This window comes from Lissotriton helveticus, chromosome 9 (genome assembly GCF_964261635.1).
Source record: "Lissotriton helveticus chromosome 9, aLisHel1.1, whole genome shotgun sequence".
In the NCBI taxonomy this organism is placed as follows: Eukaryota; Metazoa; Chordata; class Amphibia; order Caudata; family Salamandridae; genus Lissotriton; species Lissotriton helveticus.
This window is the reverse complement of record NC_136070.1, coordinates 943,174,698-943,246,786: the sequence shown is the minus strand read 5'-3', so window position 1 is coordinate 943,246,786 and position 72,089 is coordinate 943,174,698. Positions and strand designations below refer to the sequence as shown.

The 72,089-nt window shown below is 44.4% G+C and overlaps 1 protein-coding gene across 1 annotated transcript; it reads right to left on the bottom strand.

Moving 5' to 3' along the window:
• Window positions 1-15,751: 15,751 nt before the first annotated feature.
• Window positions 15,752-65,723, bottom strand: LOC144782050 (ADP-ribosylation factor 6-like). Its single transcript, XM_078661184.1, has 2 exons — window positions 65,600-65,723; window positions 15,752-16,520 (listed from the first exon to the last, which is right to left on the bottom strand). The coding sequence occupies exon 2, from the start codon at window positions 16,490-16,492 to the stop codon at window positions 15,965-15,967; it is 528 nt and encodes a 175-aa protein (XP_078517310.1). The 5' UTR covers window positions 16,493-16,520; window positions 65,600-65,723; the 3' UTR covers window positions 15,752-15,964.
• Between the last annotated feature and the right edge of the window lie 6,366 nt (window positions 65,724-72,089).

The following is a 72,089-nucleotide window of genomic DNA, read 5'->3' as shown; positions in this document are numbered from 1 at the left end:
ATTTTAACAGAAAAAGCATGTTCTTAGAACATTAGTGACATTCTTAAAAAATATATTCAAATATTGCCATAAGTTGAAATTACATTTAATTGAATTGCTCAAACTGTTCCTAATGCTTTAAAAATTAAATCAGCTTCATTCCCATAGATTGGTGAAGACCGGTCATATAACAAGCATTGGCAAAGCCAACCGGTGTCACCTACGAGACAGCTACTGGCTTTGACAGAGTTTTTTTGCCCTGTTGTACAGCAGCATGCCTGCAGTGCCTCGTGGATAAAATTGAAATTCAAAATTTTTAAAAGCACTATGATGCAGCCAAAACAGACCACATCATGACATTTATTTTTCTTGCTGGCAGTAGGGTGGGGGCGTGTGAGGGGTCAACACTATCAACAGCGGGGATGGGGAAAAGAAAAATCACTGATGTTGCCACTATTGATCACAGTATATAAAGAAGTTGTCAGAGCCTCTTTGGCCTTATTCAATTATAAAACGTACACTATGATATATATCAACCGTAGTGAAGTAGGTGCAGACGCACAGACTCCTGGTTCACCCTAATTAGTGGGTATGCTTTAAAAGCCAAAAAAAGGGGAGGTGGATAAAAGACCAAATCCCTAGCTTGCATTTGGGCTTACAGTGCCCTTCCTACTGCATTGGCACCCACACGTATTACAGTTTGGACTTAGTGCTTCTGCTAAGGTGCAAAGTTCTGCTGTAAAATGGGCACCTTCATGTTGATGTCCACTTCAATTTGCCCTTCATTTGTATTTAAATATAGTTTGCCTACCAAGATCATACTAGTTTAACTACAACATACTGCAGTAGCATAGGCCTGCCTTATGAGTGCGAAGGTCTTCAAGTCGGAAGGGTGGAGAGGATGTGGCGTTATGCTAGAGCTGCAAACTTCAAACTCAATTCTTGACATTAGCTTGACATCCTGTGATTCTGGTCAATCACTTAATCTCCCTGTGCCTAAAGAAATTGTACATGACTTAACTGGTGCTCATGTAAAGTGCTTCAAAGTGGAGTGACACAAGCACAGCACTGGTGGGAATGAGGCATTTACAGAAGTATGCGAGAAGCGGCTTATGTTGTTTCACCATTTATTTATTTATAAAGTTTTATATTTATTTAATTATTTATTTAAGCTATTTGTAGAGCGCGCAAATACCCGTGGGTGTCTTGGCGCTGTAGACGGGAGAGGCAGTAGTGAAGTGGTGTGCTGCTCATTGTAGTGGTGTGCTACTCAATGTATGACTGGGAGCAGGTGTGCCACAATGGTGCATCCCATGGCACCACTCCTCCTGCTACAGCAACAAAGCAATAGGTACTCAAATCAAATTCCCATACTCTGTCCAGCACTTAATTATCAAGGGCCGCACAACGGGGTGCTAAATCAATGCAACGCATCAGAGGCGATTCGTTAAGTCCTGCAAGGCCATCTTCCATGGCCCTAAGTGGCTTGATAAATCAAGAGTAACTGTACCCCAGGGAGGTATTCCATGGGTGGTGCATAGTTGTTCCCATGCAAAACCCATGGATTTTGTCACATTCCCAGATTTACCATAAGTGGTAGACCTGGGAATGCGAAAAAACGGCTACGCCTCTGCAGGTGAGACATAATGAGGAGAAACAATCATGCTAGCAATGCAGTGACCCTTGCACCATGGTGGAAGAGTGCCTGCGTTGGTGCTAGGCAGCACATTGTGCACCAGCACAGGGAAACGAAAAAGTGTGCTGCACAATGTTAAATACAGTGTATTCCTGCCTTTTCCCTATTACACAGTGCAGCAAAGTCACTTGCTGCGCTGCATGATATGATGATAAATATGTCCCAGGCTTAGGTTCTGGGCTTTTAATTATATTTTTCTGGATAGGTGCTTTAGTTTCAGACAGCACAGCTCAGACACAGATACAGGTAACCTTTGACTACTGTTATGGAGCTATAATATCTCAAAATAATGCAGTAACAGAGAAATCTGGTGTAAATGAGCTTTCTTTACTCAGTACAGGCCCACAGAAGCAGGTGCTTGGCTCAGTGCACCAGAAAAGCTTGTGTAAGCCCTATGTTAAACTCAAGAGAAAATAAAAAAATATATATCCACACTTGATCTAACAAAACATACGCCTGTTTATTTTGCGCATCCCAATTGTGTCTACATTATTGTGTATATTGGAGTAGCTCTTTCCATTAGGAAACACGCCTGGCAAACCTCATAGAGCAATGTTTATTATTGATGTTTTTGATCAGGCAACACTATGGCTTTTTTTGCAGTTTATGTAGGTGAACCCGACCGAAATGGTTTTGGTGCACTTTACATAAGCGCCAGTTACATTAAACAAGTTTTAGGCACGTGGAGATTAAATGCTTAAACTCGTAAGAACTTAAAAGAGAGATGTGCGTGGCTAGCTTCACTCTAAACTCTGAGAGGCCTTTTGAAAAAAGGTATCGAATGCTCTGCTGTTTCTGTGAATCCTTCCTGCTTCGAGAGGAAATCCGAGGCAGTACTTCAGGATGCCGGGCCAGAGATGCAAATGCACCTCTACGCACAACAAAGGGGTGACATTAGCATAGCTAAAGACCCGTCCGCTCTTAACCCAGACTGGGGGATGGGCCCTGCTTCTAACGACGCACCTTTCTACAGAGAAGCAACATGAAGGGGATGAGGTGTGCAAACCCAGGCTGTCTCTGCACAGCCACAATATACCATCAGATAAACAATTGCAACCATTAAGTGATGTAGGATTTTAACGGAGCAGAGCATTTTTTATGTGTACATTTCATGTTAGATTTAATTATAAAACCGAAGGATACTGTTTTAGTTAAAGTGATTAAATACAAGCACTATGTACAAAAACACTTTTGTAATCAAATGCTGCTTTTCCCAACATGAGAGTGGTATTTTATTTCCTGCTCTCGTATGTTTAACCCCAGTAAAGAACGAACGCACATTCTCTCACCATTTAACAAAAAATGTGCACATGTTTGAAAGCGGACTGCAATGTAGAGGAAGAGTAATCGCCCCTGTGTAGGCACAGATAGTTAATAGCTCTCAGTTGCGCCCCGACCCCTTCTGATACACTCAGTATGGAAGCCTAGGAGGCTAAAAGCACCCCTTGAGGCTCCGTTCAAGGCGTGGCAGCCGTAGCCGTAGCCGTAGCACTGAATATGGAACACATTAACAGCTCGGTGGGGAGGTGCTGAAGGTGCAGCTCTAGGTCCTGAGCACTTATCTCTCTTTCATGTGAAACAACAACCAGCACCCTGATAAAGGGCAAGATACGCATAAGTCAATTCAGTTTTTTTTTGTCTCACAACATCAACATTTTCGTCTCTCAATACATTCAAAACAGGTGCTCTTTGGAGATTTTCCCCGTGTGAACCTACTGCCTTCTGGTCAAATTGAATAGTATATCTGTCGTTCTTTTTCATTGTTAAGGCATACAGTGGCCTCTGACATTAATATTTGTGGGTTTGTGCTTTCATTTCTATAAGAGCACTGAGGCCTTTCAACAAATGTAATTTGCTGCTCTGCTTTTTTTAAATTTTGCTAACTTTTTTATTCTCACAATTCACTGGTATATTGTGTGTAATGCCTTGCCATCGTAGTAAAAGTAAATTTGGAATGGTGCAAAGGTAAAATCTAAGTTTATTAGCTTACTCAGAGCCTAATTATGCAGCACGGTTGAGTACATTATGGGGCAAGAAAAGGCAAGTTATGTGGCTAATACATGCTATTTTGTGATAGTATTACATTTTTTTTTTTCATTTTTACACTTGTTAACACAGGTCTGGGCATTGGTTGTACTTCATTAGTAACAGTTTAACACCTATATTTAGCCATGAGAAACAAAGATAATCAGTCATACTTTGCAAAGGGCCTTTACTGTAAGGCAACATGTGCCACTGTTTTTCTAGCAAGTTTTGAACCATTTGAGGTAGAATATTTTTTTGTTAAAATCCACAGGTTATGCAGCAGATGAAGGATTATATGGAAAATACAGCTAGTCTATAATAGTGCGAATTATGCAACGGCTGCACAATCACTTAATTACAGTAACACTGAGTATAGGAAAAAAGAGACATGAACAAAACTGATTGACTGCCTTTCAATTAATAATCTGCTATTTAACTCTAAACATAAACCCATGGGTAGAGTGCTACTTGCCTCGGCACGCATCAATGCCTCATCAGGGGTAGTAAGCATTATATATAGCTCCAACTGGGGCTATTACGACATTGTGACAGGCACAAATCCCAAGCACACCACTGACTGCAAGGTGTACAGGCCGGCCACGGAGTCACATTGATCCCTAAGTAACAGTACCTTGGAAACCAGGGTCAATGGATGGTGCACAGCATCATGGAGGGGAAGCGTTGATGGGCCAAGGCGAGGGCTGGCTCCTTACTGCCTTAGGGGAGGTGAGATGTTGAGTCCACGAGGCATCGAGTTTGGACTGGCAACGGAGGTGAGGCGACAGTGAGGAGTCAGTTCCATTCAGCAGTTGGTGTTGATGAGTTCGGGAAGTCACCCTCATCGGTTATTGGCTCCGCGATCACGAGATGCAGGCGCTGGTGACGTCCGGCATAAGTGCAAACTCTGGCGTTGGGAAGAACAATAACTTGCAGGTGTCGGCGGCTGTCTGAGCTGGGGTGCAGTCAGTGCAGTGGGTCATTTACTTTACGAACAGGTGCCTACGGCCTCTGTGCATATCACGGCATCACTGGCAGCAACGCTCACCCAGGAACTGAAATTGGCACCCTTTGGCAGGAGTCCAGCAGAGGAAGCCAGGTGCTGGTAAAGTCTTTGTGTCCCTGAAACTTCGGAACAGGAGGCAAACTCTACTTCAAGCCCATGGAGAATCTTCTTAAGTAGGATCCCACAGCAAGGCAAAAGTCCATCCTTTCCACTGCCGACAGACAGAAGCAGCAACTGCAGGCCAACCCAACAAAGCAACGAATGTTCCCATCGCACTGTGTGCTGCACAGAGGCCAAGCATTTGATCAGCATGTAATATGCACACATTTATGACCCAAGGCCATGCAATGTGAGAAACTCTCACTGCCTTCATCCTCAACTATGAAGCCCTCAACTGTGCCCCTTTATGAATTGACATCCTCAACCCAAATTCACCCAGACACCTATGGGCGACTCAGTTCACAGTATGCACTAGACAAGAATTCTATGTTGCATGAAAAAACCTACAGAAAAATAACATCTGGCAAAACTAAATTACACTTGAAGTGTAGTATAAGTGATGCAGTCCCTGTTTACATTTCACATGCTTTTTCACGCTAAAAAACATGAAATGTAAACAGAGACTGCATCACTAACCTGAATTACTGTTGGTCCGGTGCCAAGGCTTAAATCTGGATACCGAGTTGCACAGTCTACAGCTCTGGCCATAACACCACATCCTGGGAAGAGGGAGGAAGGCAGGCAAAAGCCGCATGAAAGATCGGCTTGATTTTTGGATCAAGGTTATAACAGAACCTCAATCTGAGGCAGAGTCAGGATTCAGGCTCAAGCCTGACTCATAATGTCAGTATCCTGACACACCTCTAATGTGTTTGATTGGAGAATCAGCTTCTGCCAGAATTCCAGAAGAATAGAAAGAAGGAAGCTCCGATGTGGAGTGGGACGTTGTTCTGCACTTTATGAGTGATGTAATAGAATGCCCACCATCCTAGTTCTGCGTATGCATGGAATGTATGCAGATTGGCGTCCTGCGGAACAGTGGTGTCTAGTCTGGTTGGTGGAAGGAGATGCAACTATTCAGATACGTAGTGTCTAAGTTGTCTAGTGCCTTCACTGAGTTTGTGAGGTGTTTGAAATGAGTGCGTTTGTGTATCAGGAGTCAGTGAAGCTCCCTGAGGTGTGGTGTAATGTGAGCACTATGTGGGATGTTGTGGATGAGTAAACCTGCTGAGTTCTGAATGATATCTAGTCTTCTAGTGGGTTGCTTTGTGATCTCAGGGTAGAGGCTGTTCCGGTAGCCTAACTTGCTAGTGACTGGTTTTCTAGTGTTGATTAAGAGCCATTTTGAAGATCCTCCTTAGCCTTTCCAGAGTGTAGTGATGGTGCTGACTTGTGCATTTATGTCCAGTTTGCTGTTGATGATTGTGAGGTTCCTGGTATAGGTGCTAGGTGTGGTTGTGGGTCCGAGTTTGTCACCAATTGGAGTCCTATGGCAAAGTGTTCTTGACGAAAATTACTAGTTCTATCTTATCAGTGTTAAGCTTCAAACAGTTGACTCCCATCCATTTAGCAACTTTGATCATGCAGGCGGTGAACTTAACTCTTCTGTTGGGTCTCTTGTCTGAGAGGGAGAGTATGAGTTGTGTGTACTCGGCCAGTAGCAGCTGGTGACATTTAAAAGTAGCATTTTGTAAACGTTGGTTTTTATGTAGGGAGCGAAGTGAGCAAGCTTAATGGACAAACATGAAGTTTGGGAGATCCTCCTCCAGAGAATAAAAAAAACAATTAGCGCAAACCAATTTAGTGAGAAAGCAAAGTTTATAAAGCAGTGGTAACTTATAGTCTTAAAATATTAAAGAAATTGAAAATGTCCCCGTATCTTATTGCATTAACATGCTCAACAGTGCCTGTAATGTGAAAATTGTACAGCGCTACAACTTTAGGCCAAGCGACTTGCACCACATGCAGTATAGACTTGGAATAAAATGCTCTAACCAGGTTTCGGGAAGCACCCTCACCTGCTGGCTGCAATCAGTCATATGGAAATATGTGCAGACAGGTTTGAAAGTGGGATGAAAAAAGTGGTAGCTCTCTAAAAAGGGAAATGAAAAGTAAATTTCTCTTTCCCATAGTGTGTCACTCGACCAGCATTTTGGTATCTTTCTGAGATGTTACTGTATCCTTATATATAACACAACAACTGACATACACCTAAAACCTGACAGTACTATTTTCTTTGTCAATGGTTGTTAGTTGTTTAAGATAAATGAGTACCAGCAATAATGTGTAATAAATAATTAACGTCGGAAATGTTTACATTCTGAAATTGTGAAACTGTGAATTAAATATTATCAAGACTGTGGAAGGCGCATATGACACTTCGTATAAACGCAAGGGAAGAATAGTCATGTTGAAAACATCCCTGTGCTCGGATTCTAAATGGATCTCTTGGCTGCAGTTTTTTACTGTTGACCATCAAGTGCTTCTTAAAACAATGTCAGAAAGAGCTGGTGTTGTTGAACTGTACTGTTCTGCTTTGCATTAGTTATTCCAAATGATACTCTTTTAATTAATCTCCCTCATTTGCTCTCAGATACTGCCAACATCACATGGAGAGTAACCTGTGCCTTAACTTTGTCTACAGCACTTTTCTTTATCAGCATGGCCCTTTTTACCAACTTTATAGACTTAGACTAGGTTGGCTATCCAATCCATGCTAATGACACCCTGTTCCATTTTATGCCAAAAGAAGATGTTTTAAATTTCAGAGTGCAGTTCTGTTTTTAAAAGGCAAATGCTACACTAACCTAGATCGAGCTTTAGGACTGGATTGGCAGTGCACCCATTGCCTGACCTAATGTGATCAATAAAATAGAGCTTTAACAGTCCTACTGAGAGTGAGGAAGAAATGTAGGATCCACTCACATGAAGCTTACCCTTAGTACAGGACTTAACAGGGATGAATTTGTGTTGTTCTGCTACAAACACTGCTTGAATTGCACGTTTTAGCTTGAGGCAAAATGTATGCTCATTACGGAAGTTAGTTATGGTGTCAAGCCAGTGATAATGATCATGGCTATGCACCTGATCTATTGGTTATTAAATGTTATGACAAAGCCACTAGACCTAACATATTTTTGGTAAAAAGCAGATGAGAACACCATTAGGCATTTAAGTGTGGATCTTGATTACTCTATTTTAAAACCTTCAGCTAGGCATTTTGTTAGATGGAACCTCACAGATTACCATGGTGGGCAATTTGTTTTGATGTTGGCCACCCAGTGTGACAAACCATGGATATAGAAGGTATGCCCTGTCAGAATTCTTGCTAGGCTGTAGGTATATTGATTGGCCAACTGTAATTTTGACCCCTTCCTAACTTTATGGCTGTTTCCGATAGTCGCCTTGTGCAAAAAGCTTACGCTCAAAACTTTAGGACTTGGTTTCGATATGGATATATTATGTCCAATGCCATAGATCTAGTCTATTCATACATTTATATCCATATAAATACATAGAGGGCCTTTGGGTCAGCTCTCTTCTGTCAATGCATTGGTCTGTCTGAGTGTCATTTAAACTCTGCTTCCATTCATGAAAGTGAAGTGCATGGGGTAATGGTTCAGTTGCCATCAGTCATCCTCTCTCTTGTGAATGACAGCTTTTTCTGATCATGTGTGCACAGGCACCTGAAGATGAGGGTGCATTAGATCAGGCCTAGTTGGTCAGTCCTTTAGATTGTAACATACTGTTCCCCTTTTATTTCTTTCCTTTTCTTATTTTTATTCTAATACTTCTTAAGAGGATTCTACAGCTCTCCAGGCGATCCTAAAGGGTCACTACTTACTTGCTGCTCATTTCATCTGCAGTACACCGCATCTCTCTTGGCCGCTTCCTCTACACCAGGAGACCATTATGGATATCGTATATCATAGGTTTTCCATTCCAAGATGAGAAATACATTGGTTCTAAATGTGGTGGCCATACATGAACTTTGAAACAACCACATGTCCTTGATGTAACTCTAGCACACTCAGGCATGATCTGAAATACCTCCTTGAGTATACAACTGGTAGCATAGAATTTAAAAACAGGGCAAAGCCAATACTAAACTTCATCCCATGGACACAGGATACAAATGTGTACTCTTTCCTAAAGGGGGCAGGTGAGGCAATCCCCAAATATCCAACAGATTGAAGCCTACAACTTTGAGTAGTGCCCTCTCATTATGGATATACAAATGTGTCAAGAATGGCATATAGAGGCATCCCCCAATAATCTTTTTTCCGTTTTCTGGAGTAGTGCACTATTCACCAAAAAGTGCTTCAATACCTCATCCAGGGTAGTAAGCACTATATAAAAACAATCACAAACTTCAAATCACCGCTTACTACTTCAAAATTTCTGGTGAATTCTACAATCTAGATAACCTGAAGGCAAAGATGGCTTTAGTACCATTTCTTGTGGAGACTGAGACCACAGTAATCCTGGAATCCATGGTAATGATTTTAATAAAGATGTGCATCGCCTCAGAGTACATCCAAGAATTAGGAGGATTAATGGCTAAGCTGGTTATGAAAAGAGTGGCTTAACTGCTCTAAGGGAGAAGAGTGTTTGACAGTGGAGGAGGGAGAACCGTTTTTGCTGACTACTTGTCCCACTTAGGCCCTCATCAACGCAGGTGGTCTGCGCCAAAATGCCCAGAATGTTTTTTTCCTTTGACATTATCAGGAGTCTCACAAATCTAGATGTTGTCCCATCTGTTACAATCTTCCCATCCTACATCGCACCAAATATCTGCAGCCAGAGATGGAATTCAGTTGGTCCCCAAAAACATTCAACCTCTTCTCTGTCATATCAAGCCTAGCATGACATGGTGTGATATTAGAGCATTTTGTTGGGACTTCCTGTAATATTTTAGTGTGTCCTACACTGACCAATATTTTTATTGTCAGATGTTCCTTCATGGTAGAGTCATGGTTCTCCTCCGGCATCCTGAGGCTAGGATTGAGACGTGAACTGACCATCAGAAGTCACCACCAAAAGCAAGTGTGGCCGTCGGAGTCTGGAATCAGCCATTAGTATATGTCCAGACATATGCTTAAAAAATCCTAGCCAATAATCAATTTTAATATTGTCAATAGGTGTTAGAAATTGGGTTACTGGTTGACTGTGGTGTGAGCCCTATTCAAGCAGCAACCACAATCGTAGTCAGGATAAGACACAAGTAATTCAAAAATTAACCTGTGCTCAACCCACTGAAAGCTTGGCAACGAAACGTAAGGCTTAACTTAAAGGTAATGTGTAAAGTATTTGAGTAAAACGTCAAACAATAAGATCCCACACTAGATCAGGATAATAGAGCAAAATGCAATCAATGAAACAGGACCAAAATGACAAAAATCCAATCGGTAGACCTGAAGGAATGAATTTTTAAGACTGAACTGTAAAATAGCACCTAAAAGCAAAAATCACCAACAGGGATATCTGGTCACATTGGACCAGGTCAACATCAAAAGTTCATGCAGACCATGATGGAGTGCGGGTCAGATAAAGTCCCATATTAGTGCTGCTGAAGTTTTACCTTCCCAAGATTGTGCCAAGAGTCCTGTTTGCAGTGGAGAGGGTCACAGGGAGCATGGAGAGTGCTGCTGGCGGTGGTCAACATAGCGCGAAGAGCGGGCTGGGTGTCGCGGATGGCAGGCTGGAGCTTTGCATCGGCAGTCCTCCACAGCGATTGATGTTAGTTGTGCGAAAAGAGAGACTGGTGGCTACGTGCGCTGACTTTCGAGGCAAGGGCATGGTTCTGGTGCGACTTGTCCTGAATAGCCCAAAGCTTGATTTCAAGAGCTCTAGAGCCACACTAAAGATCCAGGACCTGAGGGGCATCACTTGAGGGTAAGAAACTAACTGACCATGTGTCCAGCAGCTGTTAGGGAGCCTTTTGTGTCCCTGAAGCTGAGATTAGGAGGCCAGCCGATTAGCTCTTAAGTCACTGTGGCGTCCTGGGTTCAGGATGAGTTGCAGGTCCAGTTCTTCTTCCCCAGGCAAGAGGGCAGCAGGCAGCAGTCACTGTAGAGCAGCAGTTCCTGTAGAGTAGCACTACTTGTAACAGCACAGCAGTGCTTCCAGGCAGAGTATCAACACAATCTGAACTGTACTGAAGTGGTGGTGTTGAGATCCTTCGCTTTTACACCGTTGTGCCTTTGCAATGGGGAAAAGCCCCTAGAGGCCTGCATTTGAAGTGAACAGATGCCATGCCTTCCCTGGCTCCAGACTAACCACAGGGGATACGAAGCCCTTTGTGTGGAGACAGGACACAACCTATTCAAGTGTAAGTGGGGCTGTGCCAAGCAGTCACGCGCCATCCAATCACACCTAAGCTCCCATTGTGGACATGGTGTGTGGCTGTCTAGGAGAAATACACAAAACCCAACTACACCCAGTCATGTGACCCAGAGACAGTCTGAAGGCACAAAAGCGTAAGGCAAGAAAATGGCAACTTTCTAAAGCTTAACAAAGAGAAACAGTGGTTGGGCCAATACCATGTCAGCAAGGCTAGGTGACTAAGGCTAAGTTGTGTGTGTGTGTGGGGGGTTGTGTGTGTGTGTGGGGGGGGGGTTATGTGTGTGGGATAGCATAGAAAGCACAGCAAAAGGGAGCCTTGCAGAGTGTAGACCGTGAGCAGTAAAGTTTTGGTTACACTTGAAACCCCATCAGCGGTGACAAAGCATTATTAAACTGAACCGAAAGTGTGGGAGAGAAGGGACGTGAGAAGCAGGGGCACAGAACAAAGATCTAGGGCGAGAAGAGGAGGAGGAACAGAAGAGCAGAGAAGTGACAGAATGAGACGAAGCGATAAAGAAGAAAATGCAATGACACGGCGAACAAGGGAGAGAGGGGAGCATGTAAATGGGTCTAAAGGGACATTAGTAAGAGAGGCAGAGAACAACAGAAGTGAGTGGAAGGCAGAATGTTGAGAGGAGGAGAGAAAACAGAGAAATAGGAGGTGTTCGTGGGAGAAGTAGGGAGGGGACAGCAAGGCAGAAAGAAGTGAAGAGGAATAAAAATTGAGCACGAGGGGGCTGGAGAGAAATCGTAAAAGGGAATGAAAAGACATCAAAATAACAAGTTGGAGGGAATAACATAGGAGTTTTGCAGGGGAGAAGTGCATGAGGAAGAGAACAAAGGGGGGAGGGAAGGGCACGAGGGAGAGAACAACACAGAGCATGGGGCAGAGGAGTTTGAGAAGAGTAGCACAAAGAGTTTGCAGCAAATGAGGAAGAGAGCAACATGGAGCAGGAATTTAGCAGGGGAGGAGTGCATGAGGGGGGACAGCTGGAAAACAAATGCACTCTCATCATGGAGTGCTTAACCAAAAAAGAAAAGCGTGTCATCTTTCAGCAGGATGCACGGCGCATGTTGCCTGCTGCACAAGCCACCCATGAAAAAGAGAATTACTTTTTCAAAGGGTTAAAGAATACTGCAGGAGTCAGGGCTACGGGAAGCGTTTTTGCTGATGTTGTCTTAGGTTTCAAAGTTTTATAAAGCAGGTAATGGGCCGTTTCTCCAGCTTTTCAATTACCTGCCTCAGTATTTGCTCAGAGAACAAATGGCCCAGTGTGCTGACAGCCGGGGAGCGGGCCCTTCCCGGAGAGTGCCCCCCCTGCAGGGCTCTTGGAAGCGCCGCGTGAAACTTAATTAATTTTCTATTTTTAAAACATTGAAACAATTTGCCGTGAGAGTTCGTGAAGTTAATTAACAAAAGGATCTGATCCTGAGCCCAAAATAATATAATATATTTTTGTTGTTAATTTATAGAAAATATGACTAGCTGAACTCTAGAATGTAGGGCGGCATATCTGGGAGTAGACGGATTAGTCAAAGTAGCAATAAGCAGTGATAGTGACTGTCTTTTCCTTCAGCATTTAGTGGAGAAAGTGTGAGATGTTTTTTTTCATTCGCACGTGACGTGTTATGCGACACCCTTTTCAATTAACCCTTTAGCAGCTGATGGTAATCTTTCTGTGATGAATGCGCTGTGCAAAGGCAGCCGAAGGGAACGGAATGACTACTTAGATGCAGAGGGTATCTATGCAGTGACTGGGGGTTGGGACTGTAATCCTATTTATTATGTTAAATAAGGAGAGGAGGAAGTCGGCCATTGTGAAGGGATGCGAAACTAGTGTGCTGATTTTTGCTTTAAACATGTTGTTCACAGGAGCGATCACATATATGTGTTTTGAGGCTCGAGCCTGCGCTAGCGCATGCGTCTCGCTTGTGAAACACTTGGTAAACAAGCTCTCGGCATTGTGTGGTGGGGGGTGAGGTGGGGGAGCGGATTCCTTTGAAGTCTGATGCAGAGGCTCACAAGCTGACAAATGGTGTGCTATGTGCACGCGCCCGGCTCACATGCACTGTAGGCAATACGCCTTTGGGTGCATTTTTGAGAGCCCTTACTTTAATCTCGCCAAAGCATCCCTAACGGGATGGCTTCAGCGAGACCTAAAAAACGAGACCTTGTCGAAGGCCTTTTCGGTGTCTACTGCGTTGGCTGGTTGAGATAGTGTGCTTTCTCAATGACATGACTGAAGATTCTGATATTATCCGCGCTGAACTTTTTGTGAGGGGTGTATTACTGTTTGTAGGATGGGTTCCTTTCTAAGGGCTAACATTTTTGCTTAGGTTTTGCAGTCAATGCTTATTAGGGAAAGTGGGCTGTAGTTCTTGGGAATAAAGGGATCTTTACCTTCTTTGGGAATGACAATTACCGTGGCTTTCGTAACAGTCCCTGTGACCATTCCTGTTGTTCAGAAGGGAGCAAAGAGGTCTTTCTAGGGGAGTAATAATGGATGGTCCACAAGTTTGGTAGGAGGCAGGAAAGCAGTCTGTACTTGGTGCTTTCCCAGGTTTGAGTATTAGTAAATAGGATTCTCTAGCACAGATTTAGTTTTGTTGTCTATTTCTGCAATGGGAATCGTATTATGGTATTGTAAGCAAGATTCGTATGGAGTGCGATTACTTTTAGAGTAGAGGGTGTGGTAGAAGTATTCAAAGGCGAATAGTATATCATCTTTTGGTGCCCTCTTTCTTGGTAATGGAGGTTATCTTGGACTGGTGGTAATTTTGTTTAAGATAAAAGGCTATATTCTTCCTGCTTTGTTATGCCAGCAGAAGGAGATACCTTTGTTTTTGTGTACGATGATGTGGGCCTTGTTGCTGAGAATTTTGTTGAATTAATATTTCAGCTTCATTAATGGATTTAATTTGGATTTATCTGTGTTTAGTTTAAGGTCATTCTCTAGTGTTTTTGTTGTTCTACTTTATTTAAGTTTGAGTTGTCCTGTTTGTTCTTCCAGGATATTAGTTTGATCATATGACCTTATATGGTAGATTTCCGGGCGTGCCAAAAAATGTTAGGGTTAGGACTAGAGTTTCTACTGGCTCGTCCTAAGTTGGCAGGGTATGCCCAGACGTGGGTCCCTTGCTCACTTTACCACTGGATTCAAGCTAGCCAGGCTGATGAGGGAAGTTTGCCTGCTACCGGTCCCAGGATGCTTGTTTCCGGGCATGAGAAGACATGGCTTTGCATTTCGGGCTTGACCGTTCCCATGAGGCACAGGGTCAAGACTGATTTGCATATAGCTGTGTCTGAACTGGGGTGGTGAAGTGAGCTAAAGAACGATGATGGATTCAACCCAGATCTGTGATATGGTAGGAGTGTCTGAAAAGTGTCAGTGCTCCGTCCATCATCTCCTTGTGTTTATTCTGATAGCTTAAAGACAATTTTTTATGGTACCAACTTCATAATGGCTATCACAAGGGGCTTTGCATAGTAGTTGTACAGGATGGGCAATGGAGCAAAGCCCAGGGGCATCCTAATAATTATCAGTCTTTGCAATGACAATAATGGAGGCAGAAACACCACATGAGAGTGTCCCAGAAGAAAAGCCTAACCAATCCAGGGTGTGTTCTACTACTCCCAAATTAGCAAAATAATCAATAAGAATGGAATGATTAATTGTATATAAGGTAGCCAAGAGGTCCCACAACAGAAGTCCTGCTGGCTTACGGAATTCTCTGAATTGATAAAGCTTGCTGGAATTCAGACTTCAACTAGGACCAGCATGAGTATCTCCATCGCTACCACTATCAGGAAAAGAATTAGCAAGTGCAAATATGAAAAAGCTTAAACTATTTTGACCATCCTCTGCAGACATTCAGTGTTCTCAGTTTGGGTTGGCAACATTTAAAGCAGAAAGGAATGTTGAAGGATTAGCTCATTTGACCCCCAGACTGACACGATAGAGATGCAGGGCACCAATTGGGGGTACACTTTGGCACTACACCCTAGGTGCAAGCAGCCCCTGCATTCCTTAGGCAGTCTACATGCTTATGATCAGGCTCTGAGAGATGCTCTTGTGCCACACCCTGTAGTTGGAGGAGAGGTAGTGAAGTCTCAGGACATCAAGAATCTTAAGGACATGCCCAGCATTTCTTTCCTAGTAACCACTAGATTCCCTGTAGCTGTTACTAGGTACTGTATGGATGTTTAACACTATAACTCTACAGACCTCATACCCACTGTTGCATCAAATCAGCCCCACTCCTCTGATGTCTTACCCAAATAACCTATTAAAATATCATTACTCCTACCTCCAGCGCTTCAATTCTACAAGCCATCCCAAGGGCTCTTCTCGTCCCTTTCGCATATTAAAACGTAGGTGGCAACAAAAGAACTTGATTCTTCTTATTAGTAAAACTCAACAACAATACATGTCCAAGAAGGTTATAGGCCTTCAGAATCAGCCAAGAATGGCTTGTGAAGCAGCTTACGGACTCACTGCTTTAATAAAGACAAACTTGACCAATGAAAAGCAGTTTACACTGGTTCCACCCGTGCATCTCTGCATCCTACTCAGCACTTCCTTCCTTCGAGCATACACTATAAAAGTAGAAGTCACACGCACGACCATCTCATGGGAATCACAAATTCTATGGTACTCCACTCTCACCAAATTCATTTTTGGAGGGAAAAAAAACACAATAACTTTTACTTATTGCTTTTCTGAGGAGGGTTTGGCCTCAAACTCTTTTAATGTTAAAAAATAGAATTATACAGTGATTTGCATGTTGCTAGTTATTCTCCACCAGCCTTTTTGGGCATTTTGCGGCACATTATTATTAAAGAAGGTTAAAAAAAAATTACAATGAAAATAAAAATAGATTTTCCTCAGTTGTGGTCCCCTCTGTACAACGGTGGTCTAGGACTTGTAGTTGGACGTCAGCCACATCAATCCCTCATAGAGTCCTTCCCCGGTTGATGCACAGGATGGCTGCACATACCAGTTTCGGTCTCTTATGCGGGTTAGGCCCAGTTTTTCCTGGATCTCGTGGGGCTTCATTGCGTCTGGCAGGTCTTGTTTGTTGGCAAAGACAAGGATGATGGCATCGCGCATCTCTCGGTCATTGATGATGCGATGTAGCTCCTGGCGGGCCTCATCAATTCGGTCAGTGTCAGCACAGTCCACCACAAAAATCAGCCCTTGTGTGCCAGTGTAGTAGTGCCGCCAAAGGGGCCGGATCTTATCCTGGCCACCAACATCCCAGACATTGAACCGGACATTCTTGTAGGTCACGGTCTCCACATTGAAACCCACGGTGGGGATTGTGGTGACAGACTGGCCCAGCTTCAACTTGTAGAGGACAGTAGTTTTTCCCGCTGCATCCAGACCGAGCATCAGAATACGCATCTCCTTGCTGCCAAAAACCTTGGACAGCATCTTCCCCATGATGACAAAGGTTCCATACAGTGCAAGTCTGGAAAGAGAAAGCATAATGATTCAGGAGCAGCATACTTCTAGCACACACTTCATCACTTCAGAAACAAGCTACAGTTAAGCCTCTTTGAATGATTCTTCCTGTTCAACAGTTTGATTGTACACCCATCCATCAGAACATCCAAAATTAGTCAAACTAAGTTAATCTTAATTCCACATTCACTTAATGACAATCTTATTCAGACTGCTATCATCTACTATAGATATGATAACATAGGAGTTCCTTTCACTGGCAAAGGTGATGGGAAAGTACTCCATTATTAACAAGGGCGATATTGGCCTGTATGTGAGATTCCCATTTCTAATTATTTCTTTTCTTAGCACTCAAGGTTCCAGGTTGTCGTTCATATTCTGGGGGAATGCCTAACACACAGGTTTCCAAACTTTTCATGTTGGCGACACACCTATTTGTGAAATAATTCAGGGACACAGTAACGCGAGGAAGCGCAGCGAGCGAGCCCGAACCACCTATGGTGGGTTCGGGCCACACACACACACACCCCCCACCCCACACATACACACCCCCCCCACACACACACACACACACTTGAAGGGCACTGTTAAAGGGTACTAGTGAGGGAATCAGTGGCGGAGGTGGCCTTTCCCTCCATCTGTCTCCCTCCGACTCTCGGTCTCCCTCCGACTCTCGGTCTCGCTCCCTCTCGGTCTCGCTCCCTCTCGGTCTCGCTCCCTCTCGGTCTCGCTCCCTCTCGGTCTCGCTCCCTCTGTCTCGCTCCCTCTCTGTCTCCCTCCCTCTCTGTCTCCCTCCCTCTCTGTCTCCCTCCCTCTCTGTCTCCCTCCCTCTCTGTCTCCCTCCCTCTCTGTCTCCCTCCCTCTCTGTCTCCCTCCCTCCGACTGTCTCCCTCCCTCCGACTGTCTCCCTCCCTCCGACTGTCTCCCTCCCTCCGACTGTCTCCCTCCCTCCGTCTCCCTCTCTCTGTCTCCCTCTCTCTCTGTCTCTCTCTCTCTCTGTCTCCCTCTCTCTCTGTCTCCCTCTCTCTCTGTCTCCCTCTCTCTCTGTCTCCCTCTCTCTCTGTCTCCCTCTCTCTCTGTCTCCCTCTCTCTCTGTCTCCCTCTCTCTCTGTCTCCCTCTCTCTCTGTCTCCCTCTCTCTCTGTCTCCCTCTCTCTCTGTCTCCCTCTCTCTCTGTCTCCCTCTCTCTCTGTCTCCCTCTCTCTCTGTCTCCCTCTCTCTCTGTCTCCCTCTCTCTCTGTCTCCCTCTCTCTCTGTCTCCCTCTCTCTCTGTCTCACTCTCTCTCTGTCTCACTCTCTCTCCCTCATTTGTAATATCCTTGCAAAAGGGGTCAAAACAATAGTGCACAGGTGCCGATTCCCACTGAAAACCAAGATTACATTATTTTTATAAGCCAAACTAAATATATATAAATATTCCTCTGCTTCTTGGGAAAAATATTGGGAATTCATTGGGAAATTAAAAATGCTACAATGTATGGCTAGGTACGTTCTGAAAGAAATCTTCAAAGAAGGTGTGCAATTCATAAGTGACAGTGTGCATTAATCTGGGATGCTTCCCTTCCTACGAGCTAGAGCATGGGTTATATCCGTTACCTTTCAAGTTCTCCGATAGCAAGGTCACAATATTTCACCAATCTGCAGAACTGCTGTACATCTTGACCCAGCACACACAATGCAGTCACCTCATTAATAGTGTGTATCCCCAATTTTAAGAAACAGGGTCTTAATAAACTAATTCTGAGCCCTAATAAGAGACACAGAGTTTAAGAGGGAATGATTCACAAGTATAGTTACAACCGCAATAATATTTACAGTGCTTTGAGCCTTGTTATTTCCAGCTCACTCATACGTCTCCTGAGAGAAGGCAGAACCTGATTTGTATAAATGTAATTCTTTTCTCAGATTTCTCAAGTGACTCTTTGGCCATTTCCTTGAGGGAGATGTAGCTCTGATGACTGTTCCAATCTTTGTTAAGTCTTGAATTGTTTATAATTCTGGTAAGATTCGTGATGACATTTGTAATATGCATTTTTAAATCAGTACAAAGCTACTTCCCTGAGAAATTCTTGAGCAGGCCTACTACAGCTTTTTTTTCCCCCAGACACTATTTAATGAAAAGTAAAATCGCCCATCCTAGTTATATTAGTAAGCCTAAATTCCAATCTTAATTGACTGACTTGAACATACTTGGAAGCCCCAAACCATATCAGACTGCGATGGACAAGACTGTCTCCGGATCTTTTTTTAATTTAGAGCCATATGAAAAGAAGCAATATCGAATAGATGGAAAGAATTTTGCTCGGAACAGTTCCAGGATAGAATCTACACATGGGCTACTTAATTTAAAATACATCTGGCGTAGTTAGTACTGCAAGTAGCATGCCCTGTTTATCTCTGCCTTATATTGAATTGTGGCACGTTTTCCGGGGGCACACACACACAGCCGCACCCAAGCAGTTCACAGGTCTTTAAAAGACCATTATTCATATTATGGCCCCTGCAGCGCCACTCTGCCTGTTGCTGGAAGGCCCCCCGGGGGTGATCTAAACAGCATGCTAAAACTGGGACATTTGGATACGCACCCGAGCACTTCACAAGTCGTTAAAGACTTTGCATGTTAATAGGGCTTTGTTGTTGCTTCGCCCCTTCTAAGAGCCCCTGCAGCGCGACTCTGCCGATGCGACACACCTACATATGTGGCGCAACACAGGAATGTGTCGCGCCACATAGTTTGGAAAGCTGTGGCCTAACACATACAAAATTATCACAAGTCTCTTTATTATTAACAAGGTTAATTATAAAATACTTCAAAGATCACTAAAATGTTAATAAAATTTCAAGAATATGCTCACAGTGCTGAAAATTAAAATGTACCATTACATACTAATTGGGTTCTCCCAGAGAAAGTCTAAAGACCTGGGAATCTATTCAGTATAAGCAACACTTGGTCCTGACATATCTTTCCAGCCCACCTCAAGTGCACAGGATTGGAAAATTCAATTCAAATGGTCATATAAAGAGTTATTCTATACATAGCTTATTGTCACAGAGAGAAGGACCAGAGACAACAATTTTTATATGAAAAAACTTTTATATAGTCTTTATGAAAAGCATAATTTAATCAATCATTATGACAATAGGCGTTTATCAGAAGAAAAGTGAAAAGGAAGTGCTTATGTGCAATGTGAACATGTAAAGAAAAGGGAACAATCCCTATTTTTTTTTATACAACACTGGTTGGATTAGGTGAATAAGTCAACCAAACCAATATAAGGCCTGTATACAATATCAATCCATGTTCCTATTTCTTAGATGACCTCTGAATATTGAACCAGGGTCAAAAGGTAGTAATGCATGCCAAAGAAGGAAAATGTTGACGTTTCGACCAGTCTTCCGCGATAAGGGTAATTTCTACCTCCGCATGTAGGTCATCATCAGGACAAAAGGACAACTGTTACGTTAGCCTGGACATATTCATAATGTATATGTTGTTCAAGTTGGATGTTAATCCTATTCGTAGATACTGTGCGAGGGTGGTCTCCAAGAAAGGATTAAAGAGGGCCCCTTATGATGCTTCTAAATTTTCTTTTCAAAGTACCGCAAGGTAAGTAGCAGGCGAGATCAATTGTCTCTTGTTACGAAGTCAACTCGCCAGATAAATCTTGGTGCGAGCCCATGCAACCAAGGGGCCTTGATCTCATAAGTGTGGAGAGGAAAACAATCCTTCCAGAAGGGGCCAATTGCCCATCACCGTCAAAACCCTCATGTTGCCGCGCTAGCACATGAATGTTGAAAATCCAGTCTGCATTGGATTAGAGCCAAAAATAAAAATGTGGCAGATGAAAAATCGTTATCGCCAATACCTTATCTAGGCTGTCATACCGAAATCAAAATAAATATGAGGAATTGGAAATCGAAGAACGTAACAAACTTCTAGTGTTAGAGACAAAAAAGCGACAGATTAAAGGAACAGGCAGACCTGAACATGAGAGGGTAGTGTTAGAAATGTTCTACTATACCAGTTGCCTTAAAAACGAGGAAGTAGTATCATTTTGAGAGATCCACAACAAACTTACATTTGAAGGAGCTTTAGGTGTAATTTTATATATTTATTGTTGTCATAGCCTTCACAAGGACAGAGTATATACAATTTTTTATGTGCAAAAAGCTAAAAACGTGAATACATTAAATGTATTTTTTTTATGTAATTTTTATTTTTTGTGTTTTAGTTAATTAAAACCATACACGAAAGATCAGTATAAAATATACAGCTCGCAATTAAAAAAGAATTGCGATTAAAATCACAGTTATGAACAATGTTACACTGAATTAATCTGAGAGGTGCATATAAAACTATGGTTAAAGGAATGGAGTCCATATATTCATCAGTGCCAGATGAAGCAGTGGTGGTTCCTGTATGAACATACCATCTGTCAGTCCTTCTCTTGTTTGGCGGAGCATATGAGAAAATATGTATATAAATTTAACAAATGTAATAATCAGGACTGTGTTTATGTGGTTTAGGACCGCTACAACAGCCTGCCAGCATGTATTGACCGTAATTGCGTTAAACTGCTTCCATAGCAGAAGTCTGAGGGCTTCTAAGTGCTCCAGGCACAAACGCACAATGTGCATAATTGATTCCATTTCATTTTTACATGATCTGCCTTTCTCTTTTTATTGTTTTGGCCACTTTGGAATAAAGTCCAGTGCTGGACTGCCCCAAACATAAGAACCATAAACTTACTTTTTACATAGTAGTTTATTCCCAGGTATGGTTATGTCCATGGGAATTCAACACCATCAATACGTGGAAACACTGTGCCATTGTATTTTTATTTGGGGTGGGAGGAATTTGCGTAGTTGCGCTATGCAAAATTCCGCTAAACGGTAAGAAATCTCTGCGAACACGCAGAAATTCCGCGAACACGCGGAATTGCTTGTTCGCGATGCTTTTTTCCTGTTCGCGATTGCTGTTTGCGTGCTCGGGTGGAAATATCTCGCGAACGCGCACTTTGAGAACGCGAACAAGCAAAAAATTCCGCGAAGCAGCGGAACGTAGAAGTTTTGGCAATTTCACGTTCTCCACGGAATGCGAAATTACCAAATTCCACGAGCGGAACGGAATTTACCGCCCAGGCCTAATTTTTATCCCCGCTCAACATCAAGGAGCTGATGCTCACAGTTCTTCTGAATTCTTTCTGGCTAACATTATTGGTGCCATAACAGTATATATGTTCTTCAAACTTTCTTCTAGATACCGGGCATTAGCTGCCTTTCCCCAGGTGGTCTTTCAGTTGTTCCATATAACGTTATCTAACATATAGGGCTTTGCTGCTCACAGTTTGTAGCAGAGCTTAAGGAAAGCACATCACCTGTCCACAATTGTTTAACTCCTTGCGTGCGCATGACGAGCTCAGCTCATCATGATGCACGGTGGCCGCGTGCTGCTGACTAGCTGAGCTCGTCATGACACGCGCGGCGCTCACACGCCGGGCTAATTTTCCCCGCGGTTCTGAAAAACGGGCGTGGTCATGACGAGCTCAGCTCGTCACCAGCACAGCGCCACCGTGCAGCGTGACGCGGGGGAATTAGCCCCGCGGTGAAGGGGTTAAGAAGGCCAAATTCCGTCTGGGCCTGCGTCGGTGAGGCCATTTTTGGCAGACGGAAGATGAATTTCTAAGTTCTTAGTGCATCCACCAGCTTTGCATCTGCACCCAGCATTATTACACTTCCATGTGTAAATGTCGGGTGAACTTTGCCTGCATCACCTGGAGGACTGGATCCAGGCTGGGACCCTATAGATTTTTTTGCTAATGTTATGAAAGTGGCCTGAAAGGCTTATTCTTTTTGTACCTGGAAGTTTCCTCTCGAGTCTAGCCAGACACCAATATTTCTATTTTGGAACTGTATTATAGTATCTGCCATGAGCCAGGTTTGTTGAACCTTTTTCCCCAAAGATGATGAATTCTGTTTTTGATAAATTGAGCTCCAGGTTATTTAGCCTGGTGTATTCATTGTGTTGGGTGATTAGCCTCTGCAGGTCCATTCTTGTTCGACTCAACATCACCAGTTCATCTGCATACAATAGGTTGGTTAGTTGTTTCTTCCTAAGTGCCAGAGGGTGTGCAATGAGACTGTGAGGGCACACATTTACAAGTTGGAAAGCAAAAGTGTCAAAACGCAACCATCTGTATTTTTTCAAGTCAAGTCAAGTCAAAATGTATGTTTATTATGACCATAGTCTTTAAACAATGCAATGAACATAACACAGAATGGAGTATGCACAGTAAATTCATAGCCTTTTTTTAAAAGTTAATCCGTTAAAAATCCTACACACCATTACCAAGAGTACAAAATACCAATAAAATTTACTTTTACCTTAAAACTTATATTTACATATAAAAAGCCTATTCATTTTCTTACCACTACAAGTAATTTCATTCAACTAAATTTTCATACAGTACTACAGATTATTTCTGGATTCTCAATGCACTCAGGGCCACCTTTATACATTTCCCGAGGGCAATTACAATATCAATGGAAGGGATTTCTGTTAAGAGGCTAGCTGCCTGCGTCCTTGTTTTTATATCATATTTTAAAAATACAGGGCGCAGCCACAGTTTTCTCTGATCTAAAAGTGACAGACAGTCTAGCAAGATATGTAGCAGGTCTCCTTTAATTCCCAACTTACACCTGCAGAGACCTTGGTGGTCTAACATTTTTGTTTTAAGGTCTCTGTTTATTAACCATGGGTTAATCCCAATCCGTAGCCTCAGGATCTCTTGCCTGTACCCGCGGTTGGGTAAAATGTCAAGGTAGGGGAACCAGTTTTCATTGGACCAAGCGTTTAGCATATGCGCTACTGATTTTTTCTTTGCTAAATATTCTATATCAATCAGTCTAGAAACTTCTTTCCCCCTTTGCTTCAGCTCACATTTAGTACTGAGGACTTGGTACGTTTCCTGGTCCACATCGATTTTCAATAATTTACAAATTCCCATCAATTTTTCCCTACTGACCTTTGCCCATTTTAGCTCGTTTTTCTGAATTTCTTTGCGACACCAGTGTGCTGCTTTTTGCTTTTCTGGATCTGAACAAACTTTTAAAATTGTATATATTTTAATTGGAAAACTGTAAAACTTGGCCCCCACCTTGGCGCGAGATTAGCGTCGCCCAAGGCTCCTTTCTGACCGCCTAGTGGACATCGCGCCGCCGCTATCAGGCTCATTTCAGGCGCCATCTTGGACTGGGGAAGGCTGGCGGTCTAGCTGTTCGCTGGTCCCACCCTCCTCCCACCTTCTCTCCTCCCACTCCAATGATGGATATAAACAACAGGCTTTCCCGTCCGCGCAGCGGACCCGTCTGCGCCCGTCCACGCCTGGCCCGGGCCGAGGGCCAGTCCCCCTGGCCCTTTCGGCCCGTGTGGCCTAGATCTCCCCGGACCATATACATTTGACATGCTTATGCGTCTACGACCTCTAACGCATCAATCGTGCATTGTATTGGATCCGCTACTCCTTGACGTGGGCTTCTCTCAAATCTGTCCCTGTTGTCAACTGCAGATTCCCTTTTACCGCAAATCTCATCTGACTAAGTCTAAGACCCAATCCTCCAAACCCTTTTTATTTGCTCTTATAAATGTCCGTTCGTTTGGGAAACATCGCCAGGACATATCCGACTTAATGGAAGATAACAACTTAGATATGCTGTTCATGACAGAAACGTGGATGGACAATGCGTCCGACCCAGATATTGTAATTGCAGTCCCTAAAGGTTTCTCCATCTATAGATTGGATAGACCACGCAGGAAAGGTGGTGGGATTGCTTTTATCGTACGTGATTCTTTCACGGTCAGAACCAACACTATCCCTCTACCATCCTGTGAAGCCCTGCAATTTTCTGTCAAACTGACCCCTTCTGATAATTTTAAAGGGATCCTTTTGTATCGCCCCCCGGGATCAAGAACAGGATTTATTACTGATCTCAGGTCCATTTTGGAATCATCTGCTCTTGACAGCTCCTTCACTGTCCTTGGTGATTTTAATTTTGATAAATTGGAGGACAAAGACACTGCTGTGTTCCTAGGGGATATGACCACCTTTGGTCTGCCTCTTATGATTAAATCCCCTACGCATAATGGTGGCCACACTCTTGATGGTATTTTTTCCAACTCAAATGATTTACATGTAACACAAATTTTCCCGGTTACCTGGTCAGACCATCACGTTATTATGGCATCTCTAACCCCTCATCAATTAGCTGCTCCTGCAAAGTCCATCAATACAAATCAAACTTTTAAGGCATGGAACGATATAGACAGCTCCAGCCTCAAAATTTCATTAGTCACCTCCATGCCTTCTCTATCACAAGAGCCAAATATTGCCACCTCTCAATTCTATGACTGGGTGGATGCAGCAGCATCCTCGCTGGTTCCCATTAAACAATTATCCCGCAACAGATCTACCCCTTCAGCCCCCTGGTATTCAGATGTCTTAAGACAACAGAAACAACAGTGCAGGCGGAAAGAGAGGCTTTGGCGGAAAGACTATGCCGAAGAGGCTAAAACTAAATATAAAGAATCGGTAGCCAAATACAAACTAATGATTGATGAAGCCAAGAAACTATTTTTTAGTCACAAAATAGAAATAGCAAAAAACTCAAATAAAACTTTGTATGAGACTGCTAAACAGTTAGCTGGCTACTCCTCTAACCTGACCCCACCTCCATCACAATCTCTTTGTGATACATTGGCTAGCTTCTTTTTTAGCAAAGTCAATGATATTTACTCCGCCTTTGCCGTCAAAGTCAAAAGTCCCTCTAAGACATTGCCCGATATACATACTGGACCCACGCTTACTCAATTTGCTGAAATTTCTGATTCACAGGCCAGGGATATAATATCCACTATCAGATCGGGCTCAGTACTCGACCCATGCCCTCTCAAAATTCTAATGCCAGTTATAGATGTGGTTATTCCGGTTATATCCTCTACATGCAATGCCATGTTTAATACAGGTATTTAACCCGAAAGTTTAAAAAAAAACATCATAAAACCTCTTTTAAAGAAACCTCATTTGGATATGGAAGAACCTAAGAGCTACCGGCCTATTGCCAATTTACCAGTTCTGGCCAAAATAGCTGAAAAGACCATGAACAAACAGCTCTCGGCTTTCTTAGAGCAACATCATTTACTTGATGAAACACAGTTTGGCTTTCGCCAATGTCACGGGACAGAGACGGCTTTGATCAAAGCAGCGGATGATATTAGACTCATCCGCGACACTGGGGGTACAGCGGTTCTGATATTACTTGACTTATCTGCAGCTTTCGACACGGTCGATCATGCCACTCTGATTGACCGTGTCGAAGGCCTGGGGGTTCAAGGGACAGCCAGTAAACTCCTGGCCTCCTTTTTGGCTGATAGAACCCAGGTAGTCACAATGGAACCATTTCACTCATCCACCATGTCTCTGCCATGTGGAGTACCTCAAGGCTCATCCCTAAGTCCGACACTTTTTAACATCTATGTGTCGGACTTAGCCAATGTCATTCGGGCTTATGGGATGAGCCTTACCTCCTACGCAGATGATACCCAGTTGGTCCTAGCCATCAAGAACAATGGCTACAAAGTAGCGGATGATCTCAAATCTGGCATGATAGCAATAGGGAGCTGGATGGCCTCCAATTGTTTAAAGCTAAATTCCGATAAGACGGAAGTAGTCATCTTCGGACCACTAACACCTGAGTGGTCATCCAATTGGTGGCCTTCCTCCTTAGGCTCACCTCCCGAGCCTGTTAGCAAAGTGAGGAACTTAGGTGTCATTTTTGATGATCGTCTTACATTTCACCCTTATGCTAACCAGATTACCTCCTCAGCCTTCTTCAAATTGAAGCTTATTAAAAAAATTCTCCCGTTTCTACCTGATAAAGCCGGTAAAACTTTGGTTACTTCCCTCGTGCTGTCCAACTTGGATTATTGCAATGCTTTGTTCCTCAATGCACAGGAAGGAGTCTTGAACAAACTGCAAATAATACAAAATTCAGCGGCAAGGCTTTTGGGAAATATTCCCAAACATCACTCTGCCTCCAATACCATCAAAGAGCTGCATTGGCTATCCATTAAAAACAGGATAAAGTTTAAGACTCTATGCATCGTGTATAAAGCATTGCATAATCAAGGACCAGCACATCTCATCCGTAACCTGATTCCCTATCGTCCGTTCAGAACACTGCGTTCATCTTGCTCAGGTGATCTTGTGGTACCCCGTACAAAAACGGTTTCATGGGGGGACAGAAGATTCTTGGTATCGGCCCCAAAATTGTGGAACACTCTGCCACACGTGATTAAAGCCAGTCCATCCTTATGGTCTTTTCGCAAACAACTTAAGACCTGGCTTTTTAATCAATAGATCCTGTTTCATTCTCTCAGGGTAAACTATTCAGATACTCAGCGCCGAGACGCCCATGGGCCTTTGTATGCGCTTTATAAATATCAAAAATAAATAAATAAATTCCAATCTCTTCCAAAATCTGATTACAGCCATCTGAGTTTGTATCGCCCAGGACTTTGTGCCTATTTCTGTTCTTATGGCTTGTATCATAGAAGATTGAGGAAGGGATAGGAGCCTTTTTATGCATTTCCCCTCTATCACGTCCCAGGATCTCTTACCGCTCAAATGGAGGATCTCTGCTCCGTACAGGACTTGGGAGGGGATCATTGCCTCAAAAGCTCTAAGCAATGGTCGGTGCGACATCTCTCCATAATCCCCATTAAACCTTTTTAGACCACATATGGAAGAGAGTGCCTTTGCTTTTTGTGTTTCCAGGTGGGTATTCCAATTTAGAGCCCTATCGAACCATATACCCAGATATCGATACTCATTTACTGTCTCCAATTTGAGATCACCTATGTACCAACTGAACCTGCTTATCTTTTTCCCGAAGCATAAGGTTTTAGTTTTGTCTAGATTGATAGTTAAGAATTTAGTAGCACAGTATGTATTAAAGGCATTAAGCTTTCTTTGGAGACCCCTCTCAGTCTGGTCTACTATTACCAGATCGTCCGCATACAATAAGCAGGATACCTTGTTTCCATCCATTTTAGGGCTAGCACTACCCTCCACCTCTAGATACGTCGGGAGATCTGACAGAAAAATAGAGAAAAGCTGGGGGGCCAACACACAGCCCTGTCTTAATCCATTGGCAATGGATATTTTGGGGTCAGAGATCCCACGGTATCCTTAATAACTTGCCCCCAATTTTCTCTATGTAGTTCCTTTATTATTGTGAGGAGATCTTTGGGAATATTTAACCTCTTTAGGGTATCCCATAGGCAAGCCCGATCCACTGAATCAAAGGCTGCTCTGAAGTCGACGAAACAACAGCATAGCTTGCCATTTTGTTCCGTCGACTTCCTAGCCATAGCCCATAGAGCAAATCCATGATCTATTGTAGAGTGGCCCGCTCTAAATCCACCCTGTTCTGTGGGTACAATTTGGAACTCTTCAACCCATGCATTCAATTGTTTCAGTACAATTTTAGAAAATACTTTCTCTCCTATATCTAGGAGGTTGATCAGCCGGTAGTTTTGTGGCGCCTCTTTGCTCCCTTTCTTGTGAATTGGCCTAATTATGGCACCCTTCCAGGTAGGTGGCATTACGCCTTCTTTTAGAACTACAAGGAACATCTTAGCCAGAAATCTTGCCCACCATTTAACCTCCGACTTTAGTATTATTGCAGGGAGATTATCTGGACCTGCTGCACGGGTTAGCTTAAGTTCTTTTATTGTAAGCTCAACTTGTTCTTCGTTAAATTTGGATATTAGGTCTTCTGAGATTTCTTGCCATATTTTGGCCTCCACATCCTCTCTGGGAGTTCTTACCCCGTACAGTTCCCTTATGTACTCTTCCCATGCGGCCTCACTCACCACGCAGTTTAATTCTCCATCTGCTGTTCCGGCTGCTGCCTTTACTAATTTCCAAAATTGCCTTAAGTTTTTATTCTCTATGGCTTCTAATAGATCTAACCAGCATTTCTCTTTATATATCCTTTTTGCGTTAGTGGGGTGCCGCTCGCTCAGAGGACTTGTTCTCACCGCATTCTGCCCGTCGCTACAGGAGTAGCTTACCAGCAATCTTGCCCTTTCTGAGTCCTGCGTGTGGAGACGATTTCCAGCGAGGCCGCAGCGGAGGTGAGAGGCGCGGCCCCGGGACTGCGAGGACCAGCAATCAACAGCACCAGCTGTGTTCTCTTCCCGCGTGAGCCGCGCCCCCTCCCAGTGCCCTGCCCCCTCTCACCTAATAGGAACTTAAGTGACTCCACTAACGTGCATCGCGGGACGCGCGCGGGTCGCAGCCCGGGCCAAGGGCGGGCCCGTTTCAGGCCGTTCCAGGCTGGGCTGGGCCATCCCCCTTGGCTTCTACTTTCTGGAAGCTGCCCTCTCATTCTAAGGTACCGCTGTGGATATTTGTGTATATTAGAGTTAGTCCCTGTTCATTTTGACAATGACTAGGGGTTCAAGAAGTAAGACTGCACAAAAAGCTGCCCTGATCACAGGCCCAATTGATAAGTTCATTTCAACAACTACTGAGGCCATTAACTTAAGTATTTCCTTGCTAGAACGTAGGGTGTCCCAGGACCTTGCGATTGCCCGGAGATCCTCGATGGGCCTCTTGGCTTCTGTGCAAACACCGCCTCCATCGAATTCTCCTATTCCTATCCTCATACAGTCCGGCGCTACAGCCCAAGTTCATGCTATCCCTAATGCTGTTGATTTATCTGTCACCAACCTGTCGCTGGAACTGGACTCGACAGGGAGCCTTGAGATTACACCGGACCTTGAGCGATTTCAGCAAGAAGACCCTGCACAAGCAATCCGGCTCAAGGGGGCTAGAGAAGGCGCTGTCCCGAAGCAACCCGAACCCCTAAAAAAGGGGAACACCACCAGTCACCCTATCATTTCTAATAACAAGAAAGGGCCCACTGTACCACCATCTAAGCACGCCCATTACAGTAACAACCCTGCACAACTTTCTTTGTCTAATTCACAATGTTTTACATCGGACATAGTTCTAGAGGGTGGCTCTAGGCCGACTGACCGCGATACTTCGCAGCTGTTTGCCAGATTTAGGGACCTATTAAAACATCACCTCCAACCCTTGGAACGGAGCATCATGGCAATTGAAAAGCAACTCGCCACACTCCTTGACAAACAATCCATCCAGAATAGGGCGGGATTTGCCAATCCTGGGGGAGCTCCGATAGCGGCGAATCCTGGGGTTACACCAGCTAATTTAGATAGTTCGCATGTAGTATCCAAAGCCCAGTGTAAAACAAATGAGTCTTTAACCCCTTTACCATTAGCCCCAAATAACTGTGCCAAATCTAAATCACAATCCAAATCCCCATCCCAGTTACCATCACTTAGCCAGCAAAACTCTTCTCTTTCCCCCCCCCCCCCCCCCCGTCGTTCCACCAACAGCTGCTAACCATACCACGGCCAAGGTATCTTCGCAGCCACTTCAAACTAAACCACCTGTAGTTCTACCAACTGCTGATAATTTTACCTCAGCCAAGGTATCTTCGCAGCTATCCCAAACTAAACCTCCAGTGCCACCAAAACCACATCCTCTAGAGGGTAAGAGGGGGTCCAAATTTAAACGTCCGGTTCATCTGTCACCAGAGGTATCCCCATTTACTGTGATTCTTATGGGGGTACCCGAACTAGCAACTGACTCAACTGAACAATCCTGGTCCCTCATGAACAAAATCCTTCAATGGCTTAGTATCAACAGGCCATTACAGCCCCCAAACACCAGCAGATTATCATCTGTGCATAGAGTCCCATGGGTGGGGGCGAGCCCCAAGAGCATTCAGGGGGACTGCATCATCATTACCAGTGAAGATGCGTCCACCGTGAACCATATTTGCTCGTGGCCAGATCTGGAGAAGAAGGGGGAATCGACGCCCACCGACTCTCCTTTTTTTATCCCCCCGTATATAACTACCATCACCCAATTCCACCTCCAAACTGGGTTCTACCTCCAGAACAATTATGGAATTATGGAGGACCATGGCTAACCCAAAAGAGCAGGAGCAGGGGATGGATGCCTCGCCCCCCTTGGTATCCCAACAAAGGCAACTTTGTGGGTGATGGGTGGCAAGGTATTCACACAAATAACAGATTCGAATGCCTTGAGATGGTCGATTGACTTTGTGTCCTACCATCATCAAGCCAGTCTGACAATAGGGAGGTAGGGTTAAATGCATGTATGCAACAAATTTACCCTAGTGATCGAGTAGTCCCTTCTATGGACCGCGTTTCCCTTAGTGGACATGAGGCCACACGGGAGGTTTCCGTCCAGGAAGGCAGCCCCCCAGAACCCCTCCCACTCAAATCCTACCCCTGTAATAACCAGGTCCCTATTCGTGGGCCTGTAGATGGGTATCAGCTGAGAGATGATCCATGTAATAGTAACGAAGCAGGCATGGTCCTTAGTGCTCTTAAGACTGCCCCATGTGTGAGTGCCAAGGTGGACAACCTGATCATAGCCCGTGCCTCTCGACCGAAGCAGGTTGCATATGGTCGAACTGAGCATGCCGATCTCACCCTTATTTCCTGGAATATTGCTGGAATTGCAGGGAAACTGAACACCCCATTCTGGCCCAAGTTTATAGGGGAAGGATTTGATATAATCCTCCTTCAAGAAACTTGGTGCCAAGAGCAAATAAATATAGAAGGCTATTCATCCCATTGCCTCAACGCCACCAAATCCAGCTCAGGTAGGGCTAAGGGGGGCCTTCTGCTACTCCTGTCCAACAAGTTGTGCAATAGTAAAGTCAGAAGTAGCACAACTGTGGGAGCCCACAGCCAGGTAGTGAGGGTCGAATGTAGCAAGGGAAATGATTTGGTCCTAGTCAATTTTTATAATAATATCTTTGATGCAACCAGAGGGAATATTCTACTCCCTCTGGAAAAAGAAATCATAAGGGCTTTGGGTATCGCAAATAGAAGGGCATACGTCCTATAGGCAGGGGACTTTAATCTGCAGCCCTGTCACTTATCAAATGGGAATCCCTGTGGCTTTGGAACGGAGACTGTCAATCATCGGGGGGTTATGGGTGAGGGCGAAGATTCTCTTCACTTCCCACATTGCCATTATGGTACAATTCTTAATAATCTGCTAATTATATTAGACTTACATCTATTAAGCTGCAACAAAAACAGTTCGAAGGATATCTGCCCCACTTTTACAGGGAGGGATGCTGGGACTTTCATAGACCATATTTTGTTCTCCAGTACAGGAGACTTTTTAAATCTTTGTATCAGAGAGGAAAGCCTCAGTGATCATAACAGCATCTGCGTTACCCTACCTGGACGGGGTGCAAAATTAGCGACAGGAGAAATTTGCTCTACTGCAATAGTTCCGATCAGACCTAATGGTCCGAGGATTAAATGGTCTGGAACCAGCTCCATGGCTAAACAGAGGGAGGTCATAGTCAGTTGCAAAACAGAGATTAGTTACTGCTTAAAAAACGTAATTAACCCTGATCTCTTGATGTCACAATTTATTAAGATTAATACCATCATTGAAGGCATTTTCACTAAGAAATCCCCATCCAACAGAACTATAAATCGGGGATGGTTTGATAAACCCTGTATAGTAGCCCTACGGGAACTGAAAAAAGCTCTAGGTACCAAACCCCGAGACAGCAATGGTGTAAAACAATTAAGGGCCAATTATAAAATGGCCATTTCTAAAAGGAAAAAGGCCCTACAATATGAAGCGTGGGATAAGTTGAAGGAAGCAGCCGAGACAAAAAATTGTAAACTCTATTGGGAAACAATTAACAGTCCCTTTTTAAATACTGATGGCTGTCCGGAAATAACCTCCTACGTTTCATGTAATGAGTGGATTATCCACTTCACTAATATTTTTAACCCTGAAGGGACACTCCTAACCGCATCAGCTACTGAGTCCTTCCCCTGGATACCTCTACCTTTGGAGGTAACCCTGGAGGAGGGCCTTGAAGGGCTTTCTAATAGTAAGGGGGGGGGGAAGGCCCCGGGCCCTGATGGGGTACCCATCGATCTTCTAAAATCAGAACCTAACTTGTGGGCTCCTATTTTGGTGAGGACTTTTAACTGTGCAGCAGAAGGTAATATCCCCCCTCTTGGGGCCAATCAGTTATTATACCCCTTTTTAAAAAAGGCAGTAAATCAGAGGCTTCCAACTATCGACCAATTTCTTTGTTGGACGCCTCAGTTAAGGTCATGAGCAGAATTTTGCTCAAAAGACTAGAAACTTGGGCCACAGACATGAATATTTTAACAAAAGCGCAATACGGCTTCAGGAAAGGTATGGGCACCCTGGAGCAATGCGTAAATTTGGACCTTATTATTAACAAATATACTGTTGTTAAAAAAGGCAACCTTTTTTTATGTTTTGCTGATTTGAGCAGCGCGTTCGACCTAGTCGATCACGCTATTCTTTGGCAGGTTTTGCTAGAGTCAGGTGCACCAAAGGAAATAGTCCATTTTTTGGCCAGACTTTACGAGAAACTATCCTGTAAGGTTCGTTATGGCACCCTAGGTGAATGCACGCCGTTTTTCAAAGTTTCACGTGGCATTCGCCAGGGATGCGTACTGGCCCCCCTTTTATTTTCCCTTTTTATTAATCACATTGATAGCATCCTGATTGATACCGCAGTAGATGCTCCCCTGATTGGAGGCAAACCTGTCCCAATCTTACTATATGCGGACGACGCTGTTCTTTTATCCCGTACCCAGAATGGGTTACAGCGACTGACTGACAAATTCGCGCAGTTTATTCAAAATAGGAGGCTCCGCGTGAATAAATCCAAGACTTATATAATGTCGTGTGGGCACTCTGCTAATAAAATGAAGCACAGTTTTTTCCTGGACAGCGACAAGATGACATATGTCAAATCATTCTGTTATCTGGGAATCACCTATGGCAGCGACGGATCTTGGACACCCGAGTTTGACAATATAAGGTTAAAAATGATGCGGACTACCAGTAGCATATTTCGTTTTGCATCCAAGCTCGGATTGAGAAGTATTCCTGACATGACCAACATATATAATATACGTTGTGTTTCTTCTGCACTGTACGGGGCGGGAGTGTGGGGTCACATCGAGGGCCCTTCGCTCCAAAAAGATGAAAACAAATTTCTGAAAAGATTGTTATGCGTCCCCCCCTCCGCCTCTGTCCAACTAATTCATGATGAGGTGGGGATCGAGTTTATCTCGGACTTAGCAGCCGTTCGGCCACTCTTATTGTGGCGTTCTATTTGGGCTAAGCCAGAGACTCGATTCACTCAAGAAATTATTCTTGATTGTATAGGACTGGACCACTCATCACGTATCCAATGGCTGAAATACATTCATTCCTGGTATAAAACTCTATTTGAAATAGATGTTCTTCGTGACTCCGAACTGGCGGTTGCAATTCCTAAAAAAGAAATTAAACATACATTTTTAAATTTTAAAAAGAAAGGGCGAGATAAGGTGTATGGCAAGTTAGCCACCGTGCAGTTTTATAAGGAACTAAAACTAACTCCGGGGTTCCAAGCCTACCTTTTGAACGTTTCCCGTCCCTCTCATCAATTTGTTCTAACCCGAGTCAGGTTGGGCATTGTACATCATCTTGTCGCATTTCCAGATCAGAAAATAAGATCCGAGACTCCTTGCCCATGTGACAATACTTCACGTCAGAGCTGCTGTCATTTTCTACTTTTTTGTAAATTTTATCACTTCTTAAGGGTAAGATACCTAAAACCTATTCTTTTAAAATATAATATTCGATCTTCAAAGAGTGCCCTAGAGCCATTGTCTTCCTTAGAGAACGTGGATATTTGTTTCTTTGTTGCCACTTTTATCTTGAAATGTACAGCTGCCAGGAAGAGTATAGTGCTGCCATAATCTTATATACCCCTGTCTGTACATACATGTCTTAATAGCACACCACTTTTTAACCTCGTACCATAGCTTGCCCGAGCCATACTGGAACGTCTGTATGAAAATCATATTTTTTAACCCTGTACTATTGTTTGCCCCGCACTATACAGGAATTTCTGCATTTAAACGTACAGCTGCCAGGATAGCACATCGTGTGACAATTATACCTATTCCTGTCTGTACATGTATGACCTTTATATCTTATTGGCTTCATATTTTACCTTTAATTATGTTATGCTGATCAGCGATTGCCATTACATATGCTCTTTCTCTCTATGTATTATTCCCGAGACTATTTGAGCTACTCTCTATTTAGAACAAATATGTATATAATGAATTACTTTTATATGTTTTATGCTTGTATGATTTGTATTTCTCAAATCAAATAAAAGCTTATGACTTGACTTGACTTGCGTTATTTACCATTGATTTGAATTCTTTTTTCTGCTTGATTAACTGTTCCTGTCTCTCTTGTGTGAAGTTCTTTTTTTGCCTTCTTTGTACTGCTCGTATCTCCTTTTTCTTAGATTGGCACGCCACAGAAAACCCTTTGCCTCGGTTTATCTGTTTTACCCTAGTGCGTTTCTCCCTATTTAATTCTATTCTTAGGCATTGGACCACTTCTTCTAATTTCCCTATAAACCATTCCAGGTTTTTATTATCAAAATTTTCAGGTGCCGTTTTTATTTGCATGGCCTTCACTTTTTCCATGTATTCATCAGTTAGTCGTGTCGTCACCCGTTTAGGGTACTCGACCTCCTGGATAATCACAGTTTCTCTCTGCAATTTTCTTCCCCCCGATATTATTAGGTGGAGAAGTTTGTGATCGCTCACCTCTTTTTGTTCTATTTTAAAACCCCTAATCTGAGGGAAGTTCCAGGCTTGCAAGAATATATAGTCGATAGGGCAGTTCTGTTGCCCAAGATTAAACGTCTTTCCTGCTGGGGAGTCGGTCTCTATTCTACCATTTACACAGTGAAGGCCCCTACCTCCTAGGGCGTGTACTAGTTCTGAATCCTGTTTCAAGATCTCCCCAGCTGGAAGCCTAGCAGGGTTTATTCTATACACCTCTAACTTTTCCCTGTTCCACAGGTCTGCCTTTTTTGGATTTAATTTATGATTGAAGTCCCCCATTATTATTATTATTATATCTGCGGGATATTTTTCTAAAGTACTGTCTACCTCCCCTTTAAAACACCTCATCTCCCTTTCATACTCCTCCCCATTATCCCACTGCATATATACATTCATTAAAATCAACATTTTATGGTTCAATTCCTCCGTCAGAAGTTCTATTCTACTTGATTGGACCCATTTGCATTTTGTTTTCAACAGTTTTACTTCCCTCATTACATTTGTTGATACCAGTGTCAACAGACCCCCCCGAGGGCCGCCCAAGGTTTTTCTTTGTGGCGGGATGATGTAACTGTAAGTATCCTTCAAAAGTTGGGGTTTCGTCGCATAACCAGGTTTCTTGAAGGCAGGCAATGTTCACTTTATTTATGATTTCCTTTATATAATCCCGTTTTTGCTCATTGCCTAGCCCATTCACATTCCAAGTTAGGAGACCTAGTTCTTGCGACCCCCCCCCCCCCATCCTATTCTACGTCACTCAAACCGCCATCTTCTTCCGTATCCACCGTATTACTGTCGTTGGATTCTCCCACGGGATTACTGTGTATGGACCAATTGTCCCATGAGGATTCGTTCCCTGTGTTATCTATCACATCATTCAGACAGCTCCGGTCGCCTTCTGTTTCTCTGTAGAGAATCACTTGTCTCTTCTGTAGCCCGGCATGCTGTTTTAAGAAGGTATTGTCTTTCGGGGTTTTTATTTCTCTCTCAGGAATAATCCTTATTCCCTGTTGATTTATCTCATTTGAGGCTTTCTGGATTGCCCTTTTTAACAGGTCTGAGTAAAGGGTGATTTTTGTTATTTCTTTTCCGTTCCTGTTCTCTACAAAGCCTACCTGCTGAAGGTCTCTTGTACCGATCCCCCTCAAACTACCGCATTTTGCAAATGCGGTCAAAATCAGTGCCCTATTCAGGGGGCTTGTTTTTCTTGCCAACTTTTCCTTCTTTCCAGCTGGTAACAGATCCAGAAACAACCATTTGTTATTGTCTCTCTCATGTGAATTCATCTTTATTTCATGCACCTGTTGACTGGGGTTTGTTCTCCCTGCTTGCCGTCCTTTCTTTCTCATGCCGGGTAGTTCTTGTGCTTGGGGGCTTACTGACCTTTGTTCAATGGATCGTTCAGCCATTATCCTTACTTTCTGCTTCGTAGTGCGGGTAGAGGGGGATTTCTCAGTTGCCTCCTTGCGTGTCTGCTTTTTCCTTGTTTCTCTCGGGGTCTTTGGTGGATTTGCCTCTACATGCGTGTGACTTTGTGTTATAAAAGTCGATGCTGAGGCATTTAATCCTGACTGCACCCCCCCCACCGTTGTTTTCTTCCCTTTTCTCTTTCCTGCAGGTTTTGGTTGCCTGGATTTTTCAGCCCTGTTCCTGGCCCCAGGTGCTACATACCCCCCACACCTTTTTATCAGCATAGGTCTTTTCGAGATATAAACATTGTCTACAATCTCTGCGGCGTCCTTTGCCGTTTGCTCTGTGGGATGAGGAGATCTTTCAAGAATTACCATGCTTTCTTCTTCAGGTACTATCATGGCACTTTCCTCAATGGGTGGGGCTATGACGGTTGGCCTTAACCTGCTTGGCATTTGGCTCTGTATTTTTTATATTTCTTGAGAGGGAAATTCCATTGTCTAATTTTATTCTGGTCTACCCATCTATGTTCAAGAGTTCTATATCTCTCTCAGGAGCTTTGACAGGAGTCCCCATAAGTGTAGTTTTCCCTACAATAACTTCTTTGGGACCCTGACAAAAGCGGCCTTAAAGTCAACAAAGCACATATACAGAAGTGTGTGCGTTGTGATTGTATGATCATTGAGCATGGCAATTGCCATTAAATGCGATAAGCAGGCTTGCTTTTGCAGGAATCCGGTTTGGTTCAGGAAATAATACTTTGCTGATCGGCCCAGCTCTTGAAATCATCTAACAGTAAGCCTGTGAAATATGTTGCTTCAATGTCTAGGAAAGCTATCAGCTGGTAGTTGCTGGCTGTGCTGAATCCCAATCTTTATTTGATTGGGTGAACTACTGATCCCCTCTGAGACTTGGAAGTTTTCCTGTTTGAAGTATGTACCTATATAGTGTTGAGAGCTTTTTGAACAAAGCCTAGGGAATCCCATTCAGGCCTGGCCCACAGTAAGTTTGAATTAACGGTTATTTTTTGGATATCAACACTGGTATGATCTATTATTTCACTAGCACGGTCATCTTGTAGATTTAGCCTCAGGCCATTGTATTCCTCTTTCATGGTGGAATCCGAGCTGTTTAGACACTCGATTTGGGCAGTAATACATGGGATATCTGAGTTCCCACTGGAGCTACCTGTAGTGTTCATCGTAGTATTTCTCTTACTTTTTTGGACTCTGCGAGCGTCCACTAATCGAAAACTGGTTATATACCACACCCATTCCTATTTGTTGATTTTTGAATTATTAGATTTATGCAGCCTGTGTTCTTTTTTTATTGCCAGAATTTCGCAGTGTTCTTGCTTTTACTGGCACATATACGGTTGGCTCCATAATTACAGAACGATGGGATCTTTCAAATGCCCTGAGCTCCTTGTTCAATCTTTCCTTACAGAAGTTCACTCCCGCTTCTAGTTCTCTGCTCTGGGGGAAAGCTCGTAGCTTCCCAAGATGTTGATTTAAAGTGTTTTTGATACATCACTCTTCAAGGCAAATCCAATTTTTTCCCTCACGCTTTTAAGGTGTAGCCACTGTTAAAGAGCTTCCTAGAAATGTTTGATACAGTATTCTCTGTAAAATGCTCCCAACCATTTATTGTGTCTTCACTTACTGTGCTGCTAGAAAAAAAGACTGTACAGCAGAAAAGGATTTCTAACAGTATTTCCTCATCCCCTCTTAGGCTCTTCCGATTGATGGTGTGGGCTTCAGCCAGAAGGGTCTCCGACGGGTGTAGGGTCGGCATCTTCGAAACCAGCGTAGTAAACTGGGGGTGATGATCGCTTTCCAGGTGTTACTCTATTCTAAATTGTTGGATGTGGCTAAAATAAAGGTGTTATTAGCCAATGTATAGTCTAAATATGAAATTCTCCTCAGTTATCCTGGTCCATGATGGTGGAATATCACCTGAGACCCTGTCGATTAAGACCCTCTGTCATACTGAAGGGGAAAAGGCTTTTCTCTAGTTTACCAGCATGCCTTTTGGGGGTGGGGGAAGCCGTTCAGGAATTTCCCCAGGATTGCCCATCTTGTAATGATCTGCTTTTTCTTCTTGGATATGAAACAGGTTGGCGTCGGCTGTCAATACGATAGCCGTATCATTGTAATCTGTTTTCAGGTCCTTTATAGTTTGGCATCGTTTTTCAGTTGTCCCTTTTTTCTTTAATCTGTGATTAGGGTGTATGTTTATAATAATTAAAGATATATTGCATTCCGAGGTCCAGCCATCCGAGAGTACTGTTAAGACCCCAGGCTGCGTTATTGGGAGCTGTGAAGTGAGAACATTCAGGCAGAAGCTCATATACATTGGAAATGGCGTGCTGCTTGACTTTGATTGCCAGGCTGAGGTATTCAATGTATGCTCTAAGTGAAACTGAATATTGCAACCATGTTTTTATGTCAAACGCTGGGCGCTGATTGAAAGTGAGGCTTTTTGGTGACCGCCCTATCTCCTTTAGGCCCGCCCACCGGACTAGATCGTTTAATTCACGGCTGTTGTTACTTTCTTTAATGCGTTTTTCCCACTGCAGGCAGGCACAAAGGCCATTGCGCGCTTTTACTTTCCTATTTATTTATTTTTTCCTGTGCGAAGTGCATGCTTTCACTTTAATTTGTTTCAGAATATCAGCAACTGCACACACCACTCGCGGGACGCTGCTCTTGAGTAACTGCAGATGCTTTTCCTTTTAATTTACCGCACGCTTTCACTTTATTTTTGGTTTCACAACGTTGGGCGCCACCGCACACACCACTTGTGGGACGCTGCTCTTCTCAGAAACAGTTTCTATACTGGTCTTTACGCACTTTGACCGCCAACAGCACGGCCCTTTCTTTACACGTGGATCGCCCTATTCAGCTTGACATGTTCATGGGCACCCATGCCGAACTGTGGCTGCTGCTGGTCGCGATGCTTAGAGGGCTGGCACGGGCACAGCCCTTATCTGCTACAGGTACGAGACGCCGCACAACCCATACTAAGGAGTCTGAGTGGCCCTAACTAGCCCTATGAACTCCATAGAAGGGGATGGGGGAGGTGGAGCGCCACCAGAGCTCTCCTTCAATGCTGATGGGGAGGAGGACTTTCCTGGGGGCCCTGGGGGTAGTTGGGGTGGGTGCCTTGCTCGCAGTTAGTACAGAAAGCCGAGCACTGGTGTTTTCAGATGTGTGTCTAGTAAAGCCCTTGAACTGAGCGAGGCCGACCCGTCGCTGTTGTGGTGAGGGAGCACCTTCTAGCTGAACTCTTACTGGGGGAAGGTGTGTCACTCGGAGCTTGCCTGCTACATTGAAAGTTGAACCCAGCGCTCTGCCTGTAATTGAAAACACACCACATGCCTGGGCTTAAATCCCCAACCACCACTACAAAGGGACTTTATATACTTTATTCCACATAAGTTAACAAGGAGCACGAGCGTACATTTTGATCACACTTGTCTTGTCACCTTGCTGCCAGGGACTAAGTAAGAGAGGGAATTCAATAGCTTCTATTTGATTCCGATCTAAGCACTGATTTACTTGTGAGCACCACAAAAGGATCTCTCCAGTGTATACCCTACCCGTGGCACAGCTAGTTGCCCACTCACTACAATAGACTCGGGACTGAACTATCAGGGATGTGGCAAGCACATCCCTCAACTCATTAGATACAGGCATACGAAACGCTGCCCTTGAATTCTTACCATAGCGGACTTTAGAGAAGGAGTATGAATTTTTCCCCTGCTTTACTCATAGGTGTAGTAAAAAAGAAATTTACAATTCAATAACCATAGCAGTGAAAATGGTAAGTGTGGCCAAGTTCAAGCAATTTGTATGTCCATTACAAAGGTCCATTTTAAGGGCTTCTAGTTTACAGTGGAGCATCCAAAGTATGGAAAATTGTGCCATGGCCAAGATCACTCTGTATGTGTCTAATGGGATAAAGACATGAGCGCTGCAGCTAAGGCCATACTTTTACTTAACCACCCTTTTAAGGTACATTTTAAGCTATAAAAATTGCACACTCATTAGGATGTTCCATTTCACATTAACTTGACTGCACGGTGTGTTAATTTGCACTGAGAAACTATATAACATCATTGCATGTATTACTCAATCAGACAGTATGACCCAATGTAGTAATTGTATAGCTCTTCAATCCCTGGCCTGCACAGCACCCAGGATAATCTACTTCATGGCTCTTTCTCAAACACTCTTTCTGCTCCTCCATTTCCAGTTTATTCACAACCTCCTGCACAAACTACCTATCCATCTCTATCTTCCATTCTATCTATTTTGTGCGCCTCTCACCCCAGTCTATTCACCATGCCACATAATTCCACTACACAAATACACTTCACACTACACAATTCCAAACCAATAATTCCAATACAACCCACATAACTCCACTCCACACCACATACATCCACTACACTGCAAACCAAAAAACATATGTAAAATACATTGTCATTTGCAACGCCAATAGCTCTATCTCTCACAAATGCGAGACCTAATACATTGCAAATGCTTGTTCTATTCATGGCACCAAGACAGTCCAAATTCATTGCTTTCAGAAACATGCAACAGAAAATATTCACCACTATTTTTACACTTTTCTAATCGCTAGTCAACATTTCCTAGTTTTATGGTTTCTAAATAACTGCAGTTTGTGTGACAAGCATGTGAAACACTTCCTAATACTGGAAATCTACAAATTTCTGAAAACTAGTCACAATTCTGAATTCAGTCTGGGGTCATGTATTTACAAGTTTTTTTCTAATAAACTAATGGTTGAAATAAAATAGAACATGTTAATGGGAAACAGTGACCCTGACCACAAGGTTCTCATCTAACTTTTCACACTGAAAGCCGACATATAAAAATGTTATACACCTCACATCTGTCAGATTCTTCTAGATGCAGAATGTAGTTTATCCAAAACTTGTGATACCCACCACCAACAACTGAACTGTGGCCTGCAATGATTTCTCACCATGTATCGACCAAGCACAACTTGATAATGAGAAATCGAATAGAAACTGGGTATGAAGGAAAGTCATGTTTTTTATGTATGGGGGTAGCCAAGACCTTTTGATTTTACTAAAATTATATTTGTAATATATTTACAATAAGGGGCTTTCAGCTACCTCAATGTATCCATTGGTCTGTTGTTGTGTCAGTTACATTTTTGCTTCCGCCCACTACAGCGTACAGCATGGAGCAGCCTACTTCAGTCACTGGCTAACTTCACTTTGAGTGATTGTATTTTGCCCTTTCACAAGGAGCACATCACACATAAGTTAGTTCCTTTCAGTGCCAGCGTGTTTGTTTTTACTTTAATGCTACCTTTGTTTGCATACTGATGGTTTAGCAGGACACGCTCTACCAGAGCACAGGGTACATCCCAGCTTTATTTTATTCGGTCTCCTGTTAATGCGGTTGTAAATTCCTTTTGAAGGGACCTGTAGTTTATCTCTGTTGGTTTTTCACTCCATACCAGCAATTCACATGAACTCTGAATATAAGCACATCAGGGTGCTATATCTTTGCAAAACTAATAGTACATCTGTCATTTCTTCTTTGAGTCCTTTACTTCATTTTTTCCTTCCCTTGCTTTTATCTTTCCTTTGTTCTTCCTTATTTGTTTATTCCTTCCTCTTTCTTTTCTCTTCTTTAACTTTTCTTTCTTGCCTTCTTTCTTTCTTATTTTTTTCTACCTTTCTTTCCCAAAGGCAAGTGGCTGGCAGCCAATGCCAGACTAATTGGCTTTTTTAAGCCTGCGTTGGACATGACTTTTTTTATTTTACTGACGTTATGTGTACAACATTACTACCTATAGGGTTTTTCAGTCAGACTTCGTAAATTAGTCTCGAATGTCTAGGGCGAAAGACAGACTTCAGAGGATGAAGTATATCAGCATCTTTCAGTAGTAATGAAATAGGCCGGAGATTAGAAAGCGTGGTAGGGCCAGCTAAATGTTTTTTCTGCAAACAATTGCTGATCTCCAGTCAGTTGGGGCCTCCGCCAAGGCCAATTAAGTATTCAAAAGGCCATTGTAATCAATGTCAACAACTTTATGAGGAATACAAGGGGGGCAAGAATCGTTAGGGGATCCTGATTTGCAGGACAATATGGCTTGCCATAACTGAGGGGTATATGGCACCATATCATCCAACATAGATGGACCAGTTATAAAATCATGTTGGATGGCATGTATTTTCTCTTTGAAAAATGAAGATATTGAATAGCTTAAGATTTGAGAGGGTGGGATATCCTTAGCCAATGCCTTATGTTGTAGAAATTATTTAGAAATGTAGAACATTTTTTTTAAATTAAATTGGGCTTCATCAATACTGAGTGGAAAAGCAAACTTTTTTGGCACCTTTAATCTGATCATGATAGGCTTTCAATGCCACTCTGAAATGCAGCAAATCCTCTGCATTGTAGCCCAGCCGCCACTTCCTTTCTAATTGTTTACAGTGCAGATGTTCTACTAAGGCCTGAGTAAACCATAGGACTGAAAGCTGTGATCAGAGCGTCTTCTTAGAAGAAGTCGCTGAAGCTTATTCGTTAATTGTGTCCGTAATCCAATTATTGAAGGATGACACATCTCCTGCTATGTTACCTGTCATGGTAGGGGTAGCAATAGCTAGGCGCATAGAGAGACTGGAGTCAGACAACAGTTTGCCCTATTTCTGTATGGTTTGGGGTCTTGTGATTGAGGACGGCGAGGGAGAACTGTCTCGCTCAAGCCGAATTCTAAAAGAAACCAACATGCGATCAGTCTGTCAACTGGGGGCTTCAATTAGCAAATTGGGGTTACTAGAGCAGACCCCATCAAGAGTATGCCCTGCAATGGGGGTTGGACAGGTAACAAATGGATGGAGGCCCATGGTACATAAAGTGTCAGTAAAATTGCCTACTTCAGGATCTTTACTGCACTTAAAATGTCCTAAAATTGTAACATTTGCGTAATGAAGTACAAGAGGAGTTAGAACTTTCCCCAGAGACGCTAAAAAAATGGGGACTGGGGGCGATACATTGGGCCACCTCCAAAAGACAAATAAGGGCCAATCTTAAAACAAAAACACAAACTTTTTTCCCCTTTCAAGGTGCTTAAACAGTTTCACATTGAAAAGCATTGCGAAAATTAATGTCCAAGCCACCTCCACGAGTCCCTGCTATATCTTGCATGAGAATGGTATAACCAGGGGGTAGGCAAGAGCAAAGTCGGAATTACACAACTCTTTAAGCCAAGATTCGGTGAGAAACAGGAAATCTAGCTGAAGGCCAGTAATCAAATCATGTTTTTTTGTTTGTGTTTTCTCAGGGAGTGCGCATTGATAAGGGCACCTAACAGTGACTTTTCTGCAGATGCCTAGGTAATAACAGGAGTGGGCTCTACGGGAGCTCCAAACATACCTTTAAACTTCAGGCAGGACATGGGGCCTTCAATACAGATTTGAGAGAGAGTAACCTCACAATGGGGAAAAGACTCATTGTGTGATTTAAAAAAAACAACAAAAAAAAAAAAAACCACAGATGACTGATACCTGGAGACAAACAGGCAGAATAGCTAGCACTGGTTGCGTTCCAGCCGCGGATGGAAGCGGACGGGCTTGCCTTTGTAAGGAGGATGATAGAGGGATTCCACTCAACCAGCCAATTCTGGAACAGATTACTACATTTGTCTACCATTGAGAGGGTTGCGAAAGTGGTGTTTCGCCCTAGATGTCTAAATGTGATACAAAACTTGCTATGTCCTATCCCTCACTTCATATTATAGCGCTTAAATAGCCTGCTGGTGTAGCTAGTCTAGGCGGGAAAGAGTAGCCATGTGGCCCTAGACACCCTAAAGCTAGATCAGGAGGAAGGTGAGCTGGGTCTAGCAGATCTAGAATGTATTACTATGCTGTGCATGTCCAGTAAGTGGCAAAATTGGTAACTGAACCAGATAATAGTGATAGACTGTTGTTACGAGGGACGTACATGAACAGACCCTTGCTGGAAATGATGATGTGGGACTCAAGCCTGGGGGCAGAATACCCCTTCCCGGTGCGCAATACTGTCAGGATCTGGGGCAAATTGTCTCCAATGTCCTCAGGTGTCCCCCTTCTCCAGGAACCTGGACCTTTGCGCACTGAAGCCCTTTAAGGACATAAGTTTAACCATGTCTGTCACACGATGGCAAAAGGGAGGGTATACATTATTTGGCGATCTCTATCCAGGGGACAGCTTTGTCCCCTACCATAGAAGACTTACATAAATAAAATAAAAGTCCGAAACAAATATGCCCGAACGTTCCAAAAAAGTGTTCTAATGCATGGTGTGAGAAAACTGTGGAACTGAAAAGTTTAGGAAACAACCAGAAAGGAGGCGTAACAATCAAGATCCAGCAACATAAACGCTGTTCCGATAACTCTGGCCAAGAGGAAGTGCAATAGGTCTTAGTGTTAAGTGGTAAAAAGGGGGTAATAGAAGTAGGGCGAAAAGAGTAATCATAGCTAGGTAACAGCAGCCCTATCTGTTAAGTCATGGACTGTATCCCATCAATTCTCCGTAAAGCTAAACATGGTACGGATACCGCACTGGTAGAAGTGTCTGAGTATATTTGAGGAATACTGGATGCAGCAGCAGTGGCTGTAATATTACGTTGGATTTATCTGCAGCATTCAATACATCATTTTTAGCTAGGAGGTGCCAACAAGTATAGATTCCTCCTTACGCCGCCACTCCACATGATGTGCCAGTGGGAGTCCCGCAGCGCTCTGCCCTGAGTCCTACCCTTTTCAACCTATATCTTACCCCTCTGGCTCAACTTGCACAAGCTCTGGGAGCTAAAGTGATCTCCTATGCAGATGATGCACAACTGGTGATCAGATTATAACCTGCCTGGTGGCTGTTTTTCAATGGTTAGCAACTGCCTAACAAATGTAATGAAGAGAAAACTGAATGTCTCTTCTTTGGGAAGATCCCATCAGGTCTTTGTCAATCTTTTTGGGGAAATGATGCATTGCCCCCTGAACCCCAGAAAGATGTGGTAAAAAATCTGGGTATTAAATTTGATGACAGGTTGTCCTTCAAGCCTCAAGGGGTTAGTAGAGAATTGTTTAAGGAGGTCCTTAAAGAAATGTCTGCCTCTCCTTTTATTCCATTTAAGAAACCGGTCATCCAGGCATTGATTACATCTAGATATGATTATGGCAATGCATTGTAGTTTTGTCTACAAGAATACCTGATGGACAGACTGCAGGTGATTCAGAATGTGGCGGCTCCATTTCTATTAAATCTTCCCATGAGACCATCGAAGCGTCTGAGCGCTTCGATGGTTGCCCACTAGGGAAAGAGTTAAATGTTAGACTCTCATACGAGTGAATGATGCCTTATATCAATCGGGCCCTACATATCGGAGAGCCAGATATAGTTTTCACAATCCCACAAGTGAGCTAAAATCAGCCAACACATTTTTGGCAGCGATCCTCAGGATTCAGCGTGTAAGAATAGGGGAGAGGTCCCTAATGTTTCTGGGGTCAGCAGCTTGGAATCAGCTCCCTCTGGAACTGCTATCTATGAGCAATCCAGTACGATTTAGGAAGAAACTTAAAACGTGGCTCTTTGTACAAGTTTAAGCCTACTTTATTTCTGTTTTAGATGCTTTCTCACGGGACACACTTTGTAGTAGCTGAGCGCGTTATAAAATGCAATCATCCTCCTCCTCCATGGTGAGGTTTAGTCACGGCCATAGCTCGTGGCCTAAAAGCAACAAACTTAATTTACCGTTCATGGGACGATGAAGGCTTACATCTGCCCAGCTGGTATATAAACCCATCACTTTCTAAACACACTTGCACACGCACACATTGGTACCTAACTGAGCAATAAGCACTCAACTCACAGCTACTTTGATGGAGCTTGTTTATATAATAGTTTTTGGTAGAAAAATCTTATGCAACAGAAACAGCAGAGTTGGTTTGGACTCTTACCACTGCTAGTTTGGGAAAAACAGTGTTCAGTTCTTTTTCTTACAGTTTTCTTTAGAATGAGCTGCTTGACTTAGACGCTGCCGTTGCTTGACCATTTGTTTACTATAAGCGTTTTGAAGTCTGCCCATTGCTTACGATTCTTCGGCTTCATGATCACTTATTTGCTGCCTCCTAACTGTCCAAGTACGGACTGTTTCATTTTGATTTGTGTCCTTCCACTGCTCGTGATGTGACTGAGGCACTATTTTTTCTTTAATCTGAGGTCTTTATCAGTGTTGCTTCTTCACTGCCACTCTCCCATTATCCGCGTTGCTTCATCCCTCACGCCCTCCCGTTGTACGTGTTGCTTCTTCCTTAGTATCCTCCCTCCCACCTTCCATCTCGTTGTCTGTGCTGCCTCCCCTCCCCCCGGCATTAAGGTAAAAGCCCTGGCAAAGCCAACGTCTTTTAGCCATGTTGTAGGGCAGTATGGTTGCTGTACAACATGACAAAGTAATTTTTAAAAAGCTACAGTTATAATTAAAAAAAAAACTATGATGCAAAAAGGTAAAAAAAAGCGTGTACAAGTTAAAAAAAAAAAAGATACCTTTTACCCATGCTGCTCTAAAACATTTTGGATTTTCCAATGTTTGTTTTCCGTCCGAAAACTCATTACGTCTCCCCTGGCTACCTCTCCACCATCTTGCCATGCCCTCCACAAGGCACTCTGTATGTAGGCTGTGTGAACCCTAATTAGTATCCGAAATCACTCTGGGGGTGTTTTCAAATGATTAACACAGCATCACCTCAGAGATGCAAACAGAAATTGCAGAATGTTTAATTCAGTCGTCAGCAGCCTCCTGTAGCACCAGCAAACCACTTAACCTTATGTGTAAAACCAAAAAAGTGCAATTTGTTGCTCACATCCTGCAGGGCTCCTCCCATCCATCACTGTGCGTTGCGCCACTTGGTGGATACGGAGAGATGCGCCCTGGGACCTGCACAAAGCAGATACTCAAAGTCCAAACAAAAATTAGCAGAGCTGCCAAGAAGCATAGCCGCTTTGAACAGTGTTGTGGCAGAGACTCTGAGCTAAATGTGTACTGCACCAATAAATCACACAGACCTGAAGCTGCAGAACTGCAATGGGTTCTGTGAGAGGCACCTCCAGGGACCTGGGAGCCAGCATGACCCTACCCTCCTCAGACAACCACCATTTAATACTGCACGCAATAATAACTAGTAGACTGCCCAGCTCTGTACACACCAAAGGAAAGCAGATGCACATGTTACAACCATGTTAGACAATGTACAACTAGAGAACTCATAGGATTTTACCAGGGTCTAACTGGCCTGCCTTCCCTCACCAGGATTAAAAGCTAAAAGGCATTGCCCTCAAAGAATCAATTCAGCTGCCACTGGCGTTGTCTCCCCACAGCCTTGTTCCACGGGAAGTACACCCTATGGTACTATGGGCACAAGGTGGATACACTCCTTGGCAAGCGAAATATGGTGCACTGCTGAGAAACAGCAAAGAAAACATTCAGCACTCTCACTGGACATTTAGTTTGTCGAGTTCGCTGAATGAAAAATAACAGGGCATATGGTCAATAAAGGATTTATCAAGCATGGCAAATCAACCCTGGAGGTCTCAAGGCGCTGGAGTTGCTAACTGCTTTAAAAAAAAAAATCTTTTTTAAACTAAGGGGAAGCAAGGAAAAAACACCCAAAAAAATGGGGAATAAACAAGGTGGAAGACAGGAGCAAGAGTGATGCAGCAGCACAAGGAGACCTGGGCCTGGGGCCTTCTCAAAGGAGAAGGCCTCTATCGAGTAGTTCCTGGGAGAAGGGAGGGGTGCTAGAGCTGGTGGGTGGCACTAGACGGAGGCAGGAAAAAGGCAGCAGGCAGGAGCGGCAATGAGGGTAAAAACAAGGAAAAAGCCTTGAAAAGGAGTGTAAAGCAAGGAGAAGGCACTCAAAAACAAGCATTTGCAATGCAATAGGTCTCGCATTAGGAAAGTTTGAGCTATTGGTATTGGAAATGACACATTTTTTATTTATGTGTTGGTTTTCGAAAATAGCGAAATTAATAGCTTTGTCATTTACAATGCCAATAGTTATAACTTTCGCAAATGTGACACCTATAGCCTTTGTACTGCAATATGTGTTGTATTTACGTGACTTAGATGTATTGATATTACAAATAACAATGGCTTTAATTTTTTTAATAATTAATACTTAAATAAAAGTTATTGAAATGTGTAATGGCAATAGCTTAAACTTTTGTAAATAACTTTTGTGAAGATTATGTTCAGTGTATTTTATTGTGACGAAAATCCAAGAACAGAAGTGAAATATTAACATCTTTTTGTGACATATGTAATAAAGCTTCAAACATTGAGAGAACATATTTGAACCAGTTGTTGTTGAATGGTTGCACAGATTGATACTGTGGTAGCCCCGAGGGATGCGGTGGTAGCCCCGAGGGATGCGGTGGTAGCCCCGAGGGATGCGGTGGTAGCCCCGAGGGATGCGGTGGTAGCCCCGAGGGATGCGGTGGTAGCCCCGAGGGATGCGGTGGTAGCCCCGAGGGATGCAGTGGTAGCCCCGAGGGATGCAGTGGTAGCCCCGAGGGATGCAGTGGTAGCCCCGAGGGCGATAGAGTGAGGGCGATAGAGTGAGGGCGATAGAGTGAGGGCGATAGAGTGAGGGCGATAGAGTGAGGGCGATAGAGTGAGGGCGATAGAGTGAGGGCGATAGAGTGAGGGCGATAGAGTGAGGGCGATAGAGTGAGGGCGATAGAGTGAGGGCGATAGAGTGAGGGCGATAGAGTGAGGGCGATAGAGTGAGGGCGATAGAGTGAGGGCGATAGAGTGAGGGCGATAGAGTGAGGGCGATAGAGTGAGGGCGATAGAGTGAGGGCGATAGAGTGAGGGCGATAGATAGATGTGTGTGTGGTTGTGTGTGTGTGTCTGGTTATGTGTGTGTGTGTGGTTATGTGTGTGTGTGTGGTTATGTGTGTGGTTATATATGTGTGGTTATGTGTGTGTGGGCGATAGAGTGAGGGCGATAGATAGAGTGAGGGCGATAGATAGATGTGTGGGTGTGTGGTGGGGGGGTGATGTGTGTAGGGGGTGATGTGTGTGTGTGGGGGGGTGATGTGTGTGTGTGTGTGGGGGGTGATGTGTGTGTGGGGGGTGATGTGGGTGGGTGGGGTGATGAGCGTGGGGTGATGTGGGTGGGTGGGGTGATGAGCGTGGGGTGATGTGCGTGGGGTGATGTGCGTGGGGTGATGTGCGTGGGGTGATGTGCGGTTGTATGTATGTGTGTGCGTTTAGAGAAGATGTATGTGGAAGAGAGCAGCAGATCTGCACAGCAGAAGAGAACAGGGAGTTAAAGAAGGAGGCGGGTGGAAGAGCAGCAGATCAGCACAGGAGAAGAGAACATGGAGTTAAAGAAGGAGGTGGGGTGGAAGAGAGGGAGGGCGATAGAGTGAGTGAGGGCGATAGAGTGAGTGAGGGCGATAGACAGAGTGAGTGAGGGCGATAGACAGAGTGAGTGAGGGCGATAGACAGAGTGAGTGAGGGCGGTAGAGTGAGTGAGGGCGGTAGAGTGAGTGAGGGCGGTAGAGTGAGTGAGGGCGGTAGAGTGAGTGAGGGCGGTAGAGTGAGTGAGGGCGGTAGAGTGAGTGAGGGCGGTAGAGTGAGTGGGGGCGGTAGAGTGAGTGAGGGCGGTAGAGTGAGTGAGGGCGGTAGAGTGAGTGAGGGCGGTAGAGTGGTAGAGTGAGGGCGGTAGAGTGGTAGAGTGAGGGCGGTAGAGTGGTAGAGTGAGGGCGGTAGACAGAGTGAGTGAGGGCGGTAGAGTGAGTGAGGGCGGTAGAGTGAGTGAGGGCGGTAGAGTGGTAGAGTGAAGGCAGTAGAGTGGTAGAGTGAGGGCGGTAGAGTGGTAGAGTGAGGGCGGTAGAGTGGTAGAGTGAGGGCGGTAGAGTGGTAGAGTGAGGGCGGTAGAGTGGTAGAGTGAGGGCGGTAGAGTGGTAGAGTGAGGGCGGTAGAGTGGGGGCGGTAGAGTGGGGGCGGTAGAGTGGTAGTGTGAGGGCGGTAGAGTGAGGGCGGTAGAGTGGTAGAGTGAGGGCGGTAGAGTGGTAGAGTGAGGGCGGTAGAGTGGTAGAGTGAGGGCGGTAGAGTGAGGGCGGTAGAGTGGTAGAGTGAGGGCCGTATAGTGAGGGCAGTAGAGTGTGGGGATGAGGGCGGTAGAGTGTGGGGATGAGGGCGGTAGAGGGGTAGAGTGAGGGCGGTAGAATGGTAGAGACCAAGACAACTCCCAACTGTGCTTTACAATGCGTGCAGAATGCTGCACAAACTTGCACTCTGAATGCCAAATATAAACCATACACCTACTTTGTGTTATTCCAAATCTGCAACACAAAAGTGAGAATTAGCTTACATATATTAATGGTCACTGTGTAAAATCCTGTGTGCCTAAAAGCGGTGTAGCAGTCACAAAACGCCTATTGTGTTGAAATCCAAAATATACTGTATCGTGGTTTTCGAGCATGCACCTAAAGATCAGCATCCAATTGCTGTGTAAAAAGAGGAATATGTGAACACATTAACTGGACATAACCTGTGATCAAAAACATTCAAACTAAACATATTGCATGAATAGTAGACAGTACACACTCAAAGAAACACTAATTAGTGATCCATAGTTCCCACAGTGAAGAGGCGAGCCTGTAGCCTCACTGCATGTAAAGAGGAAGGTAAAATTTGGCATGAAGTAGATAAAGTGTGATGCTAGCTAGAGGATTCACTCAGCTTTGCCATACTTACTACGTCCTGGGCTTGCCTGGTTGTTTAATAACCTAGATTAGCATCAACAGTACCTGCATGTTAGAAGTGTGAGCTCACTTAACAATCTTTTTAATGTGTGTCATGCCGACAGCATGTGTCTCGCTGTAAATGCCTGGTGCCAGTAGTCTAGACCGAGCAGCAATGGCAGGCATTAGTAAACACTTGTCATGAATGCACTTATTGCATGTCTTCCGCTGTGGATGCTAAGTGCCAGTTGGCTAGACCACCCAGCAGAAATGGTGGGCGATTGTGGAACCACTTCGTGCAACCCTTCCTATTAACAAGGCTTACCTACATGGCAGTGTAGAGGAAACTCATTGGTCTATCAAGCATTTTGAATCAGAAAACAAATACAAGCCAAACAAGGATCGTAGCTGGTGCAGAACAATCGATTGTACTGCTCCGCTCCTTTTATTAAACAACTGTGGTCATGTGACTTTGGGTCAAACCAAAACTTAATAACAGCCTGGGGATGCTGAGGTGAACACCCCTAGATGGACATTACAACCCGAACTAGACTGTGATGTAATTGAGTGAGCCGGCGTTAAACCGATAGGGAGAAGCCCTGCAAGCTTAATGGGCAAAAGTTAGCTATGTCAATAAAAATCAGAAAATACACATTAACAGATGAAATATGATACATAACGATAATGGGGCTTATCAGCTGCTGTGAACAGCAAAGAAAGAGGAAGAGACTAAGACGGAAGCATTTTATGTTACTCGTGTTGTGAGTAGACATTTTGCATCGCGTTTTTTGTTGTTTGCTACACATTCCTACTAGGTATTACTATTCGTGTTTTTATTGGCTGGTGAGCAAACAGAAAAGAAAATCCAGCGTAATCAGAGCCTCAGGTTATGAAAAGATTATGGGCAATAATAGCTGCAAAACTAGTGATTCTAAGCATGGAGCCAGAAATGAGCACGTTCACGGTCCTAAATTGTTACTCTAGACATTTCTTTACAGCTAGGAATCGGATTTTGTCACTCTCAAAAAACTGCCTAAAATAACGCAGGCTGTGGACAGAGCTACCAACTTTGGAGGTGGGGAAACTAGGTTTGAGCCTCGGCGTCGACTCAATGACAGAATTCTGTGATTTTGGGCAAATCACGTAATCTCCTCGTGCCTAGTACAAAATCTATGTGTCCTTGCGTAACTTAATTGGTGCTCATGTAAAGGGATCCAATACGGGTTGAGATCGCGCTATATGAAACTACAAATAAAATTAAATAAATTGAGGGCTTCGCTGGTAGAACCATCAAAGAAGCTTGATTGAGAACTTTGGGTGAGGGCGTGCCTTAACCGCATGCGTGCGGCATGATTTCCGCCCGTACGCTGGATTTTGCGGATTCGCATGTTACGTGACGAGCTGGGCTCGTCATGAGCGTGCCAGGAGGCTACCTCATGACGAGCCCAGCTCGTCATGAGCGTCGAAGGGGTTAAACGAGGAAAGAGGTGGGCGTTAAGAAACAATGAAATTAGCGTCCATCAAAGGTACCCCGGGAAAAACAGCAGTGCCCCTATGAAGTTCATTTGTATAGCAATGAAGAGGAGAGGAAAGGAGGGGAGGGGAGACGAGACGAGAAAAGTAGGGAATAGAGAAAAGGGGAACAATAAAGAGAGAAGGGAAGGAAGAAAGTTAGAGATGAAACAAAAAGGAAAAAAGAAAGATAACGAAAGAATGAACACTGCTAATAAATAACAAAACGTGAAAGAAAGAAGGAAACAGAAACAAGCCATAAAATAATCCAGTGAGAAGGATTACAATGGAAGTGTTTGGCCGCCCTCCGCTGGTTGTCTGAAGAACATGTACCACAAGAATAAATCAAAGTCCATGTGTTTCAATGGCCGCAGAAGTAATTACGCCAGCGTTGCCTGGTAGGCCAGCGATGCGAGGAAGAGATAAAAAAACAAGCTCTCCATTGCTGTGGCGGGGGAGCGCATACCTTTGAAGTCTGATGTGGTGGGAGCCGTTGAAGTCATACAAGGCTCAGACAAATGGTGGAATGGTGGTGTGCGAGCAGCTTCCTTTCAAGTCTGATGGAGAGGGGTGGGGAGCAAATGGCGAGCGGGCGCACGGAGCACATGCACTGTCGATAATCTGCATTCAAAAGCCCCTTGGTATGCTTTCCTGGAGCTGCCCTCTATATCGCTCGCATAGCGATTGCTTACACAATACGCCAGGCGAGACTTAAAAATAGGGGAGAAGGCAAAGAAAAACAGGAGCAAGAGTGATGCAGCAGCACAGGAAGAGCTGGGCCTGGGGCCTGCTTTGCCTATACAGTGAACAAAAATTCGCAAAGTACATGTTCGGCTTGCTTTTAGAGTCCCTAATAAAATACTTCTAAAAATCCTGCTGCAATGAAAAAAAAAACCGATTGTTTTGTGTGCAAGAGGCCTCTGTTTACCACAGAAAAGTTAATTTGCAGATTCTGCCACACAAGTCACAGCGGCACTGAACTTGGCTTATAGGGTTGCTGGTTTTCACAGACAGGCTAGAATTCTCCGGTGCCAGGGGCCAGGAAGCACAGGATGCAAGGCCAGCAGAAGGTTGAGGTGTGACTGCATGTCTCTGGGATGCATCGGCTATTATCTGTAAACCAAGTCCTGCCAGTTTCTGCCTGTGAGGGAGCCACTGCTGGGAGAAGGGCAAAACGCCAACCAGATATGCTGGGCCTGAAATGTGTGCCAATTACCAGGGGAGGTGGGCACATGCTCAGTGCAAGAAAAGGACAAGAGGTGCAGATGGGGAGAGATTAAACAGGGACTGGGTGGGAGATGAAACAGGGAGGTGGGATGGGGGTGAGAAGTAAAGGACAGGCCTGAGAACACAAACACCTGAATGAAATGCTTGACAACAACAAAAAAATAGTAGCTCCAAAAAACAGGAGCAGTAGAAGGACACACATTCTTGGGTATTTTCTCCAGAGGGACACACTCAAGAGATGGCATGATGCATGCATACTGTGACAAGTAGAAGAAGTAAATAGGAGCAACACTGCAGCTAACCAATGGTGAGCAATGAGCGGCTGTAACCCACTAACAGCGCATGTGCTATCTATGCGAGACTTACAAGGGTGCTAGCATAGCGTTATTTTTTTAACATCCCTCTTTGTCTGTGTTGCTTGTTTCCTCCCACCCTCATATTGTCCATGTTGCATTTCGCCCTCCATCCTGTTTGCGTCCCTCACCAACAATAAGAAAAAAAAGCATTAGGACACGGCCAGTCCTGGCTGTGTCATAGCGCTTTTTTCCTAACTTTATAGCCATGCTGCAAGGACACATTGCTGTACAACATGGCTAAAATAGATTGCCAAAGCTTGCATGGGTGAGACCAATTTTCTTTGCCAATGCTTATTTTTCTTGAAAACAGACAACAAACTCCTCCTTTAGTCTTAAATGCATCCTTCACTCCACTTTAAGGGACCTTTCGACTTACACTGAATGTGTTGCAGTTCAATTTGTGCGCAACTGGTTAAGGGGTTGGTATCAGCAGGATAAGGACTACATCTCCCATAAGGCCTTGCGCTCTGTTGGATCATGTGACGCCTATTTAAACACATGACAGACCAGGAAGTGTGTCGAATATTCTGCTGGCCGGCTGACAGTACAAGCTGGGTCTTTCTTCGACATGCTGCCTTTATTTGGATTTGTGTTCTTGTTACCTGGATTTTGATACTGCTGGAATTGGCCTGATTCTTTGTAGTGCGGCTGTGCTCAGTTGAAATGATCAGCAATTCTAAACTGTTTGCCCTCCAGGCCCGGCTCCAGGAATTTTTATTTGGGTGGGCCAAGGGTGCATTTGGGTGGGCCGCTGCGGGCTTAATTTGTCGCATATATGTCTAGGCAGGCCTGCTTCAGGGCCCTCCTTGATCTCTTCTTAGTCGTACAAAGCCCAGTAAAACTCACTCTTTTCCAAATCTCTATTTAATGTTATCACTCTCAAAACGTGTTTTTCCCATGTAATGTTCCTTTGATGGTAAGAGGAGGTTTCTGAGGTGGAAGTATCAGGCAAGTAACATTTCTTGGGCTTATACTCTGTGCAAGCTTTCAGGCAGAATCCCTCTTCATTACTACCTGCACCTGACCACGGACTCCGCAACGCACTCCCTTACAGGCTTGATTATCCATTACTCCTCTCCAGTGCGCCTTATCTCACAGATGACCTTGGGCCCCAGCCCCATATCAGGTACCATCAGGCTCCACTTTCATTATTCCCGGTAAAAACATTAGTAAAATCACCTTCTTAAAACATTGAATATGGCAGTAAATATAATTAGCACACACTTCAAGGTATGTTCCGCAGTAGTCCTTATGGCCCGACTGCTAATTAAATAAACAAAAACAGAAAGGCCATGACAGCGCCGGCTTCAGCGCTGATGCGTAAGTCTTTTTTGGTGCATTGCCAATAACCTCTTTCTCCATAAATACCTTTACTACCACCTTCCAACAGTGCTCCTCATCCCTCCATGGCCTCCCTATTGACTTCTTCCTCGGATTCCCTCACTGCCACCCTCCACCAGTGCCCCTCATCTCTCTGGAGCCCCTCCCCCTCATGACCTCCTCCTCAGACTCCCTCACTACCACCCTCCATCAGTGCCCGTCATCTCTCCCTAGCTCCTCCCTCCAAGTCATGACCTCTTCCTCAGATCCCCTCACTGCCACCCTCCAACAGTGCCCCTCATCGCTCCATTGCCCCTCCCACTACCTCCTCTTCAGATTCCCTCACTGCCACCCTCCAGCAGCGCCCCTCATCTTTACGTAGCCCCTCTCTCATATGCATTTCATTTGTTGTATAGCGCTACTCATTTCAGTGTAGTGTATGTCAGTACTTTACACCACGCACACATTATACAGAGACAATGAATCATACAAGTATGTAAATCAGTCTACATGGAATGTCACAAAAGCCAATGAGGATTACAAGGTGTAGGAATCACATGTCATCCATACTGGTGGGCAGTATATTTTAAGAGGGTTTGGTCTGGAAAAACACAACCTTAGGATTTAAAGAGTTTTCCATGGGGGTCAGATTTACTGATAAAAATGTGTATCTGTCCAAACATACTCATTTTACCAACATTAGAATAATGAAAGACTGGGGAAGTTCTAACTATATCACAAAACAAAAAAAGCGAAGTCCTAACTATACCATTCATGTTTGTATGCAGCTCTTTGGTGACAGTTCATTGGTCACCGTCCTATGATAGGATTGTAACTTCTGAACTGCAAGTAACACAAGGATCTCTGTGACAAAGGCAATAACCCACTGAGCTATCCATATAAAATATAGTTCATCTGCATTTAAAAACTACTAACAGAAAAATGATTGCTCTCCAGCAGGATCATTAATCACCAGCATTATCTGGGCATTTTTTATTGTCTTATTGTTGTCCTGCATCAGCCATGATAATGATAAAAACTGTTTAAATGGAGCACACACGAAGTATGTGTCCTGCTGGGCCTGCGTAGATTTAAAAAAGAAAAAAAATGTAGTAACACATTCTCTTACCTACTCCAGTAGTCAAACTTTGTGTCACAGCCTGATGTGATAAGCCACTGCAGGGGTTAGGAAAGGTGAATAGAAATAAACAAACTTCTTTTCTCCTGCGCTGCATAGAAAAAGAAATATAAACGCAGCAGGACAGGAGGCAAAGGTTACTCATGTCAAAGAAAGGATTTGTTGCCTTTCGCCGTGCAGAGATGAAAGGGTGAAAAAATAAATAACGCCTCGTTAATATGTAAATGGTCTTTAATGCCCTGTGAAGTACTCGGGTGCGCGATCATCTCAAAAACTGTCTCGGGAAGCTGTCTGAACCGGGCGCACAGACACACAGACAGCCCTTTGAACACAATGCCGTTGCGCGCCTGCCTCAAGCCCTCACTGCGAGGGCCAAGGCTCCTGCTTGGGTGGGCCAGGCTCATATTTGGGTGGGCCTGGCCCACCCGGCCCACCCGCTAGAACCGGGCCTGTTGCCCTCCGTTGGTGAGCAGACGTTGTGCTCTTGCGGAGGACGATTCTTTGCTTCTGCTTGGTGTTCCTATTCATTCCGGTCCTCCGTTGACGACCAATTGTCATTGTGCTCATGCGGGGGACGGTATCTAGATAATTACCGGACGGCATTTTCGGCCGCCTTACTTTACTGGTCCTCCGTTGGCGAACTCGTGGTTATGAGTTCATGCGGAGAACGTATTGGTTAATTATATATACCGGATGGTATCACTTTATCATTTGGAATCCCTCCTTTTCTTCTTGTGAACTTCCCACAATGACCATCAATACAGGTACTTTGTTGAGTGCTGTTAACTCATGCTGAGGGACTTTTTCCTGCTTGTTGTGGGCTTATGATTTACTTTCACTGCATCTGACTGTTGAGTAGTTCGAGGCCTGAAGAAATTTCCTGCATGCTAGAACAGGAAGGCAGGTAAGAGAGGGAAGCAGAATAGTATTACATATTGGGCCATAGTTAGCATTCGGGGCTCACTGTTGTTCTTGTCTCCCCTTTACAGTTTCATCACATGCTATCCTGCTTAGACCAGGGAAGGCAACATTCCCATATTTGAAGTTATACAGAGAGTTAGTACTCAACAGTTCAGGTATATGGTGATAAAGTGTCCTTCACTATCAGCATAGGAAACAAGTGATATATTGGAGAAGTGATCATTGTTTTTTTTTTTGTCGTTTCAAATCTCCCTCCACGCTGTCCCTTTCCCTTCCTTCCCTCACTCGATCCTTCTATCGTCCTGTGCCATTACGGCAAGCAGGCGTGGTTAGGTCAAGAGGTGGACCCCAATGAGCAACAAACGATCCTGAGGACTGAAGAAGTAACAGAATGTAAAATAAACATCTATGTATACGCTGACTTGGACAAGATTTATTGGACGTATGAACAAGTATTGGCAATTTTTTTTGTGTAAGCAAAAAAAAGTTGGAGAAGACACAGGAAGAGGATTATTTGACAACAATGTGACCACATTCAAACACACTACAGCTCACAAGGACTGTAATAATATGAAACTTTAGTGACATTGTTATACACCTTAAAACCGAACAGCTAAATACTGATATATAAAAGGACAGTTTTGTGGTAATCACTCACAGAACAGGAAATTCAAATCTGGTGATTGTTAGAAATTGATTTTCTGGTTGGCTAGGGTTTGCACATAACCCAGGCAGAATCCGCCACTCTAGTCAGGATAAGGGGAATACACGTCTAAAATAACCCCTGCTCATCCCCTTGGTAGCTTGGCATGGGCAGTCAGGCTTATCCCAGAGGCAGTGTGTAAAGCATTTGCACATAAACAGTAAAACAGTGAAAACACTACAAGAGGATACCACACCAGTTTTAGAAAAATATCTAATATTTATCTGTGTAAAACAAGACCAAAAAGATACAAATCCACCATATAGTAATCCACAATACCAATAAATCAAAAATAGACTTTGTATACAGTCCCTTGAAGTCGATAGCTCCGTCCAAGGCTATCACGGAGTTATGAACAACAAATCCAACACTTCTGTTCGACCGAGGCGTTGCGGTCCAGCTACATGTCAGGGAGACCCCTTACAGTACCTTTGGACCTTGTGGTGACCTACGGAGTGGCGTCGGTTCCGGAAGTCAGGCCCTTGAAGTCCCACTTGTTGCAGGTGGAACTCCTTCAAATTGAAGTCAGAAGCGCCGGCGTCAGGGCTGCGGTGTGAAGCGGAGCAGAGCGGTGCGACGTGGAGAGCCCTCAGGTCATGGTGCAGGCAGCGACTCTGGCGGTTGCCCAGCTGCATGGGTGAGACCAGGGCTGTGGTGCGAAGCAGGGCGGTGCTCGTTGAGAAGCTGACAGTTCACGGTACAAACAGCGGAGGCATAGTTGCTGAAGCACTCATCGGTAGACACAAGACTGCAGGGCGATGGGGCAATGCGGTGTGTGGGGCCCACAGGTCGCTGTACAAGCAGCAGCAGTTGACTATCAGGAGTCAATGGTGCTGGTGTCAGTGGACCAGAGTGGAGTGGTGGGATGCGGTGGTACGTCGTGTACCTTACGAGCAGTGCCCGCAAATCACGGTGCAGACAGCGGCCTCCAGGTCAGCTTGGTGCGTCGTCAGTGAGACCAGGGTTATGGAGCGAAGTGGGCCGCTGGTCCGTGTTCTCCACAAGTGGTGTCCACAGGTCATGGTGCAGGCAGCAGCGTCGGTGACGGCATCGTTATGGATACTAGGGCGGCGGTGTGAAGCGAGGAGGTGAGTAGCCTAAAGGTCACGGTACAAGCAGCGGTTCGGTGGCGGCATCATACAGCATCGTCGGTGAGACCAGGGTTGCGGTGCGAAGTGCGGCAGTGCCCTCTGCGGTGCCTTCAGGTCACGGAGGAGGCATCTGGTTACTGCTCTCCTCTGTGGTAGCTGTAACCTCCAGTTCCAGAAGCCGCTACCCAGAAGATGTTGAAGTCTTTGATCTCCCTGAGACTTCCAACAGGAGGCAAGCTCTACATCAAGCCTTTGGAGACACTTAGAATGTAGAAAGGGCAGTCCAGTCCTTTCCCTGCCCAAGACAGAAGCAGCCACTGCAGACCAACCCAACAAAGCAACAATGGCAAAGGGGGCAGCACTCCTCCTGGCAGGTTCCTTAGTCCAGCAGTAATCTAAAGTTCTAGGGTCACGGACACAATATTTATACCACATTTCCCTTTGAAGTTAGCACAGACAAAGTTCCACTGGCATACATAATCCAGTTCTGCCTGGCTCAGGCCAGGCTCATTCCAGGGGGTGGAGACAACATTGTGCAAGACAGACACAGCCCATTCAGGTGCAAACAACACCTCCTCCCACTAGTCTAAATGGAGCAGGTCTATTAAGCCTGGCTCTGAGTCACTCAGGAAATGCAGGACACACCTCAACACCCCTTGGTGTTTGTCTTTTGTGAATGCATAAACCAGCACCTGTCAGTCTAAAACCCATACAGCGAATACACAACAGGCAGAGGCACATGGATTTATTTTCAAACACACAATATCAAAATCATCTTTACTAAAAGATGTCTTTTTAAAACCGGAGTTCAGGAGGCCTAAACTCCATTTAGTTACAAAACAACTCCCATGTCAGCCTATGAGACAGATAGCCATGCAATAATGAAAAACGAAATGCAGTCTTTCACTATCAAGACATGTAAAACACACCAGTACATGTCCTACCTTTCACATACACTGCGCCCTGCCCAAGGGGGGCACTTTGGGCCTACCTAGAAGGTGCCTTACATGTAAGAAAAGGGAAGGCTTGGGCCTGGCAAGTGGTTGCACTTTCCAGGTCGATATGGCAGTAAAAATTGCGCGCGGACACTACAGTGACAGGTGTAGGAGAGTAGGGTCTGCTATCCTATGGTCACCCCAAATTTTTGCTTCACTGGTTTATGACTTAATGTGGCTGTGGGCCTGCTAATCAGACCCACAGCCTGCTGTTCTCTCTCTAAATTAATGCCAATGCACATTAGGTGCATTACGAAATTGGAACTGGTTCACCTTATTGGCCCCTGTAACAGTGTACCCAGGTACCCAGGGCATAGGTGCTTCCAAGGCCTACCAGGGGCTGCAGCACGTATTGTGCCACCCCTGGCCTGGCCTCCATATTTGACACAACTGGCTGATCACTCAGCTGGGGTAAGTCGGTGTAATCACCCCTTACTTAGGTGTAGTATGCCTATGCCTAACCTAAAATGGACACATATGTTCCTATCAGCCACTCCTATGGAAGGCCTCATCAATCCTGGAGGCAGAGTGCATGGAAATATGTGAGATGGTGCTCTGGCATGAGCTGAGCCTGTCTGCAGCTTTCGGAACCAAGTCCTTTAGCGGTTTCATGATACTGCCATACCATATACTCTTAAGTGCATTATGAACCTCGCGGTTAAATGCTATCTTTGGTTTGGCTTTATCAAAACATGTCGAGTAAGGTGTCATACGATTTGGAATACTACCCCCTCGCCAGTTCAGGCGACGGGGGTAGCATTCCACCCTTCTAGAGGGATACGACATGTACCTAACCTGAACCCCGGTTAAAGTTAAACAGAGCCTCAGCATCACAAAATGGATGCTGCCACCACAGACAAGTCTGACCTCCTGCTGCTGGGAGTCCTTCCAGCAAGGGCAGCTTGGACAAAGGGTTTCCTGCCTTGGGAGGTGCTAGCACCACCCCAGACAGGATTTTGTGTATTGGGTAGGACAGGGCTGAATAGAATCAGACATGCCTGGGGCACACAAGGTGTCCCTGTGCATATGCCAGTTCAAACCGGTGCTGGGGCTCTCCAGCCCCAGTCTTGGCACGAAGCTGGACAAAGGAAACCACCCCCCTTCCTGGTCCCACCCAGAGGAGGGACCTAGCAGGTAATCCGGCCCCTAGAATTCGAATAAGAGTAGGAGCTGTGTCCCAAGACTTCAGATCATCCTGAACTCGACTTGAAATAAGAAGAAAACTGGACTTCGACATTCTGCTGCACAGAAGACTGAAGAGAATCTCCCTTGTGGCCAAGGAGTGACCACCCTGTGAATACAGGCACCAACCAGCAACTCGACGTCTGCTTTGCCGCCGCCTCCCGCCGGAGCCCGAGCCAAGAGCCTGACAAGACCCAGACTCCCAGACATCTCAGAGCCCGATCCACAGTCCCTGAAAAGAAGAGACCCGTGGAGGCACCGAGATACGTGGGACCAGACATCTTGGAAGACCCCCGAGAAGCTGACTGCGCAGCACCCGAGACGCTGTGCTTTGGGGTTTGAGAAGCCCCGACACCGAGCTGCATTTGCTCCGAAGATCCGCCCCCCAGCATCTCCACGATCTGCGTGGGGCCCATTTGCACTTTGCCACTCGACGCGCCATCCCGGTCACTTGCCACGCGGCTAGTGGCCATCTTGGCGACGAAAACTACGATTTGCAACGCTGGTCTGGTTGCTCCAGACAGGCCCTTGCTCCCCTGAAAAGGGGCACTCGCTCTGACCTTGCTGGTCCGAGTGTTAAGCTTTTTCCACTTCCTGCGTGGCTTGCATTAGCCAAGGCCTGTTTGCTCCAATCAAGTTGCCGACACCGCCATCAGCTAGAGCCTTCGTGGGACAGCTCGTGATCGACTCCTGGACGTCCTTGACCTCTTCGTGTCCACGTGGCTGCGGAGACAAGCTGCACCTCTTCACCTGTTTGCACCCGACATCGCCTGGTTCCACGGTAGTCACTGGCTAGTGACTTTGAACATTGTCCCCTCTGCTTTCAGGTCTTCACCTCTTCAGATCCACCGGAACTCTCCTCGACGACCCGCCTGCAGCATCTTCAGCTCCAAGCACCATCGACCTGCATGACGAAACCCGACACTACTTCGCACCTGTGCACCCGCTTCCTGTGGGTGAGGTAACTCAGCAACGCCGGTGTTCCCACACTGGTATACACCTCTAGTGCCTAAAGTTTTATCCTTGTAGTTCCATCGGAAGTTTCCTAAAACACTAACTTTGTAACTTCCGGTCCAGGAAATACATGGCTTGGCAGTTCGGGCTGGACTCTTCCCATGAGGCACAGGATCAAGACTGATTTGCATATGGCCATGTCTGAACTGGGGTGGCTTGCGGAGCAAAATAACGATGGATTAAACCCAGATCTGTGACTGGGGGTGAATGTTTTGCCATTGTGCAACATTTCGTCCATCATTTTGTGTTTTGCAGTCCCACTAGCAGCATTTGATTTACGGGCCCTGGGCGCACACAGTGCACTGTAATAGAAACTTAGTAGTAAATCAAATAAACCAATCATGGAAACACCAATCCATATACGCAATTTACATAGAGAGCATATGAAATTTAGCACTGAATAGCAGTGGCAAAGTGCCCAGACTCCTAAAACCAACAAAACAAGGTCAACAAGCATTTGCAATGCAATAAGTCTCACGTTTGCTAGAGTTTAAGCTACTGGCATTGTAAACGACAATGCCTTTTATTTATGTGTTTTGAAAACACCACAAATAATAGGCCTTGTTATTTCTAATACCAATAGCTCAAACTCTCGTAAACGCAAGACCACTTTAATGGTGGCCACGCCCCTTACTTTAGATTCAGGATACAGCGAGCCGCCTCTCAAGAAATGGCGCGGCCGCCATTAAAGTGAAATTACAGCATGGGGCGCTTTTACAACAACACAAAATTTGTTTGTGAAGTTCACAAACAATTTTTTTTTGTAGGAGCGCCCCATGCTGTGGTTTCACTTTATTGGCGGCCGCGCCTCTTTCTTTAGACTGGGCTCGCTGTAACCTGAATACCGATAACACCGCCTAAAGAAAGGGGCGCACCCACCATTAAAGTGAAAGCACAACATGGGGTGCTTTCACCCAAAAATAAAAAAAGGTTTTGTTGCACAGCCGTTTAAGTTAAAGCGGACCGTGTTTGCAAATTAAATAAATAAGCGTGACCGCTATAGTGGCCCGGCCACATTACTTATAAAAATATAAAAGCAGGAGGCGTGCTGCATTCTAGGAAAAGCACGTTGTGGGTGGAATACAGGGAAATCATTTAAGAAAATAGTGCTCACAAACTAGATAAAGCAGACCGTGTAACAAACAACACAAGTAAAAAGTCCAGTCCTCATGGGAGGTTACAACCAATTGAAAAGACAGGCGGGAAATGAGCGGAGCTTCAAGTCCATACCTGAACACAGCATGTCTCGCAGAGCAGCACATGCGCTGCCCAGGCTCAACCTAAAAACAGGAGACCAAAAAGTATTGGGGGGGGGGGGGTAAACGTGCTGAAAAAGCCAAGTCTAACAGGGATCCATTCTAAATTATATTTTTGCAAACACATCTAGTAATGACTGGCTTAGTGAAGGCCAAGTTAGGACTGTGCACCATGGTAAACTGAAGTCTAATGAGCCCGTGATGCATCCTGAGACAATGCTTGCAGACAGGTGGTCTCGTTTTTGATGTCAGAAAACAAAAATAGCCCCACTGGGAACAACAAGCAAGAAGTATAACAGAAGTACGAACAACATTTTCATTATGGTACCCATGCTCCCCCAGATTATCTCAACACTAGGACAAAGTATTGAAAAGTGAAGGGATGTTGGAATGTCTAGGGTTGATGTTTCGGCACACCCTGGACATATAGTCATCCAATCTACTGGTTCAGCCCTTAACAATTTGGTCAGATACGGTTTACTACAAACTATTGGGTAGTGTCCACCTACCTACCTACCTACCACTTGGTTGCTACAGTAGAATGTTTAAGAATCTCCCGTCAGCTACTCGACAGTTGTACTGCTAACTGGTGTTTGAATAAAGTATTTTCAGCTTCAAATTCAGTTCTGGTTAATTTCATCAAAATGTGTCATTTAAAATGTAGCATTTTCGTTCACCTTCCTAAACCGGAACATACTGCATTTTTTGTACTTAATACCTTTAGATCTGCAACTGGCTTAAAAACTCTACTTCTTATTTTCCTCTGGTGTTACTGTTAAGAGGCGGAAAGGTATGGTTATGTAATTTTCAAATGACCTTCCTTGGGCGGAGGACAATGTTTTGGTGCTAAAGGAACCTCCATGTATAATTCGAAGCCCACCGGTTTAGACTTTAGCGTTACTGACCAGTATTTCCAGGAGTACATTATAATAATGAGTCGTGTAATTGCATTTAAATAGCGCGTATTAACACTACCGAACTGAAACGCTCGACGGCAAGCAGTATGTTACTCAAGAACCCGACTGGTTAAAGGATATGCCCCCTTCTACTCGTTTAATCTTTTAAATCGTACTAGGTTTCACCACCCTGGGCACTCATTGATTCTTGCTCGCCGCTGCAGTGGTTTCTAAGTTATGCGTTAAAATTTGTCAAGACAGACCCTACCTCCAGTCCTTCGAGTTATTTACATTGGGTAGGATTAAAGTAAGTAATAGTAACAGGTATAAATCGCCACGAGCAAAGATGAACTGTTTGATCATTAAGATAAAGCACCGGAAGCTTAGAGACAGCAAGTCTGAACCCACCCACCGCCCAGATACTCACCTCACGGTAACCGGGGGTTAAGATAGGACTTTGCCATCTCCGCTTCCGCAGAACAGCATAGGAGGAGATTAACTGCTATACTCCCACACCCAAATACCCACATCAACCGCTCTCGCTCCAGACCGACAATCCCTAATGCCCATCCCCCTCCCGACAGCACCACCCATGCCACGCCTCTTTTTCGAGGCCCAACAACATCGAAGAAATGTTCCACCCTATTCCCACACTACGCCCCTCTTCCCTCTGTAGACAGAATTACCACCTGTCCAAAACATCCCGGGACTGTATTTTATTTGTTAAACGAAATACGTTGTTACTCTTTAACGGACATCTTTTGTCCCGTATAATTACAGGTTTGTATCCCACCCAGTAAGATGTCACAACCAATCAGGTAGGCAGCAGCATGCTTATGTTAGCGGTGGGAAAGTGTGACGGCCTCGGATTAGCTAGTGAGGTCCTGTCAGCTGTTTATTGGTTGTAGGGCATCTGTGACTACAGTGTCATAGGATTGGTTGAGAAAACGCTTGCAAATTGTTTATTGGCTGTGGAGCTGTTTTGAGCACACGTGCTCTTAGTACAGGGTTTGGTCTGTCGCACGGTATGTCGTCATAAGTGGGCGGGCACCAGTGACGTCCATACAGCAAATTATTCTATCCAGGATGAATCATGCATTACTCTAGTCCTTACCAGAGTCTGTATTGAATTGTTTCTCCATCTCGATTTATTTATGCCTTTTTATATAGCGGGGACTTTATCTGAAGGTGTCAGAGCGCTTTACAATAGAACCAGTTACATTACATAAGGACTTCGGAGAACATGAATAACATAATATATACGAAACAAATTAATTCTAAACTCACATAAGAATGGTAGTAGGTACATATGTCTACTACAGATACTAGTGCTTAGAGTTACAAATATACAAGTTACAGATTCACTCAAGATTATATTTTGAGAAGAGTTAAAGTGACTTCAGTAAACTTTATTTCGATGAATTAAAAACCATCATAAAAATTCATTGTACAAAGTCATCAATTACATTTCTGAACCATGAAATATTAAAAACAAAATGTATACAGTTAAAACATATGATATTATGTACATCATAGTTCAACCTCTCAGTGTTTCTTAAATTTACTGCAACTTTTAAAAAACTCTTAATAAAGCATAGGGTGCGGATATCAGATGCTCTTTGCAGAAAAAGTAATGCAGTTTTAGCATGGTGAAATTTCAACTCTTTTAAAATATCTACAAGAAATCTACGACGAGGGGTTTGATAAAAGGAACATAGAAGTACAAAATGAAGGGTGTCCTGCGGAGACCTATTGTCGCAGCCGCAGGCACCCTTCTGCTCAATTGTTACAGTAAAACCAGACGGATAAGCTAAGATATTAGGTAACAGATTGAGCCTAAAACGACACATTAAAAATCTATCGTGCTGATTATACATTAAAAATAAATAGGGTTTCATACCCTCCCCGTTACTTGCTAAGCGGTGTGCAACTACAGATGTTTTTAGTAAATCAGGATTTTGTCTGCCCAGTTCATATTTTGCTAATAACAATTTTTTGATCCGATATTTACCAGAGGTGTCAATCGAGGTCGGATCCCTGAACAGTATCTGGTGATCTATACTCCCTAGTGTGTCTTTGACATAATTTATCCATGGGATTTGCAGGCACTTATCTTTTTGTAAACAGTCTTTGACTATTATCCTGCTAGCTCCGCTTCCGGGTTTACCCAGATTCTGAGCCAAGTCAGGATGGGTCTCACCTTTATCTGGTCGGTGATATATGGGATCCCAAGTTCAGTGTGTGCAATTGCTGCTGGGATACTCTGCGGTGTCTTCAGAATCCTGCGTAGGAATTTATCTTCCTCTACTTGTAAGTGTCTTACATCCCTAAAACCCCAGACCTCTGCCCGTACGTGGCCTTGGCGGTACTTACCGCTCTGTATAAAGTCATTATTTGCTCTGGTGACCAGCGACCCAGCCTACGGGCAAAGTTTAATATAGCACCGTTTGCTGAAACCAATTTTCTACACCTTTCCTCAATTAAGGAATCAAACTTGATCTCCCCATCAAATAGCAGACCCAAATATGAGAAGGTGGTAACGGTTTCTAAAACGTGGGCCCCTATTTTAAATACATATTTCTTTGGGGGGTTTTTTCCCGGCACCATTACGAAGGATTTGCTCAGGTTCACGGAAAGATCTAAGTTGTCCATGAACTTCACAAATCCATCCACAAGATTTTGCAAACTCAGTGCTGTTCGTGCAAGCAGGACCGCGTCATCCGCGTACAGCAGTACTGGTATATGACGCGATCCTGCTTTGGGGCAGTCAGTCTCCAGATTAACCAATGTTCTTTCTAGGTCATTTGTGTACATTGAGAATAAAAAGGGAGCCAGGATACACCCCTGCCTCACTCCGCTAGTGCACGGGAAGGGATCAGTACTCCCCCTCCCGCGCTATAGCGGACCTTAGCAGTGGTGTTCCAGTGTAATTCTTTTAAAATGTTTATAAGATCAGGGTCAATTCCCAAATTACACATCAAGGCCCAGAGTTTGTTTCTATTTACATTATCAAAGGCCGCAGCCAGGTCCATAAATCCCATGTAAACCGTTCCGTTGCTAGCTTTTGTATATTTAGCAACTAATAGGTAAGGGTTGAGACATTGATCGCTGGTTGATTTACCTGATCTGAATCCATATTGAGTATCTACTAGGGTGTGGTGCTCTTCTGTCCAAGTGGTGAGGCGGTTTAAAACCGCCCTACCCAGTAGTTTGGCTGATACGTCTATTAGCGATATTGGTCTATAGCATTGAGGGTTGTCCCTACTATCCTTCTTAAAGATAGGGACAATCAATGCTGTAGACCAAGATCGCGGGAGCTCAGATTTTATCGCTGCATTTAACACCCTAGTCATAATGGGCGCCCAGAGTTCAATGTTACTTAGGTAAAGATCTGGTGGCGTGCCATCGGGCCCTGGTGCCTTATTTTGAGTCAGACCTTGAATGGCCGCAGTGATTTCTTGTAATGAAAATTCTAATTCCGTAGACCGAGCCCCATCCCAAACCTCTACCACAACTATGTCGCAGTGGTGGTTATAAAGGCTCTTAAAATGAGTCACCCACTGCTCCGGGAGTATGTTAGTACTAATCATCGGGGTACTGCTATCTTGAAAACAGGGCCTATTGATGATTTTCCAAAATTCAGTATAGTCCCTGTTTTCCCCTGCTTCCCTCAGGTAAGCCCAGGCTTCCTTTTGCAGCGTGATCTTTCTCTGTTTGAGCTGAGTTTCGTAAATACGCCTACAGAGGGCTACTTTCTGCTTGTCCCTCGGGATAGTCTTGAGGCAGAGTTTTAGCTCTCTCAGTGCCCGGGAGCAGTTAGTGTCAAACCATCGTGGTTGTATTATTTCTTTTATGGGACATTTGATTTTCAGTAGTCCATCAACCACATTTGTTAAGGACTCGAACGCTGAGACAACCTCTTTACCCTCTACTGTAAGTTCTAAACAGCTATGTATTTGTTTTTTCCCTTTTTCTATCAGGGTTCTATAGAATTCCTGAGCGTTGATTTTTTACCATCTTAATCGCCTCCCCTGGTCCGTTGGGCGCACCTCAATGTCTGTCAGATCGCTCCTTATTGAGAGACCATTATATAGAATTTCAAGAATTAGGGGATTATGGTCGCTGAAGGGACTCCAGTCTGTTCTCACCTCTTTAACCTGATCTTTTACAAAAGTGGATATTATCATAAAATCTATAATAGATGAGCAGCCTCTGCCCTTGAATGTTGGTATAAGAGTGGCATCTTTTCTCGGGGCCAGCAGGTCTATTGTATGCGTGAGGGCATAATTGTCTAACAACTTCATTAGCAATTTTCCCTCCTTGTTATGCTCAAAATGTGGTCCACTTTCTATTGGGCAAGATGACCAGTCGGGGCTAACGGGGAGGAGTTTTAGGGCAAAGGTGACAATTAAAGTCGCCCAGGACCAGGATAATTGGTTCCGCACCCCCTTTCCTTTGCTCGGTTTCATCATTTAATCTGCTCTCTAGTTCCTGTATAACTGGATAATTCCCATCTACAGGCCCTGAGTTGTAGAAGTTTAATATCAACAACCTCAACCCTTGTCCTTGGAATTCCACTGCCTGTAAAGTATGTGATGCCCAGGGAGGTTGTGACCATGTACCTTTTAAATCAAGGTCAACATACAAGGCTAACCCTCCCTTTGCCCTGCCCGATCTGCCTTCTTGTGCAGGCACAAAAAAGCATTTATAGCCATCTAACTGGTAGGGAGAGGAATCGACTGCCCACGTCTCCTGAAGTGCTATTATGTGGGAACCACAGATATACTCCCTCCAGTCCTTATTTTCAAATCCCCCCCCCCAGGCCCGCTATATTCCAGGACAGTAAAGCTAGCCCTGCCCTAGATGTTTTTCCTCCCTTTGGGTCCTGGTCATTAGGACTGTGCTCAGCCTTCTTGGGCAACTTAATCCTGTTGTCGCCCACTCCACTGTGTATTAGGGATTCTTCAGGCCTCTTTGCTTCATAACTTTCCCTAGCCCTCTTTCCAGTACATTCAGTTCCAACCCTTGTTGTCATCTTTTCTTGCCCATTCCCTACTGGGGGTGGTCAGTCATTTTCATCAAGGGACTGTAGGGGACTAAATCTATTTCTCCACTGTGGGTAGACTCGAGGTGGTATGAGCTGACCTGGTTGATTGTGGATTCTGTCCCATTGTCTAGGTGGTGCCCTTCCTGTGCACCACTTGGGATAGGTCAAAGTGTAAGAGCTCCGTCTCCTAGGATAAAAATATCCCAATGGTAAGGTGCGAATGGTACTGGTCTGGTTTCTGTTTGGGTTGCCTAGTATATATTCCACTAGGTTGGTGTCTCTAAAGTTCGCCACAATACAGTCCCCTGTGATGTCTTTCCTTCTACCACCTAACCAATTTGCACGTCTTACGTGGAGGATCTCACCACATTCCCCAGCGTTCAAGGGCCTATGAATATTCGGCCATTTAGTTATTTTGTTTTTTAATTCTAAATGTGATTCTTTTTCTGCAGCCCTGAGTTCAGGTACCCCCGCAAAGACAATGACGTAAGGGCATGCTTCAGGAGGCAGGTTTGTGTGAGGTGGAAAATTTTCTGATCTTTCGTTCAGAAGGTGGCCTGTTTGATTTAAATTAGTTAGACCTTGAGTTGTGGAATACCCTTCATGTCCCATTTGCGTACATAATCGCTGTTGAACCTTATCTGTGTTCTTAGTTCCCTCCTTCTGGGTGTTTTCCCTCTCTGGATGTACTAAAGTTTTAGGTGAATCATGTACCTGTGCAATCGTACATTGCATATTGCTAACACAGTTGTTTTTAACCGCCAATTGGCCATTTGTCATGTTAGTTATTTGATTGGGGTCTGGGGTAAAGTTACTGCTTATGGGGCCCTTGATCTTTCCCTGTTTAATCAGTTCATTTGCTATTTTGTCTATCCTACTGACAATTGGTTTTAATTGGCTAGTGATAAATACTTCCAGATGTTTTTTAAGGTCTCCAATTACCTCACCCATCCATCCTGGGGGTCCTGAGTGGTCTGGCACTACTTCTACTGAAATTGCCTCTTCGCTATCTTTGGATGGATACCCCGTTGTGTTTGATTTATTTTTCCTAGATTGGCCCTTCCTGCGCCCCCGTTGTTCGGGTCTTTTACATGTAATTGTATTACTGTCCCTGGTGTCGTCTGGCCCTGTCTGTGCTACCAGCTGTGCACAGGGTATACCCTCGATTGAGTTACCCAATGTCTCCGTATGGGAAATTACAGATGTATTTACATCCCTGGATTGTGTGGGGGTGACTAGTATGGGGATTGGAGAAGAGGACAGACTCCTCTCCATACGCTCAATCTCCCCTGTGACTTTCCTCAGCATCAGATCAATCGCGGTAGGTTTTGTTTTATAAGACAGTACTACTTTTGGCTCTAAACTTACACGGTTTGGTGTACCGGCTAGGTGTGCTTTAGTCCTAGCCGAGCGCGTTTTTGGAGGTTTGGACATAATTAGACTTGGGGTAAACTAACGCTTGGTACTGACCTTCTTCTAGCGTTCTCTCTAATGGTATCACAGCAATTATACAGTTTGTTCCTTCCCTTCCCACCAGACCACAATGATATAATATTTGTATCGTCCTTATCAGGTATTTCAGTAGAGTGGGCGTCGTTGTATCCCCCAATAAAAAACACAATCGTGTTAATGTACCTTTTAGTGTGAGTCAAGAGTCAAGGGGGGTGGCCCAGCCCGGCCTCGTACGGCCCCGGACGGCCCGCCCTTTGCCCGGGCTTAGCCCGGCGCGTCCCGCGCGCGTCCTCGCGGGACGAGATTGCGCGCTGACCTTTAAGCGCCTCCAGGCGCACGGTGATTGCAGGTGTGGCAGCGTCCTGGGTGGGGCAGCTGGGAGTTGTAGTCCTGCTCGGCGGAGCAGGGCCCGGCCAAA

What these genes read in the sequence shown, in the direction of transcription:
- LOC144782050 (XM_078661184.1), bottom strand. Translation starts at nt 16,492, where the DNA reads ATGGGGAAGATGCTGTCCAAGGTTTTTGGCAGCAAGGAGATGCGTATT.